The following is a 67,639-nucleotide window of genomic DNA, read 5'->3' on the forward strand; positions in this document are numbered from 1 at the left end:
AATGTCGTCCTCATAAATTCATGGCTAAATCAAATCTATGCAAACGCAGCCTAATCATTGAGACACATGATCAATGTGACCCGGCTGCGGCGGCTGCATTTCCGATGGAGGCGGAAATGTTGTAGGCCCGTGTGCCCAGATTTGGGTGCACGTTAAAGAACCCCAGGTGGTCGAAATTTCTGGAGCCCTCCACTATGGCGTCTGTCATAATCATATGGTGGTTTTGGGACGTTAAACCCCACATATCAATCAATCAACATTGCCGTAACTTGCCCTAAATAATGCAGCATATTTTGGCTCTATTATGAGTCATAATATTGTTTGGCATAGATACATGCTAAAAAATGACTGATATATAAATCATGACAAAAGGAAATAACCACATTGAGGACAGTGTAGGTGCAACATTGCTTGTAACCTTGGTCTCATGTTTTATCTCTTTCCCTGTTAAAACAACCACATATACTCTGTCAATTCTTTGTTCAAAATAGCCCAATTGGTAATTAGTCACCAAATCTATACTCGTTCCTGGGACGTACTTATACTGTATAGAAGAAAGTGTTTTTCTTTGCAATGTTTCATACGGCTAAAACAGTACAGGGACAATGCATACACCCCTGCCATCAACAAAGCCAAAGAGAAAACCAGGGTATGAATATTGCTTTATTTTAAATGAACAAGATTGTGATATCCTAATACATTTGAGTGCTAGGTCTTTGGAATCCTTTGTCCTTTCTTTTTCAGCTTTAGTATTGATGGCATGCTTTTAACTTCCTGCAAGAGTGGTATACTCATTTTCTGTTTTGTGGTTTTAGAACCTATGCATACCAAAGTGAAGTTTCTGCTCCTATACTGAACACTTATATGAATAACTCCCTCATTTATTGTGTTGAGCACTTTTTCACAATGTGATTAGTAGCATGCAATGAAGGTTTACTACTGAATACATCTATTTTAGGGTTGAATCATGCAGCACTGCAGATATATTAGAGATAAGGCAACAGACACAGCATGAGTCTGCCATTTTCGTCTTAACTTTTAAATATGGTGTTGCTTGATTTCTTCCTCATAAAGAAACTACGTGGCATGATTCAGTCTTGGCAAATACACCACAGTCCCATCTTTAAGCAGACTACTCTAAAAAATTTTTGTAGAGCAGGCAGGGCTGCAAAAAAAAAAGCTTGAATAAAGCTGAAGACGCAGGATGTTTTTCCCCATTGTGTATCAGAAGATGCTCAGCATAGGCACATAATAAGAAATGACTGGAGAAAGTAGTCATACCAAAAGAAAATATTTATACTCAGCCGGGCATTATTGCAGTATTTTGTGTTACCTTGAAAACAGTTTTTATCTGTTTCTTTGTTATTGCAACCACAAAATTTTGTATAACGTGGAAAGAGCTCCGCTAGCAATTTGTCACCTGAGTTGTTATCGCAACAGGGCTTGCTTCGTCGTACATTTACCAAGCCGCAGAAACTTTTTTTATTTGCTGTATTGCATAAAACATGGCTAGAAGTGTACATGGACTGCGCTTGCATGTGTGGCATCAACAAACCCACAGAGGAAACAGAGTTAGGAATATCAGTTTATTTGAAGGCACACAAGAATGTCACATTCTACATTGGTGCTGACAAGCAAGAGATCGAGGAAACTAGCTTTTTTCATGTGCACTGCGAACAAATTACAAACTCTTCGTTGTTACAAACTCATTCAGCAAGAAGGCCAGTGATTCGTTCAACATGGTAGTCATATGAAATAAGTTGCACTGATTACAGGCTCGTTACAAGCTACTTTATAGATGTTTACTAGGAACACATGCTTTCTTAGCCCCTTTGCCATAGCAAGCATGAAGTTCTAGACAAGGCACCCAACATGGGAGGCTTTAAATGTATGAGTATTTTTGGGTGCATCAGAGACCACAGAGGACAATAAATCTATCTGCAATAGATTACAGTGTATACCATAGTATAAACAACAGTGCGCCTGCTCCTGCCCCCTGTAGCAATGTGAAGCACGATAAAAATAAGGCATATCTTTCCTATGAAGTTGAATACACGTGGTAATCAAGCTTTCAAAATTAAGACGTTGTAAGGCACTGATTTCATACATTAAGCACCCTCTTCCAAAGAAAATAATATGTACCAGAGCAAAGCGGTGCCATCTATGTGCCAGTGTGAAAAAAGACGATGTTCGTGTGGTTCGTGTTTGCCGCGTTTCTACCTGAACCAGCTCGTTGTGGCTAACACTTTGTCAATAATAATAACTCTTCGTAGGCATACTCGCTTGTTCCATTGTAACAAGTTGTACAGATGTAACTGCCGTGGCCAGTATCAAACTCCCGAACTTCGGGTCGGCAGGTAAGCACCTTAGCCCCTGATCCGCCGTGGTGGATGTAGCTTTAAGTAGTCATGTGGCTCTGTGGTAGAAAAATTGGCTACTTCACAAAATGCCTGGGTTCACTTTTGGCTTTAACTGTGATTTTTATTCTGTATGGTTTTAAAATATTTTACTCTCCGGCATTGTCACTGAAACAGGCAGCAGTTTTTGTTTTTTCATATGAGGTTTTTAAAGTTATCATGATAAGCTTTCCAATGTCTGTTTTAGCTATACTTGAGAATAAAGCCTTACTGTGGGCTTATAATCTGCGGTACACGACCAAATTTCATGGGTCATGGGTATGCACCAGATGTGTACGGGAAAAGGTTTCATGGTTTACCCGACAGGTATTTCATGTCATTCAAGCCACAACGCGTCAGTCATGTTGGTCTTACACTCATACTCTTATATGCCAGTTTTGGAACGTACTAGGAAAGGAGGTGATCACCCGAGCACCCTAACACAGGCAGCTAGATAGATGGATAGATCGCAATTGTCAAAATACCTTTATTTTGCTAAAAAATGCTTTGAAATTCAGATGGTGCACATATTTAGGAACAAAATGAAAGATCATTTGGAACGTAGTAAAAGATTGGGCATGTGAAAACCTTTTTCAGATATTAACAGTGGAGCTGTTTAAGCAGAGAATTGGTTTGCGATGGGAGAACAGAAATAACTGTGATCATGAACGGGCACATGCTCTCTTTGACCTCTTGTTCATCTTTGTCCTGCTGTGCTTCGCTCCCAGTACACATGCGCCGATACGTCCAGCATGGGATGCATTAAGACTGATGAACTAGAGAATGAGTGCAAAGAGAACGAAATGGTGGCAAAAAAAGTAAATTCTCAACGAAATAGCATTCGAATCTATGTACTGACAATCTGAAAACAACCACTCGGCTGTACAGGCACGCTAGCAGAATTTATCATAGCTTTTTAGAGTATAGTGTGCAAAGGGGTTGGAAAATAAGCGGGATTGAGGAACAGGGATGAAAGGTGGGGAGAGAGCAAGGTGTCGCGTAGAAAGAATGACGAAGCAACAGAATCAAAAAGTGAGGGAGCAAGGTGAAAAAGAAAAGAATAGATTGTATTCTAAAATTTAGAATAAAATAAATTGTAAGAAGACAGAAATAACAGATAAAAAGAAGATGCAGAAAAAACTAATAACACAAAAACAAAGAGGTTTGTTCAATATCACCTTTTTAACGCTTGGCACCACAATTTCTAATCTGCCTCAAATTTTTCTGTCACATTATTATCACGTGCGAACAACACTCGGCACTGGTTGCAGATTAAATCATAGACCTGAAACACGTGTCCCGCCGACCTTTGTTGAGTGAACAAGCCTAAACAAAACAATCTGAAGCCGATACTTTTACCCTAAATAAAAAGTCAGTTCTCTAGTTGAGGCTGAATGACGAGGCCCTGCGATCGATCGTGAGAATGGTTTCTGCAGAATAATTAATACGGATATTTCTTCTTTTGTCGCTGCTATATTAAGCCAGGCATCAAGCGAGCATGTTCAGAACTATAGCAGCTGCTTCGTACTTTGCAAGGAAGAAAGTTGTGCCACTTTGCTAAATGCCAATCGCACTTATTCCTGCCTCTTGCCCTTGATAACGTGTTCCGGTAAATTACACAGACGTCATTCATCTCAAGCTTTTGCTCCACAAGCACCCCATGCAGCCAGAACATAACAACGGAGTAAATGTTTTTTTCTATTTCCTAGTCAGCATCAATATATTAGCCATTATGAATGTCGGTATTGTCACCTCTCAAGTTTTGACGACCAATCTCTTTCAGAGCCCCACCGCGGTGGTATAGTGGCTAAGATACTCGGCTGCTGACCCGCAGGTCGCGGGATTGAATCTCGGCTGCAGTGGCTGCATTTCCGATGGAGGCGTAAATGTTCTAGGCCCGTGTGCTCAGATTTGGGTGCACGTTAAAGAACCCCAGGTGGTCGAAATTTCCGGAGCCCTCCCCTACGGCGTCTCTCATATTCGCATGGTGGTTTTGGGATGTTAAACCCCAGATATCAATCAATCAATCAAATCTCTCTCAGAAATGTCCCATATATAGGATGCGATAAAAAGGCCTTTTCAATTAAATTACTTGACGTTTTTTACCCCCTCTTCCATTTCGTAATCCTGCACCATGCTATAGCCTTTGCAAGACTAAACTTTGTAATTGTGGTTCATCAGATCAAGGGAGTTTGATACCTTTGGTTTCTTTCTAATGGTGGGCTTTCTTATAAGGTTAGTTGCGAGACGGTGCAGTGGCGTGTATTTGTTCTTCCCGCGTCCTCGTTTTTTCGCCGTGTTGATTTCAACAACCATACAGTGCATCTGCGCAGAGATTTGAAAAGAGTCAGCACAACAGCAGATAAAGCAACACCAGTGACGCGAGAGCAAGCACAGGCTTCCAACTGAAATTTTATGTAACATACGATATATAGCCCCCACCCAAAATAATACCATGTGTATGATAGGAAAACAAAATTAAGTGAAATCGCACTGAAACTAACTGTAAAGAAAAACTAAGGCGAAATAGCACATGGCGATGAATACACGTAAGCCAGTTCTTTAAGGGATGGGAACATCGAAGGTTTAATGTCACCAGCTTCCTTTAGCTGTTCACGCAGCCTCAATGAAGATCCTGGTGCTACCATAAAGGTGAGCTGCAAGAGCTTGTGTTTTTAAAACAGAGGCTTGCAACCACATTCTATACAATCAGAAGCCAGAGAACCATCTCTATGGTGTTTGCTTTTTGACAATGTTCCTGCAACCGTATATATAGGCACCCGTCTCTTTGACCCGCATAACTGAGTACACAGAACTAAGGTATGCTGTAATGGATGCCTACTGCACAGTCAGCCAAGTTTTGCCGTGCATAGCTAAGCTATGATTCAGACGTCTTTCAACAACACCAGTTCAAACACATAACTGAGATTGCTTATTCAGTGCGTTGGTAAAACAGGAAAGCTTCTAAACAAATGGTTACAGGGAAACTTGCAAAAAGTAAAATACATGGGTAGAAACATTTCTTTGGCTTCTCATAATTACAAAAAAAATTGCCAGCATCTGTTTGAAAACAAAAGTTCTTACTACTCATCCTCTTGATGGCGCCCAGAATCTTCAATACTTTTGACTGCAAAGAACTGGCTTACCTGGATTCATTGGCTAGTTCTATGTCCCCGCTCTCTGTTTTTTTTTTTTTGTGGTCTCTGGGATTTTATGTTTCACATCGTTTTTGTTGTTGTTTTTAGCATACGCATGTTGTTTTAATCTCGGGTGTAGGACAACATATTTGGGAGTTGTGATACATTTCAATTCGACGTCGGTGCTAATCCTCGTCTCACTTTTGTTGCTGTGTTTAGCGCAGAGTACTGAGCAGCTTGAAGAGTGGAATATCAACTAGTCCGCAGTCACATACTGCTCCATGCGCAAAAACCGTGGGGTGATAGCCGCACGCTCAAAGTCCAATGTGTTTTCATCGCTCACGCAGCCATGGAAGCGAATAGCGAGGCTTGATTGAACATGCGGGTGTCACATAGGCGCTTTCTATTAAAAGTGAAATTCTGGACCGTGATTGACTCATCTCCGCATCTAACGCAATGAAGAAACTTGAACTGGATAGCCATCAGAATTACATCGTGTGATGCCTGTATTTTGAAAGCAGAGATGGGTTTCTGAATGATGAACAGAAAAATTCAGCGGTTCCAAACGCGAACGCTACTAACTATTCACGTACACAAAGCACATTGAAACGACAAAAACACAATCACCACGTGCGGCAATGACAAGAACACCCTGCCGACCACAAACACGCAAAAAACACGTCTGATGCACCTTCATCAAAAGAAAAGCTTCCATAGGTTGCCTGAACCAGCGTTGTAAACTTTGACGAAAAGCCACACCATTCCAAAGATCCGCCCAGGTCCAAGCCAAGTTGGGTGAAAATAGTGTTTTCGTTATTTTGACCTGGTGAATATAGCTTTCCGGCACGGAGGAAAGAAAGGTAAGGAGAGGGCATGCCCAGCCGGCGCAGGGCGTAAAAATTGTGGCGGAAATTACGTCACGCACGGCCATATTCACTGGGCACAATGGCGGCGTTTTGTTATTGTTGATGTAGTGCGGTGCGGCACCGTTTAGGCGGTCCAGCGGTGGTGTGCGCGTTTTCGTGGTCCTCGCACCTAACCGTGGCGTACTGCAGGTGTTCAACAGCATCCATTCTTTGTGCCGCATTGTTACCTACGTGATTTTCCTCCGGTGGTGGTTGTAACCAGGTGTCTGAACTAGAAACCACGGAACGAGCGCGCGTATACGTACTCCGAATTTGCAGTGTCCGTCAAAATTATGCTGAAAAGCCATCATAGAAGATAACGACCGTGCTGAAGAATTTCTTCAATGAATGCCTTGCAGGTTAGTGAAAGTTATGCGGTGTTACTTCTTATGACAACGGACGATGCATGTGCGGTCCACAGACTGTAATATAATCTTGCTTTTCATGTTCCTGTACAGTTACCACATGCTTCTGCGCATTAAAGTTCCTGTTCTGCTTCGCTTATGCTCCCTCTTCTCAATGTTGTCTCGCTCTCCGCAATATTGTCTGTATTGTAGCAAAACTCGTTAAAATGTCTACACGCACCTGCACAAGGTAACTAGGTGCACGTCACTAGATGCGCGTGCTTGTGGATTCAGAAGCTGACAAAGCCATTCGAACGACCAAGTGATGTTGACCTTTTCTCATGCATTCCTTCGGCTAACTTTCCCACCTTTCGCCCTAACGCGATCCTAGTCTCGGTTCTCTATAGCTACTAGTGTGCGTGAATCACACTGGAGACGTGTTCCCACGCACTTTCGGGAGGTCTTGGCTGCTTTCATCCTAATGAAATCATGGCCTTTGGGATATCCGTAGGAACCAGTGCGCGTCGGGCAAAAGGGGGCGAAAACAAACAGGCTGGCGCAAACTCAACGGGCTGCCACGCACACAAGCTCCACCGACGCCGACTTTACTGGCATAATTACGAACCTCCGGGTTTATTGCAGGGAAGGCATTTTTTTCTTTTGTTTTGTCGTCATGTATAGCCCACAGTCTGACCGAAAATTTCATAAAGCCTAAAGAGAAGCGCAAAAGGGGAAAAAGTGATCTAAAAGAAGCTGTACAAATTTCAGTGCCTGGTTTGTCGCGCGGCAATGTCCGAAATGTCATCTTTATTTTCACACAGAACACATCAATTAAAAAAAGCTTAACGTGCAACTTGCCGTGTTTATCGTTAACGCCGGCAGTGCAAGAGTACAACAGCCATACACGGAGACTTCGTCAACCGTGTCGCGGCAAGACAGCGTGTTGAAATCTGTTCCGTTGGTTTCGCATAGCACCGGCGCACGCGGCGCGCAGGCCACGTGCTTTTTGAGACAGAGAGGGGGTCGCGCCTTCTGCTTCGCATTCATATGTAAACAAGAGAGGAGAATTAGCCCAGTCCATATGGCCGACTTCCGGCTTCATCATGGCTTCATAACGAGTGACGTCAGGGCCTCTCCTTACCTTTCCTTCCTCCGTGGACGGAAATTACATCATGACGGCCATATTCACTGGGCACAACGACAGCTTTGCTATGGTTATTTGTTCCGCAGTGGAGCTGGTCTAGCAGTGAGCGGCCGTGGCTGGCGCCGGCATGTGTGCCTCCCCAGGTCTCGTGCTGAGCCGTGGCGGACAATATCTGTGCTCTGTGCCGTGTTATTGGTTACACAGTGTTCTCCTGGCAGTTACTGTACTCTTAGCAACGTTTACAAGTTCTTTTATCCTTCACGGGGTTTCAACAGCGCGTAGACGAGTGCACATTCATGTGTCGTGTGGTGGAGGACGCACATGAAGCAAATAGTGTTCAGCGAAATTGCGTTGAGCACCATATTACGAAGCGGAACGACGACGAACGCCTTGCAGGTCAGTGACGGTTGAGCAGTGCTCCTGCTTGTGACAACGGACGATGCTGTTGAGCCCAGCAAGACGCCGTGAGGACCATGTGCACGTACGTAGTTTCGTGTTGTGTGTGTACAGTAACAACTTGCATGTGCGTATTAAAACACCTTTTCTGTTCCGCTTCGTACACTCTGCACCAGCATTGCATGTAATCTCAACGTAACAGCAACCGCGTTCAAGTGTCACTTGCACTGTGCTCAAAGTCACCATGGTCGCAGAATGCTGGCGCCGGTGAGTTTCACGCGGAACACGGACACAGTGGCCGGACGCTGCGTCGGCCGCGTGGCGGAATGCAACCGTAGAAGGCACAGGACCGCTCATGTTGTCTGTACAGTTACTGAATTATTGACGTCAAAACACTCACCGTTGTCAATGCATCTAGCACGCGTTCTCCTGTAGTTGCTTCGTTGTCGGCGAGCCGTTACTGCCTATTATTACTCGGACGAAATGATTTCGCCGAAGGTGTCCCGCTGGCACAGAGTGATGAGCCCAGTTCCATTAGTTTCGGATCGTCACGACACACGCGCTGCGCAGCCCACGTGCTTTTCAAGCCGGAGAGAAAGTCGCGCCTTCTGCTTTACATTTGGATGTAAACAAGAGAGGAGAATTTGCCCAGTCAATATGGCCGACTTCCGGCTTCATCACGGCTTCACAACGAGTGACGTCAGGGCCTCTCCTACCTTTCTTTTCTCCGGGCTTTCTGGTTAGGAGGCGTTGGTCACATCAGCGGCGGCCATCATTGACGAGTCCTAGACATCGTGGCCTTCACGCAAACTCAGGCAAACCACAAAATATGTTTTCCTTTATTTCTCTGTGTTTGTGAACAACATTATTATTTTTTCTCTCCTAATCAATTACTTGCGTTGCGAGTACTGTAGGTGTGGGACACGGGACAATTGCGGTGACGTTGAGCACGTGAACGGGGAGGCAGCTGTTGTGAAAAAGTTCGGAGCGCCCGGTTAGTTGTTAAACAGCTAGAGCCGAACACGAAGGGGACCTAGTGAGAGGCTACGAGCGAAATCGAACATGTGTGTGTGTGTAAGCGGTGTAGGCGGCAGCTTCAAACAGTTGTTGAGGTTGGACAGTTAGCGGAGGCGGCTGGATGGCGGGATTAGGGTTGAACTTAGTGCTGTCGGGTGCTCGGTCCGATAGTCGGGCGGGCGATGGCTATGGAGGCTGGGAAAATCACGGGCGAGAGTGAGCTGGTGCAGTGCGAAGAATGCAAGTGCTGGGGCTACTTGAACGAGAAAGAATTCTAGAGTATGGCTGACGTGCAGAAGGCGAGCTTCGTGTGCAGGCTGTGCGAGGCACTGAAGGCGGCCGTGAAGCGCATGTAGGCTAGCATCGAGGGGCCCCAGGGGGAGAGTAGGTGGAATGGAAGCAGAGGATAGAACTCCAAAAACTGCTCGGAGCGTCGAGTGAGCGGGAGAAGCCTACCGCCAGCCTATTAGAGCAGATTAAGGGTGACCTTCGATAAGAACGGGAAGGGCGGACGGAGCTCGAGCAGAGGGTAAGGGAGCTAATGGTGCTTTGCCCGGCCCCGCGTGGTGTGAGACGGAAGGCGTGGGAAGCGGAAAAGGCGACAGACAGGAAGAAACAGGCGAGAATGGAGGTCAGGGGGCCGCAGTGTCTGGCCACACACGAAGGCTCCGAGAACATACAACTCGCGCAGACTTCTCGAAGACTGGCGCGGCAGTCTTCGAGCAGAGCAGGAACACAGGACAGACGGCAAGTAAGAGAATCTAACGTGGTCATGGTTACGGATGGCGTCTTCAGGACAGTGAAGGAAGATGGGAGAGTGAGGGTGGAGGCCCAATCAGGGACGAGCATGGTGGCTGCACTGGCCAAAGCTCAGCTCAGGAGGTTGTAGAGGACAACATGGAGGGTGAAAATCTTGTCACTATTCATGCTGAGCTCAATGAAGGACAAGGATCAGAACCTTCAGAGAAAGTTAGAAAATGGGATGCGTAAGCTCTGAAAAGCCTCTGAGAGTGTGCATGTGACCATATGCACAGTCCCAGAGGTTTGGGGACAGTCTCTTGGGATTGAAAGGAGGGTAGTGGTGGCCAATTGTGTGATCAAGGGTTTGAGCCGGCAACTCGGATACAGCGTAATGGAAGTTAACCAAGACGTGTACGAGCCCGGCGCTCGCCCCTTTGCAAAGGATGGCATTCACTACAGTGGTGCGCCGGGCAGGAGGGTCGGTAACAGAATGGGTCACCAAGCCAAAGCTTTTTTAGGGAGACCCAGAGCCCTGAGGTCAACAGGATAGCCAAAGACGGTTCTAAGGGGGCACAAATAATGAAGCCACGCAGATGCCGTGGGAGAAGAAATCGGCGATGCACAAGGGCTGAGCTAAGTCGGACATAGGCTATATTAACATGCTGGGTGGCAGGAATAGGTTAAAGTGGGAGAGACAAAAGAGCAGTTGAGGCAGGAGGAGCTGGTGGTATATGGGGTTGTGGGGACACATATTCGGGACATAGAGCAGCAACATTGCAATACGGAGTACGTATGGGAATATTTAATAGAACAGAAGCCAGCAAAAAGGGGGGTGGTATTGAGGCATTCATAAAAGCACAGACTTGCCAAGGGTCAAGCAGAAGTGCAAGGAACATTTATGGCTAAAAGGCAAAGTGGCAGGGTTAATTACACTCCTTGGTTTGCTGTACTTGTGGACGGGAGCAAAGACTAGAAAAGAAAACCAGCAATGGTGGAGTGTATATCAAAGGGCATAGAAGAATTAGGAGGAGAGTGCGAGATAATTAGAAGAAATGAACACGCACATAGAAGATACACATGGGTATACTGACCCAACAGGCAAATGATCATGGATATGTGTGAAAGGCATGATTTGATCATTTGAAACAGTACTGAGAAGTGTGAATGGCAAATAATATGGAAGGTAGGAAGGCTGAAGTCGTGATAGATTATGCACTGATGTCACATAGGTTGTAGGATGGGCTAAGGGGAACGCACATTGATGAATGTGCCTCCAGAAGTCTGGGTAGTAATCACAGATGTACCAAGCTAAATTTTGGAAAAGCAGTGAAAGTGGGAAGGAGACAAGATGAGCAATTACAAGAAAATTTTTATTCGGAGAGGCAAAAAGAAATGGCTACTAAACAAATTGAGAAAGTAATCACTGAAGATGATAAAACAGTGTGGACATACACGAATGTAATAAGACTGTTTTAGCTAGAGCTTGCTAAGGCACGTGACAAGTCACCCCGGAAAAGAAGACGCAAACCCAAAAGTTGGTGAGATGAGGAAGTTAAGAGAACCATAGCAAAACGTCAGGAAGCATCTAGCGAACTTGGACATGCTAAGCAGCGGGGTGAACCGACAGATGATCTTGAAAGAAAATGGGACATCTTTCTAAGCTGTAGAAGAGAAGCATCCCTTCTGATCAACAAAAAGATAAGAAGGATAGGGGCTCAGTGACTGGCAAAAGTACATAAAAAGGATAGAAAGGCCGCTGCGAAATTTTGGAACCATGTAAACTCCCTAAGAATTGAGACGAACCTAGAGCAGAGGTTTATAACTACAGCTCAAAGTGCTAGGCTAGAAGGGGACGAAGCTATTGAATATATAAGAACAAGGGTGACAGAAAAATTTCAATGAAGAAGTGTCTTTTACACCACAATAGACAAGGATGAATAAAGTGGTGCAATGGCACCATTTTCACAACGAGAGTGGAAAAGTGCTGAGAAGGGCTTTCATGTATCTAAACACGTCGAATCATCTCGCGTCTCTGCTTGCTCACTCTTTCTATTATCACCCACCTGCCAGGCAACCTCGACTTCAACCTCCGCCCCGAATCTCACCGCGCCTCAACCACAGCAAACCAATCGCACACATTTAGTGCCGCACATTATCAATGAAAGATTCTTTTTGCCCCATGCAATAACCCTGTGGAATACCCTCCCTGACAGTATTCTTTCGTCCACAGACCGCACGACTTTTCACAAAAAGATAACAATGCATCTGACCTAAATTGAAATGAATTCCTAGTTGAACCGTGTTAGTAACTAACTTTTAGTGACTCGTGAATTATGATGCTGATCTTATGTATATTGCTGTTTTAGATCCAGTCTACGGTAGTTGTTTTTTTCTGCTTGCTTGCTTCCTTTCTTTGAAATGTTTTTTCTCCCTTTCTTCGTCTTTTTTCTTCCTTTTTCGGCGTTTGTGTGATTAAGAGTCCGTCATATATTGTTTGCCCCCGCCTATGTAATGCCTCCGGGCCCTTAAGACTTCGATAAATGAAATTAAATGAAATTAAAGAGGATTCCTAGAGGTACATCAACTGGTCCATACTACATTCCAATCATGCTGACAAAGACATTAAGTCCGAGGTCTAAGCAGACTTTGGGAGAGACGGTGAGCAAAATAATAATCGATGGTGAAGTCCCCGATGCATGAAAACTTAGCAGGATGAGCATGATCTATAACGGAAAGGGGGAGAAAGCTGACATAAACAACTACCGTCCTATTACAGTGACATCAATAGTCTACAGGCTGGCGATGCAGATTATAAAGGAAAGACTGCAGGCATGGATAGAAGATGAGGGGGTGCTGGGGGAACTGCAGAATGGGTATCGGAAACATGGGAGGTTGGAAGACAATCTGTTTTCACTGACTCATTGCATCAAAATAGCAGAAAAAGAACACAGGCCCCGGTGGCTAGCATTTTTGGATATAAAAGGAGCGTACGAAATAGCAGAAAAAGAACACAGGCCCCTGTCGCTAGCGTTTTTGGATATCAATGGAGCGTAAGATAGCGTGGTTCAAGAGGACTTGTGGGGAATACTGGACATGCTAGGTGTGGAGGATGGAGTCACTAATCTTTTAAAGGGTATTTATAAAGGTAACAAGGTAGTTATAAAGAGGAAAAAACAGGTATCCAAGCCCACAGAGGTAAAACAGGGGCTTAGGCAGGGGTGTCCTCTGTCACCCTTGTTGTTCATGATGTACCTACAAGGACTAGAGGCCAAATTAGAGGGAAGTGGACTTGGCGCAAGCCTCTCTTTCGTCAAACAAGAAAAACTCATTGCACAAGCACTACCAGAATTGATCTAAGCAGATGATATAGTGCTAATGGCTGACAACAAGCAAGATTTGCAAAGATTGAAGATCTGCGGTAATGAGGGTGATAGGTTAGATTTCAGATTCAGTGAGAAGTAATCAGCAGTCACGATTTTTAATGATAATGAATTTAGTGAGCTTAGGATACAGGAGGTCACGCTAGAGATAACAGATAAACACAAATATATTGGCGTATGGATTAGCGATGGGTTCGAGTACTTAAAGGAACACGAAATATACGTAACGACTAAAGGTAACAGGAATGCAGCAGTGATGAAAAATAGGGCACTGTGGAATTATAATAGGTATGATGTTGTGAGAGCATTATAGAAAGGGGTCATGATTCCTGGTCTGACGTTCGGCAATTCGGTCTTGTGCATGAGATCAGAAGTTCAAGCAAGGTTAGAAATAAGCAACGTGGAATAGGTAGGCTTGCTTTAGAAGCTCACAGGAATACACTAAATCAGGGAGTACAATGTGATATGGTGTGGACATCATTTGAGGGCAGAGAAGCTAGCAGCAAGATAAAATTTGAGAAGCGATATTGAGAAATGGGGGAGAATCGTTGGGCTAGTAAGGTTTTCAGCTACTTGTACATGAAAAATTTTAATTCAAAATGGAGGAAGCGAACCAAAAATTGATGGGTAAATACTTAGAAAACAGCAAGGGGCCAAACCAAAAAAAACGATCGGTTAAGAATAAGGTGAAGGAAACGGAGACTGACATGTGGAGAATTGGCGTGAGTAAAAAGTCCACACTAGAGATCTATTGAACTTTATGCAGGAAATTGCTAAGGAAAGGATCTATGATACTACTTGGGGTTGTTCTCTACTGTTTAAGGCCAGGACAGGAGTGTTGCGAACCAAGACATGTCAGGCCGAATACGAAGGGGTAGACTTGGTATGCAGTGCACGCGGAGAGGATGAGGGAAGTGCCAATGTTCTGTAAATGGCTTCAGTCTATAGTTCATGATGGTGCAGAGTTTTTCAAAGCACTGGGTTTATAGACAGGGAGGGCAAAATAGACTTTAAGCGGGTAGAATTGATTAGAAGGAAGTTATCTGATTGGTGGCTAAAGTCAATGCACGAGTGAAAATTCAACCATTCACTGCAAAGTACCAGTCCTATATTTCACTATTTAAAGAAAAAACAGGTAAATCTAGTTGTTGGTTCACCAAATATTACGGCTAGGCGGCGTTAACCACCGCCCAATTTAAAGGGTAGAGCCACATCAGTTCATCCTTCCATCCATTGTCATGCTCGCTGAAGTGCCGTGCGTTGTAGCCATGGAGGAAGGAAAAAAACTGTGGAGAGGCTTCGACGTCATACTTTGTGAAGCCGGAAGTATACGGAAGAGTAGGAGCACTCCTCCTCGCACTTGTGGGCACGCTCAATCTGCGTCTAGGAGACGATATCAACGATATCGCGTCACGCTGGCCAGAGTGCATGGACTGCAGCTGACCGAGCCAGAAAGTGATACATGTGATTGCATCTGCTAAGAAGCTGCGATGTCCTCGGTAAAACGGGAACCAGGCGTTAGCATCCACGGGCGAGTGTATTAATTTTCTTTTCATGTTCGATGTACAGTATGATCGCGAGTATCCTCGCAGAACAAAATGCACGATACTGCATGCGTCAGCGTGGTGCTCTTGGATTTTATTTGCGGCTCTTGGCGACAGTTCTAGAACGCAATAATACGCAGCGCCATTACCCACGACGCTGACGACACGGTGTGGCTGGCGCGGGAGTTTTTTCTTTCGTTCGATTTGTCCACGTCGTGGTATCACTGTGTTTCAAATAATTCATGACTACTTGTCCATGTGTCAATAATGTCAGTGAATTCGCGTACATTTATAATTGCTTTCGTGCAGGTTTCCCAAAGATCCTTGTCAAAGGAGGCTATGAATCAAGGCCTTTAGACCCAGCGAACGTGACTGGGAACCAACGAAGTGGTATTTTGTGTACTCGAAACACTTCCCACCTTAGCATTTCAATCGGACGGTGCCAGTGGCAGTTTGCCTTCGCGAGGATGCCGTTCCTACTGTATCGTGCAAGATACGCATGCGCTGTGCGTACTAGTGCAGTCCCCCACGGGCTGCGGACACCAGCGCCAGCCTCTATAAAATCTAACAGCAGCTATCAATAAACGTTCTTTCTGTTCCTGCTTTAGCTGACTGATACATGGTGTCAGAAGTGGGCCGACCATAGGCCTACCGCGAAATGGCTTGAAGAAACGAAGAGGCAATACGCCAGTAAGCTAGAAAAATGGAACTTCTCAAGCCACCCGATCAGCTGCTTCTGCCCGGGAACATCGCAAAGAAGTGTGCGTTGTTTAAGCAGAAGTTCGAGCTCTTCCTGAAAGCAACAACGTCAACCAAAGAACCACGGACAGAGGCTGCTAAAACGGCGCTGCTGCTTAGTGTTGCTGGAGATGACGTGCTGGAGGTATTTAACAACTTCACTTTTACGGCGGAAGAAGACAAGGATGACTACGCAACAGTTGGGAGCAAGTTTGAAGCGTACTCTCAGGAGCAACAGAATGAACCTTTTGAACAATTCCTGCGCTACCTGAGGAAGCTAGCTCAGACTTGCAACTTCTCAACATTGAGTGACTCTGATTCGTGACCAAATTGTATTTGGCATGAATAATCTGAAGTTACGCGAAAAGATGCTCAAAGTTAAAGACCTCACGCTGCTCAAGGCAGAACAGATATGCAAAGCGGCGAAAGTGTTAGCGCACCGAAATGAGACCTGGGCCCAAGCAGATAAGCACGTAGCGGCCGTGAAACAGCGTCAACGGTTCACCTGCTGTAGATGTAATTGAACGCATGACCGTAACAAATTCACGGCGTTCGGGAAGACATGTTTCGCGTGCAAAAGGGCCAATCACTTCGCATCATGTTGCCGGAAAGAGCCTGCCATTGGTACCGTAGTACACGACGAGAACAACTTCGACATCCTCAATGTCAGAGTGTGCGTCGTTGAAAAGACAGCTGACTGGACGGTCGCAGCCAAAGTAGCCAACCAGCAGGTTGTTTTAAATTTAGACATTGAGTCTCGGGCCAACTTGCTGCCATATTCTGTCTTTCGCAAATTCCAAGCGAATGGTTACCTGAAGCCCATCAGCTCCGTCATTCGGTCATACAGTGGCGACGTCATTAAACACTTCGGTGTGGCCACACTTCCAGTGGTCATGAATGACAAGTCTGGCACCTTTACTTTTTTCATAGTAAAGAGCAAAGAAGCGATACTTGGACTACAAGCAACGGATGTGCTGGAATTGTTGGTGCGTTCAACCGACACAGTGGATGCCTGAAGCTCTGGCAAAGTGCTTCAAGAATTCCCGCAGCTTTTCCAAGGTACCGGCTGTGTAGCCCGCCCATACAGAATGGTCTTGCGCGATGATTCCATACCAGTGATACAGGCAGCACGACGCGTACCCTTGACACTCAAAAAAACCACTGCGGGTGGAGTTGCAATGCATGGAAGAAGCCCACATCATTGAAAGGATCAGTGGACCAACAGATGTGGTGAATCCTCTCGTCATTGTCAGAAAAAAAAGATGGCAAACGGAGGGTTAGCATGGACCCTAGGAGCATTAAGCCAGTGCCTGAAGCGCGAGCACTACCAGATGCCGAAGCGAGATGACATCGAGGCAGTACTGGCGGGTGCTAAATATTTCTCTTGTATGGATGCAAACTCGAGGTTCCATCAGATTCCATTGGATCCGGCCACATCAAGCATCTGTACGTTCGCTACTCCCTTTGGGCGTTACCGTTCCTTGAGACTGCCGTTTGGCATTGCGTCAGCACCTGAAGTGTTTCAAAAAACGTTGAGTTCAATTTTCGATCGAGCACCAGGCATGTGCGTGTATGTCGATGACGTCCTGGTATGGGCTGCTACCCGGGCAGAACATGAGTGCCTTCGTGGGGCGCTAGAACTAGCGAATAATGCGGGACTGACGTTTAATGCAGCCGAATGCAAGTTTGCATGCAGAGAGGTTGAGTTCTTGGGCGACATCATCAGTCAAGACGGGATAAAGCCGAATCCCGCATTCAGGGCGTCAATAGCGGAAATGCCGCGCCCGACTGATAAGCGGGTGGCTCAGCGAATGCTTGGTGTGGCAAATTACTTTGGCAAGTATATCCCGCATCTGACTGACAAGACAAAGTTGTTGCACGGTCTTATTAAAAGGCACACAATATTCGAGTGGACAGAAACGCACACCGCCGAGTGGGCAGCTACCTGCACAGTTCTAAGCAGCACACATGTACTAGCTATTTTTGATCCAGCCAGAGAAACCAAGATCAGCACGGACGCATCAAAAGATGGGCTAGGAGCTGCACTGTTGCAGCGTCACGGAGATAGCTGGCGTCCTGTGGTTTACGCGTCGCGTGTCATGACTGACACAGAGCAGAGATACTCGCGAATCGAAAAAGAAAGAATGGGAAGAACATTTGGATGTGAAAATTTTCACTATTTTACTACGGCCGGAAAATTTTTGTCGAGACAGGTGAGCACCCACATTTAGCAATTGCGTCGAAAGGAATCGGCGATATGCCACCAAGGCTTCAACGTTTTTTTTTTTTGCACCTGCTGAAATATGACGATTCCCTTCACTTTGTTCCAGAAAAAAAGTTGCTGTTGGCCAACATGTTATCAAGGGCGCCCAAAACACCATGGGACATCTGGCCCTCCCAGGACGACGTAGAGGTGCATGGAGTAGGTGTGGTCATGGACATGGTGAGGAGCAAAACACTGAGTCGGCTTGTTGAAGACACTGAAAAAGACCCTGATATTCAGACAGTCATAGGATACATAAGAGAAGACTGTAGCTTGGTCGGCAGCATGAAGCCATTCGCGGCGGAATTATCGCTGGTAGAAGGCATTGTGCTAAAAAGAACTAATATAGTCATACCAAAATCGATGAGGGCGGAAATGCTTCAACGGATACATGAGGGCCACTTGGGTTTATATAAGGCTAAAACAAGAGCTCGTCAGCTAGTCTTCTGGCCCGGACTAAACGCCTACATTATAAGGATGCTCAAAGGTTGTGCTGTCTGCAGGAAATATGAGTATCAACAACAACGGGAGCCATTTCTTATGCGAAAAATGCCGCATTATGCTTGGTACAGGGTCGGCATTGATATTTTCCGAAATTCCGGGAGCTTTTACTTGTGCGTGTATGATGCCTTCTCCAACTTCGCCGAAGTTGAAAAGCTTAACGACACCACATCTCGTACTGTTGTTGAGAAACTCGGTGGCATATTTGCCCGTTACGGTATTCCATTGGAAGTCTGCAGCGACAATGGTCCCCAGTTTGCGTCTAACGAATTTTCTGTTTTTGCATCCACGTATGAGTTCCAACACATTACATCGAGCCCTGGATTTTCAATGTCGAATGCACTTGCAGAGAAAGGTGTTCAAGTCGTGAGAAAAATTCTGAAAAAAACTAAAGAGACACAGCAGGACTTCTGGCTGGGACTGCTATCCTACCGTGCGACACCGCTGGAAGACGGTCGGTCGCCTGGTGAGCTCTTGCAACGCAGAAGACTGCGTACACGATTTTCGGACTTCCGCCGGCAAAAGACAACAACAACCTACAAACGCAAGCCACGAAATAGTGGTGCCAAATCTCTACCGGGCCTCGAGAAAGGACAAGTGGTGAGGGTCCATGACAAACGCGGGACTCGCAAAGCGCAAGTAGTGAGACCAGCAGCGCCATGATCATACAGGGTGCTTACAGAAGATAACAAGCTGCTTCGCCGAAACCGCAAGCATCTAAGTGCGACGCTGGAGCCTTTACAGAACAGCGCACTTCAAAGCGACGAGTCTTTGGCGAAACGGGTTGGCGCCGTTTCTGCGCCTGCGCGTCGCGGCGATACCTCCGAACACGGGCGCCGGCTATAAGAACATTCTCGCCCGAAAGAAGCAAGAAAACTGTGTGTTTGCCCCGATTCAGTGGTAGTCGTTGTAGAACCTTCAGTGCGGAAACATTAAAGTTATGTTATCCCACACCTGGTGACCCGAAAAACGAACGTACCGCACCACCATGGCCGACGAGGAAACCCTTGCTGCCCTTCAACAACAAGTACAACAACTGGAACAACAACTGCAGGCTCAGCAGCAAGTGATCCTGAACCATGAGCAGCAGCTCCGGGAACAGCAGCAGCGCAATGAAAATGAAGCACTCTCGTCCGACGACCGTGCACCACCCCACTTGGGTCACACCTCCCAAAACTTCACTCCAGTGGTCCAAGCCACCTCGGGCGCCTCCATTGCTGCGGCCGCCACCAACACGGACGTTTCTCGCGTCGCCGTCAAACTTCCGCCGTTTTCGGCAGAGGTGCCTGACGTGTGGTTTGCTCAAGTCGAGGCGCAGTTTTCCACGGCACGCATCACCCCGGACCGGACGCTCTATGACTACGTCGTCACCCATCTAGACTCTCGCTATGCGGCTAAGGTTCGCGATATACGATATAAATTTTTAAATAAACCCATAACAGGAGACCATCACATTATATAGTGTCCTGCTCACGAAGGTTTGGAGGGGAACGTCGTGGCAGACCGTATAGCTCGAGGCATCACCAACCGAGCGACGGCAGGCCACGACGTTGAACCTCTTTCCAATTCGCGTGACATCCTCCTCCAACAAAGGAAGCAACGAAAGGAATATGGGCTTCCACATAAGGACTTCGATAGCCAGCAAAGCAGGGATTGGAGACGCATACAAACCAATAGCTTTCCCAATTTGTACCATCTAAGTAGAATATATCCCGCAAGATATAAAGACACCTGTCCGTGGTGTTCACAAGTACCAACACTCAGCCACATAACATGGGAGTGCACCCAGAGGCCCACACACATCGACAGCCCACACATCACGAAGCAACCACACATGTTTCACAGGCAGTGGGAGGCATGGCTTGCGGACGAGGACAAGCAGAGCCAAATAGCTTTGCTTGACCAGGTCCAGCGAGCCGCTCGTGCCAGCGGAGCCCTGGACTGAGGGCCCGACCAAACTGCCTGCATTTCGATTTTTTTCTTTTTTTTCTCTGAATAAAGTTTCTTCCTCCTCGCGATATACTTGCGGATCCCCCGGCTGATGACCGTTACCTACACCTGAAGAGGGAACTGATCCGCCGGCTTTCACCTTCACAAGACGAGAAGGTGCGTCACCTAATCCAGCACGAAGGACTCGGTGACCGCAAGCCATCGCAGCTCCTGCGTTACATGCGTGACCTCTTGGGCAGCACCCCGGTCGACGACTTCCTCCTCTGTATCATCTGGCTTCAGCGTCTACGATATCATGCGCAGGCCATCCTACAGGTGCAGCCGAATCTGCCGCTGGACTAGCTCTCTCACATCGCTGATCAAGTCGTCGAGATTTCGTTGCCAGCATCGCCTCTCATCGTCAACGCCGTTAACACCCGACAGTCCAGCAGCGAGTTCGCGCGCTGTGTCGACGAAATCACCCGTCAGCTGGACTCAATTCAAAGGTGCCTGGATTAAAGCCCGAAGCTGCATCCACGAAAACACTCCCAAAGCCAAGACAATAACGCCGCTTCATCGCACGGAAATGATAACAGCCCCTGCTACCACTATCGCCGCTTCGGGGACAAAGCCCGGAAATGTCAACCACTTTGCTCAGCTGGACGTCAGGGAAACTTCAACGGCAGCCCATAGAGACGGCTGCGAGCTGCCAACTTAGAGGTCGTCGCATATTTGTCACCGACCAAGTCACAAAGCGGTGGTTTCTCGTCGTCTGTCGCTCCGACATCTGTTGCTTTCCTCGAACCTTCCTGCGTGACAAGCTTCCTTGCACGTCCTTTGAGCTCAGCGCGGCGAACCATTCGACCACCAAGATCTATGGCTCGCTCCGCCTTAACATCAACTTCAAAAATCTGTGTCGAGATAATTTTGTCATCGTCGACGTTGCAGAGCTGACTTCTTTGCGTACTACAATCTTCTACCTGACTGCCGATATGACCGACTTATCGACCCTACAACAGGCCTCTCCATGCCGGGCCAACGGGCGACTAACCAACAGCCTAACGTCAAGGCACTCATCATTGGGAACCAGTTGCCATACCAAGACATCCTCGCAGAATTTCCCGACCTGACTCGACCTAGCAGGCGTCTGCGAGAGGAGTGCCACTCAGTGAGCATGGGATGGTAGCAGCGAGAATGGTCGCTAAAAACCACTTCTGTCTTTTCACCCAGTTGGCTCTCGTCATCGGAACGTGCATCACTGTCTGCGTGTATTGTGCCGCGCACAAACCCAGGTCTGGCACGTGCCCTCTTCCGGAGGCCGTGCTCCTTGTCCGCTGCAGTCGTGAGCCAACACTAGTTAGGGTAACGACCAAAAAGCGCAAAAGGTGTTGATAATAGAACGATTAAAATGGTTCAAAAGCTAAATACTTGCCTTGATTGTGAAGAAATAGAGCTGCATGAAAGGACCATGCCAACATAATTATTGCAAAGACGTTGGGTATAAAACACGCCGCTAAAGCTTGCGACCTATGTCCGCTTTGGCTGGCTGGCAGTGGCAAAGGAGCGCGGTCCGGTCGTGATGACGATGCTGATGACACCTGCCGTAGCGCATGCACTCTGAGCGCATGCACTTTTATGAAGACATAAATTACACGAGTATTTCTTTCGTCAAAAACGGTACAAAATTTTGTAGTGAGAAATGATATGTTAAAGTTTATTTTGATCTTCCTTTATCGCTTCGAACGCAACGTTTTTGGAAGCGCTGTTAGTACTACACCAACGCTTGTTCAGCCACTTTTCATGTTCTCGTATGAATAAACTGTGGCGGCTGCTCGAGTCACAAAGATGTGAACTGACAAAAAAGGTTTGTAGCAGATATAGTACTATAGTAAGGCGTTTTGTGGTTTTCGAAAAAATGGCACCAATTTTTTCTACCTTACTCATTGGCGACTTCACTGAGCATGCACATGACACTAATTAGGTTTAACCAGATCAAGAGAACTGATGTTCAGCTGGTCATCAAGTTGAAAACTATTGCTTTCCATCAGGTCAACCAGTTGAACACTTACAACATGAACTCTTTATAAGTAGAATGGTTCCAATCAAGGGTCTACCACCGTTGGAAAGTCTTTTCCATTTCGCATGTGCACATCCAATTGGGTCAAGAAGCATTCCGATTGGGAGGCCGATAGGAATTCACTATTTCAATGGTTTACCAATTGGTATGTGTGAAACCAATCGGACCGACAAGCATTTCAGTTGGGGGATCAATCCGAAGTGGGAGACGTATTGAAATGACCAATTGGAACTGTGTGGTCCAATTGGTCCTTCACATTGAAGCACCACATCCCAATCGGTTCCAGTTCATTTCATTTAAGACCAATTGATAAAAACTGGTATGACTTATTGAACCCATTCAATCTTTTTTGACTGGGTATGTTTTTGTTACAATTTACAACCGCAAGAAAATAAACAACTCAGTGAACTGGGGAGCAGCTAGAGTTTATCGGCGGTTAATTCCAAGTGTACAATCCGTTTGTAGCTCCTTCCAAGGGGCGATATGTGTTCAGGCTTTATGACGCTTCTATTCTCATTCGACAGATAGGACCACACAATTGATTGTGATGTTTTTCGCGCAACGCACAGCGCAGTCGTGCCAGCGCACCGCTGTTGCTCTGTCGTTTTGAACAACTACAAAAGTTCTTGGCCAAAACGAGTGCAGTGGGCTAGAAACAATATACTAGCCTATTGGTTGAGTAAGCATACGAATTGACGAGTCTCTGTTCTCGCATAAGAGCCAGTAAAGTGCCGGCGAGTGCGACCGGCGGCTGTCGGTGAGGGGAGGCGTATATTTGGTGGAAGTGCTGCAAACGCGTCGGATCGATATTTCTCGCTTCTTGCGTGGACACCGTACACAATAAAAAAAGGCTTCATTTGGGTTAATTGATGCCACGGCTGTGCTGTATTGTCATTTTTATTCGTCAAAATCGTGAATTCTAAAACTCAGAAGCGCCGATAACACTTGTACGGGCTCGGTCGGTAGGATTAACGTTTGGTGGAAATCATCGTGGTAGAAAAGAAGCATGAAAGTCGAACTCACTGGGGCTCGTCTCGCCGCATGTCGAAAGTGAAATTTTATGCATATTCGTAAACTGGAGCTCTTTTATTGGAGCTCTGCATATTGCAAACTGGAGCTCTTTTATTTCTTGACAACTGCACGCTGATGAAAAACATTTATTGTCACTGTTCACAGTGACACCTCTAGCCTTCTAAACATCACAAAAAAGAAACACATCGCGGATATCAAACTGATGTAAGTACTTACGCGAAAAGTAAACATAAATTCACGGCCACATATTCTACGCTCCACCAAAAATGAAGCGTTGTTGACGCCACTAAAAAAATAAACGTGCTAGAAAGCGTGATAAGCAGCGTTGGTTTCTTTTGACCATAAACATATATCTCTGCGCATACAAGAATGAAACGCTAGAAATAAGTGATTTTACATACTGTCATCTACTTTTTCATCATGCCACCATCATCCACCCAGCTTCCATCATGCCACCGTCATCCACCTTGCTCACCAAGCCTTCCACCAAATACGTTGTGCCACGCCACCATCAGCCGGCGTTTTCCACCGTCACCACCACTGGCTTGCCACCACCACCAACATCTGCCATCATTTTTTCCGCTCTCGCTGTCATCAGCCATTATGCCTATTACAGTCTCCACCATATCCACTAATATTTCCGCCATATTCACTAATATTTGCACCATATTCACCAATGATTCCAGAATCCACCAACCCTGGATCCACCAACCCAGTGGAGAAGGTGACAGGTGGATAGGAACAGGTGAGAAGGCCTTCTCACCTGTTCCTTCCCACCTGTCACCTTCTCCGCTACCCATTCCTTCTGTGTCAACCGCTCGGGGCCGGGGCAAAGCGCCATCAGCTCCTTCACCCGCTGCTCGAGCTTGGTCCGCCCTTCCCATGATTAAGGGTGCCCTTCGAAGGTCGCCCTTCATCTGCTCTAAAAGGCTGGCGGTAGCCTCCTCCCGCTCAGGCTACGCTCCGAGCTGTTTTTGGAGTTCTATTCTCTGCTCCCGTTCCGCCCTAAGCTCCCCCTGGGGCCCCTTGATGCTAGCCTACATGCGCTGCACGGCCCCCTTCAGTGCCTCGCACAGCCTGCACACGAAGCTCGCCTTCTGCGCGTCGGCCAAACCCGCGAATGCTGTCTCATCTAAGTAGCACCAGCGCTTGCATTCGTCGCACTGCACTAGCTCACTATCTCTCGTGGTTTTCCTAGCCTCTTTAGCCATCACCCGCCCGACCATCAGAGCGAGCACCTGACAGCCCTACGTTCAACCCTAATCCCGCTATCCAGTCGCCTCCGTTAACTCTCCTACCTCGACAACTGTTTGAAGCTGCCGCCTACAACGCACACATACATGTACAATTTCGCTAGTAGCCTCTCACTAGGTCCCCTTCGTGATCGGTACTTGCTCTTTAACAACTAACCGGGCACCCCGACCGTCTTTAAAACAGCCACCTAGCCACGTAGTTAACGTCACGACAACGTTGCCCGTGTCCCAAACCTACAGTGCTCGCACCGATAATTATTGATTAGGAGAGAAAAAATACAAATACAAAGTGTTCACTAATACAAAGAAATTAAGAGAAATGTTATCTCTCATTGCACGCTGCTTATGCACCAACCGACCTTGCACAACTTTGCACGACCTTGAATCTGCCGAACAGGCGGAGCGCACGCAAAAACGTCCACACAGCTCGGAAGTAGGGCGAGAAGCCGTATATGCGTATGATTTGATTGATTGATTGATCGACTGATTGATTGATATGGCTGTACCCTTTAGATCGGGCGGTGGCTGGCGCCACCAATCCGTAATACATAACGAACGAAAAACTAAACTTACTTATTTTTTCTTTAAATAGTGATGTTCAGGATTCGTACTTTGCATTGAAGGGTTTAATTTTCACTCGTGCCTTGACTTTAGTGACCAATCGTATAACCTCCATCTAACTAATTCTACCTGCTTATAGTCTATCTTGCCCTATCTCTCCCTAAACCCCTGTGCTTTGAAAAACTCTGCGCCATCATCCTGAACTATAGGGTGAAGCCTTTTACAGAACATTATCAAGTGTTCGGCACTTTCCTCTTCCTCTCCACACGCACTGCATACCATGTCTACACCTTCGTATGTGGCCCGATATGTCTTGGTTCGCAATACTCCCGTTCTGGCCTCAAACAGTAGAGAACTACCTCGTGTATTATCATAGATCCTTTCCTTGGCAATTTCCTGCCTAAAAGATCTATATATTCCTAGTGTGGACTTCTTAATCATGCCAATTCTCAACATGTCAGTCTCAGCTTCCTTCACCTTCTTCTTAACCTATAATTCTATTTGGGTTGGCCCCCTGCTGTTTTCTAAGTATTTACCAGTCAATTTTCTGGTTCGCTTCATCCATTTTGTATCAAAATTCTTCATGTACAAAAAGCTTAATACCTTCCAAGGTCAGCGCTCCTCCCCCATTTCTCTCAATCGCTTCTCAAAATTATCTTGCTGCTAGCTTCCCTGCCCTCAAATGAGGTCCATCCCATATCACCTTGTACTTCCTGATTTGGTGTATTCCCGTGAGCCCTAAGGCAAGCTCACCTATTCAACGTTGCTTAATTTCTAATCTTGCTTAAACTTCTGATCTAATTCGATTGTAATTCTACAGTGCCCTGTTTGTCATCACCGCTGCATTCCTGTTACCTTCAGTCGTCACGTATATTTCGTGTTCCCTTAGGTACTCGGCCCCATTGCTTATCCATACGCCCAGATATTTGTATTTATCTGTTATCTCTAGCGTGACCTCCTGTATTCTAAGCTCACTACCTTCATTGTCATGAAAATTATTGACTGCTGATTTTTCCTTACTGAATATAAAATCTAACCTACCTCTGTCATCACCGCAGATGTCTATCAATCTCTGCAAATCTTTTTATTAGCTCTACATCATCTGCGTACATCAATGCTGGAAGCGCGGGTTCAATGAGTTTTCCTTGTTTGAGGAAAGAGAGGTTGCAGCCCAGTGCACTTCTCTCTAATTCGGCCTCTAATCCTTGTAGGTACATCATGAATAATAACGATGACAGAGGACACCCCTGCCTAAGACCCCGTTTTACCTCTGCAGGCTTGGATACCCATTTTTTTCCTGTTTATAACTACCTTGTTACTTTTTTAGATATCCTTTAAAAGATTAGTGACTCCATATTTCAAGCCTAGTGTGTCCAGTATTCCCCACAATTCCTTTTGAACCACGTTATCGTACGCTCTCTTGATATCCACAAAATCTAGGCACAGGGGTCTGTGTTCCTTTTCTGCTATTTTTATGCACTGCGTCAGTGAGAAGAGATTGTCTTCCAACCTCCTGTGTTTTCGAAAGCCATTCTGCAGTTCCCCAAGCACCCTCTCAACCTCTATTCCTGCCGGCAGTCTTTCCTTTATAATCTGCATCGCCCGCCTGTAGACCACTGATGTCAGTGTTATATGATGGTAGTTGTTTATGTCAGCCTTGTCCTCTTTTCTTTATAGGTCGTGCTTATCCTGCTAAGTTTACATCCATAGGAGACTTCACCATCGAATATTATTTTGCTCACTGCCTCACTAAAAGCCTGTTTAGACTTCGGACCTAATGTCTTTATCAGCATAATTGGAATGCCATCTGGGCCTGTTGATGTACTACTAGGAACCTTTTTCTCAGCCTTTTCCCACTCTCGTTGTAGAAATGTAGCCAATGCGTCGCTTGATTCATCCTTGTCTTTTGTGGTGCATAAAACACTTCTTTGTTGAATTTTTTCTGTCCCCCTTGTTCTTATATATTCAATAGCTTCGTCCCCTTTTAGCCTAGCATCTTGAGGTGTAGTTATAAACCGCTGCTCTAGGCTCGTCTCATTTCTTGGATAGTATAGATGGTTCCAAATGTTCGCAGTTGCCTTTCTATCTTTTTTACTTAATTCTGCCAACCATTAAGATTCCATTCTTCTAATCTTTTCATTGATCAGAAGGAATGCATCCCTTTTACAGCTTAGAAAGATTTCCCATTTTCTTTCAAGATCATCTCTCAGTTAACCCCGCTGCTTAGCATGTCTGTGTTCCCTAGAGGCTTCCTGACATTTTGCTATGGTTCTCTTAACTTCTTCCACACTGGGTGTGGAAGATGGAGTCACTAATCTTTTAAAAGAAATCTATAAAAGTAACAAGTTATAATGTGGGAAAAACAGGTATCCAAGCCCACAGATGTGAAACGGGGACTTAGGTAGGGATGTCCACTGTCAACCTTGTTATTCATGATGTACCTAGAAACATTAGAGGCCTAATTAGAGGGAAGTGGGCTTAGCTTCAACCTCTCTTAAGTCACACAAGAAAAACTCATTGATCAGGCACTACCAAAATTAATGTACGCAGATGATATAGGGCTAAAGGCCGACAACAAGGAAGATTTGCAGAGATTGGTGGATATCTGTGGTAATGAGGGAGATGGGTTAGATTTTATATTCAGTAAGGAAAAATCAGCAGTCAATAATTTTCATGACAATGAAGGTAGTGAGCTGAGAATACAGGAGGTCACGCTAGACAGAACAGATAAATACAAATACCTGGCCGTATGGATAAGCAACGCAACCGAGTACCTAAGGGAACACGAAATATGCGTGACGACTAAAGGTAACATGAATGCAGCAGTGATGAAAAACAGGGCACTGTGGAATTACAATAGGTATGATGTTGTGAGAGGAATATGGAAAGGGGTCATGGTTCATGGGTTGACATTCGGCAATGTGGTCTTATGCATGAGATCAGAAGTTCAAGCAAGATTAGATATTAAGCAACGTGGAATAGGTAGGCTTGCTTTAGGAGCTCACGGGAATACACCAAATCAGGGAGTACAAGATAATATGGGATGGACATCATTTGAGGGCTGGGAATCTAGCAGCAAGATAAAATTTGAGAAGCGATTGAGAGAAATGGGAGAGGATCGTCGGGCTAGGAAGGTTTTCAGCTATTTGAACATGAAGAACGTCGATACAAAATGGAGGAAGTGATCGAGAAAATTGACTGGCAAATACTTAGAAAACAGCAGGTGGCCAAACCAAAAAGAACAATCGGTTAAGAAGAAATTGAAGGAAATGGAGACTGACATGTAGAGAATAGGCATGATTAACAAGTCCGCATAGAGATCTATCGAACTTTTAAGCAGGAAATCACCAAGGAAAGGATCTATGATAATACCCGGGGTAGTTATCCACTGTTTGAGGCCTGGACGGGAGTATTGCGAACCAAGACATATCGGGCGAAATAGGAAGGGGTCGACACGGTATGCAGTGCATGTGGAGAGGAGGAGGAAACTGCCGAACACTTGATAATGTTCTTTAAAGGGCTTCACCCCTATAGTTCAGGATGATGGCACAGAGTTTTTCAAAGCACAGGGGTTAAGGGACAGGGAAGGCAAAATAAACATTAGGTGGGTAGAATTCACTACAAGAAGGTCGTCTGATTAGTGGATAAAGTCAAGGCATGAGTGAAAATAAAATCCTTCACTGCAAAGTGCCAGTCCTCAACTTTACTACTTAAAGAAAAAAAGATAAATCTAGTGGTTACTTGAATAAATATTGCGGCTAGGCGTCGTTAGCCGCCACCCCATCTAAAGGATACAGCCACATCCATTCATCCATCCATCCATCCATCCATCCATCCATTCATCCATCCATCCATCCATCTATCCATCCATCCATCAATCCATCCATCCATCCATCCATTCATCCATCCATCCATCCATCCATCCGTCCATCCATCCATCCATCCATCCATCCATCCATCCATCCATCCATCCATCCATCCATCCATCCATCCATCCGTCCATCTATCCATCCTTCCATCCATCGATCTATTTCTACTTTGGGATGTATCAAAACACTGTTAAAAGAGTAGTTAATACGTCGTTTTTTATGAAAACTTGAATATCATATTTTTGCTTTACCTTCACTAATAATACAAGATCGGTGATTGTTTCAGTTCAAGTATTGAGATTATCCTGACGCTCGAAAAGCAGCAGCACATTGGCATTGATTGCGTTTCTGTCGGTTTATTTGTTCAAATTGTTCATGGTTAGCCGCAGTTTTTTTTGTCGATCAGTATTGCGAAGCTCCGTTTTTATTCAGCTTTGATATATCAATGCGAGCTTGTGTGTCAGACTCTACGGGCCGCTACGACTAAGCGAACGTGTCTAGAGGTTGTGAACCATGTTAGCTGCTGTGCTTCACCGACGTCCGGCTCCGCAGCCTCCATCATGGAAATTCGACGCCAGCAAATCGCTCGGGGACTGCCTATGAAGACGGAATAATCTTGCACAATGTGGGCGTGTTCACCGGTGAGTGAAAATGGGCTGCTTTGCATCTGAACAGGGCCCTTTTGTTTTGCATGCGCTACAGTTTTTGTCATTTCATAAGGCTTTCCGACTTGTACAGCTTATGAGATGCACTCTTTGTAAACGTTTGAGATTATTCACTTCGTTGTCACATTTGGGGAAAATATCTTTACTGCGAAAGTTTTTAGCACAGATCACAGCATGAATTCAGCTTCTGCCACTGTTCATCGTTTGAGCAGCGTCTTTGATGACTATGCACCATTGGCACACACAAAAAAAACTCATGTATTCACCAGTCGATCCAAAGCATGGCAATTTTATGAGCGCCATTCAAAAAGTAAGGGCAATTTGATTCCAAGCAAGTAAATATTCATTAGCAAAAGTTTTTATTGGTGGGCTTAGTTTAGCAAAAAACTACTTCACTTTTCTGCAAAATCACTGCTGACTTTTTAGTGCTTCTCGTACCGTTGCAGTAGTTTCTTTAGTCAACCTGAATAAAAAATCGCCACTGTTAATTGAACCTGTTGCGAACGGTGATCTTGAATTTCTCACGGTCTTCAAATCGTACCACGAGCCACTGTTTCGAGTGAAAGAAGAGGAAATAATCACATGGTGCTGACGCAGGACAGCAGGGCGAGTAATTAGTGTTCCCTACCAAAATATTTGATCTTCCCATTGGTTCTGATTGAGGTGCAGGGAGGCATGTTGTCATGTAGGAGGCCGATTCGAGATGAGAATTAGTGACGTGATCAATGTTTATCATACCTATTTCTGTGGTGAGTGTTTCACAGTATATGTCAGCTGTATGTGTGGCCCACATTTTATGAAATTGAACACTAAAAATTCCCTTTTTGACTTGGAAAATGGTAGCCGCCATTTTCTAACTGGACTAAGCTAACTGCTTGATTTTTTTCAGTTTTTGTGGAAAGGAGTGGTGGCACCATCGTGTTGTTTCTGCAATTGCGTACACTATGAAGCGTCCTCACCTGTGCAACAGTGTGCGAAAACAAATAATCCCTGTTTTATCAGTAGCAGTCCAAAAACGCTGATCCACTTGATGTCCTTCAAGCTGATGGATCGTCGTGGCAAGCCTCCAAAATCCCTGGTCGCAGAGGTGAAGGGAGGACAAGCAGGAATGTCGCTGTATTGTTGTCAAAGTTTCTTTTATACAGGATGTTGTTTCGTAGGACGAACGCTGACAAGCCGCGGACAAAAGGTAGTAAAACATCGACAGACTGTCCTTGTAGGTACTTGATCACGAGAAGTATCTCAGGGTCGGATTGCTGCTGATGTGTCATCTCTGATGGTGTCACAGCTCCCAAGAGAACAAAATCTTCACCATCCTCGGTGGAAGCAGATGCAGCAGGTTGAATCAAAGCCCGTGACAAGCAGTCCGCATCACTGTGCTAGCGACCTGACTTGTACACAAGCGTGATATCATACTCCTGTAATCGCAAGCTCCATCGTGCAAGCCGTCCACATGGGTACTTGAGATTAGCCAGCCAGCATAGCGAATGATGGTCGCCTATAGCTCGAAAAGGCCTACCATGTAAATATGGTCGAAACTTGCTTATAGCCCATATCACGGCAAGGCATTCTTTCTCGGTCGCTGAGTAGTTCACCTCGGCTTTCGAAAGAGTGCGACTGGCGTACGCAATGACTCGTTCTTGTCCGTTTTGCCAATGAATGAGCACGGCCCCAAGACCTAAATTGCTTGCATCCGTGTGGATATTGGTTACGGGATGGCTTTGAAGGCACTTTCGTAGTTCATTGAAGGCATCCTCTTGTTCGGCAAGCCATACAAAAGGCATTTCCTCTTTTGTCAGCCGCGTCAGTGGTTCAGCGATTCGTGAAAAATATTTATCGAACCATCGATAATAGGCGCAGAGACCTAAAAATCGCCTAAGAGCCTTTTTGTCTGTTGGCTTCGGAAATCTCGCTACGGCTTCAGTTTTTGCAGGGTCTGCACGGACGCCTTCTGCACTGATCACATGGCCGAGAAAAAGGACCTCATGGAAGCCGAAATGTCATTTATGCGGTTTTATCGTCAAGTCCGCTGATTTGATCGTAGTGAGCATGGCCCGGAGCCTTTCCAAATGTTGCTTGAAGGTAGCAGAGAAGACTACAACATCGTTGAGATAAACCAGGCACGACTGCCATTTCAGACCACAAAGCACTGTGTCCATCATCCGTTGGAATGTGGCGGGTGCTGAACAAAGGCCAAAGGGAGTACCTTGAACTCGTATAAACCGTCCGGTGTCACAAACGCTGTCTTTTCACGATCTCTTTCGTCAGCTTCTATCTGCCAATACCCACTTTTAAGATCCAATGAGGAGAAATTCCTGGCATTTCGCAGCCTATCCAGAGTGTCATCAATTCTTGGCAGAGGATAAACATCCCGTTTGGTGACGGCATTCAGCTTCCGATAATTAACGCAGAAACGTAAGGTTTGGTCTTTTTTCTTCACGAGAACAACAGGTGACGCCCATAGACTTGATAAAGACTGGATTACATCGTCTTTGAGCATTTCTTTAACCTGATTACCAATAGCTTCTCTTTCTCTTGGTGACACTCGGTAGGGATGCTGGTGTATTGGCCTCACTAACTCGTCGACAATGGTGCGATGTTTGGCGATAGGAGTGCGTCGAGCCTTAGATGACAACGAGAAGCATTCAGTGAATACCCTTACAAGACTCTCTATTTGCTCTTTTTCGCTTGGTAGTAGGCCTGGCTCGATGTCGATGGCTGCAAGGACAGACTCCACGTCTTCGAAATGAGACTCAATGGTTTCGAAAGTGCGCAGTTCCGCAACCTGGACGAAATCATTCAGACTGGCGACGACGGTTCTTTTTGCAACGTGCTGCACCTCATTTGCAAAGTTTGTGAGTAAAGCATTTGTACATCCGTCACGTAACTTAACAAGGCCTCGTGTCATGCAGACCCCTTTTTGGAGTAATAAGGCAGTGTTGTTGTCAGCAAATCCTTCGAATTCACTGAATGCTTTGTTGGTTACTGTGACAGATGCGCTCGATCTTGGCGGCACCATGACACCATCATCTGCAATGCAAAGGTCATATACGTTTTCTTCCGTTTCAAAGGTGGCAATCGCGGGCCTAGTCGAGAATGAGACGGAAGATTCTCGCAAGTTAATTACAGCGCCATTAGCTCGTAAGAAATCCATGCCGATAATCAAGTCTCTTGAGCATTCCAGCAGCACAATAAAACTGGCGGCGTACTTAAAACCCCGCATTCCGATTCTTGCTGTGCATATTCCAGTAGGGTCGATGAGGCACCCTCCTGCTGTGCGAACTTGCGGTCCCTTCCAAGGAGTCAGCACTTTCTTCAGTATTTCAGAAAGTCTGCTACTCATCACTGAATAATCTGCGCCGAGGTCTACCAGTCCGATGACTTCGTAGCCGTCAACGAACACACGTCGGAGGCAATGTCACTATCGAAACACCGGTTTCTGAATCGGTCGTCGTTCAGAGTCAGCAATGAAGGTTTTTCTGCGTTAGCGTCGACAGCGGCCTTTTCTCCACAGGTCACTGATTCTAGTTTTCCCGACGCGGGCTTGGGGAACGAGACATTGCGGAGCTTGCTGAAGGTCGGGGGCTAGGCGATTTATACCTCCCCGTTGTCGTTGCACGAAGTTGGTGTCGTTGGAAGCCACTTGAGGTTTGACGACCTGACAGGTATTCTTTGATTTCGAAGGGACGTTCACCATTTCGTGGTCGAGGTGCATTAACAGGAAAACCACGTAGTCCTGCCTGGCGGTAGTGGCACGTTCGGTAGAGATGACCAGCCTCCCCACAGTGGTAACAAAGCGGTATCCTGTCGGGAGTGCGCCAGACATCGCTCTTCCTTAGTCTCCTCTCTGGCGTTGGCTGTAGGGTGCTCGGCGGCATAGGGTACTGCATAGGTGTAGCCGCTGCAACGTCCGCACGTCCTGTAGGTCCTCGTAGTAGCACATCGGAAAACGTCATTCTCGTCTTTTGTTGTAGTGGCGGCTCTGGCTGTGCGTTGCTCGAAGGTTCGCGTACCACCTGCCTGACCTTCTCACGGATCACATCGGCCAGAGACGAAAGCATTGGAGCATTCTGGTCAAGACGCCGCTTCTGCAGCTCTTCTCGCACAACAGACCGCACCAGCTCGCGTAGTGCTTCTATGCCGTTACTGAAGACTGGTGGCAACATGTCCAAGGAAGTGACGATCGCATCCCGGTTGTATAACCTTGCTCGTTCTTGTAGCGTCCGTTCCATTGTAGTCGGCTCAGAACGAAACTCGGCGACGATGCACGGCGGGCTTCGAATAAGTCCGGCAAAGAGTTCTTGCTTCACGCCTCCCATCAGATGGCGCAGCTTCCTCTCTTCGCTCATATTTGAATCCGCTCAGCGGAATAGTCGAGAAATGTCTTCCGGATACATGGCGACAGTTTCTTTATTTCGCTGATTTCTTGTCTGGAGCGCAGCTTCAGCTCTCTATTTGCGGTCTTTGTTCGGGAAAGCAGCGAGCTGCTCCCGTCGAAAATCATCTCACGACCGGAAGGTAGCTTCGTGGTTTTCATACCACGTTCGTGCACTATCTTCCAGTGCAAAGTAAACATTTCCAAGTTTGCACTCTTCCCCATATCCGTTAGCTTTTGCGACGCGTTCAAAGTGTTCAAGCCAGTCCTCTGCGCCCTCGTAGCTTTCGCCGTGGAAAGGCTTTGGTAGCATTAGCTGGCTTACTACAATGTTGGCTGGAGTGACCTGAGCTGTCATGTTGATTGCGTACCCGTTCACAGCCGTTGATGTTCCAAGGGAAGTCGATAAAGGTGAAAATTCAGGACCCTCGCCACGTAGGCGTCGACTGCAGCGCTGATGAAAAGGCGTCAGCTCGTTGGGTCGAAATCACTGTGGTTCTGGACTGTGCTCCGTCACTCGAGAGGGGCTTGGCATCACACCCAGCACTTCCACCAGATTTGTAACGCACTCTTCAATGAACTCTTTTAGTGGGCTAACGTAGGCAGGGCGAACTTGTGCCCGAGAGTAATAACACAGCTAGATTGTCTCAAGGATTCACTTCTGCCTCTTCTTCTACGTTCTTCTTTTTTTTCCAACACGGTTCGCGCACAGCTGGGTCTCGCAGGCTCGTGCGTCACAAACCATCTAGAGGGCGCAAGTATCGACTAGCGCACGTAATGTGAAGTCACATTGTGTCAATATATATGTTATGAGACCAGGTCCGGTACGGCAGTAACCAGGTTACATTTTTAATCCAGATGCACCAGCCAAAGCGGCCCAGCCCGCATGACATACGATGATGATCCCCACAATGGTTTGGTCATACAGATGTAGATGAAGTACATAGTCAGCGCTCACACCATTTTCCCTCCTTCGCGAAAGAGGGCAGCAAGTTAGACAGTGTTGGGATGCCGAATATAGGATTTCAGTTGAGAGACGGGGGCGATCTCGGTGTTGCGGCGATGACGATCAGGAGCTGCGTTGACCGGAGCAACGCGATAGTTGACTTCGGATGTTCGCTCCAGGATGGTGTAGGGACCGAGATATTGGTGAAGGAATTTTTCGCAGAACCTAGGTGCACGAACAGGTGTCCACAAAAAGACTTCGTCGCCTGGGCGGAACAGAAACACTCGACGCTTGGCATCAATGTCAATTTTTCTCTTGTCCTGAATGGTAGCAGTGTTGGCACGGGCGATATCTTGGCAGTGGGCGACGCGAGCCGCAAACTTTTCCGGGAGAGATGAAGATGGAATGGAAGACATGGACAAAAAGGACAAATAATTTGCCCTATACTTTCCTTGGCACCATTGTCTGTTAGATGTCATTATTACGGTGTGAAAACAAGACAAAACAAGCCCTTAAGGATACACTTCTTTCCTTTAATAATTAATGAGGGTCTTGTAGTGGCATATTTGGTGTCTTTAGGTTGCATACGAGGGACTATTGGTCAGCTGCCAGCTCGTAATGTGTTCGCGTGCTACGTTACCCTAAACAGGCTCATAAAGAGTGTGCTACACTCGCCGCCATGGCTACTTGTGGCGCTGACTGACACTCCCATGTTTAAATTCGCATATATGCCCAATAAAGTGGCTCAGGGGATAGCCGCCGTGGTAGCTCAGTGGTAGAGTATGAAACGCGTCATTCGAAGCCTGCCGGTTTACTTCCTGCCCACGGCAAGCTATCTTTCCTACTTTTCTTTTTTTAACATTCACGTTACAATTAGGTCTCACACGTTCCCCTATACTTTCCTTGGCAATATTGTCTGTTAGATCTCATCACTATTGTGTCAAAACACGAGAAAACAAGCCCTTATGTAGGCACTTCTTTCGCTTATATATATATATATATATATATATATATATATATATATATATATATATATATATATATATATATATATATATATATATATAAGTGTATACCTAAGGACTCGTATTTCCGTGTTTTAACACAATATTAATGAGATATAACAGACAGTAATGCCAAGGAATGTACAGGGGAAGTTATTAGAACCAATGTAATGTAAATAAAAAGAAAGAAAAGTGGATGAAAAAATTACCAGCTGTGAGCAGGAATCGAACCTACGACCTTCGAATAACGCGTTCGATGCTCTAACCACTGAGCTATCACAGCGGCCGTCCCTCCACCCACTTTTTGGTGTTTATATGTGAATTTAGAAGTAGGAGTGACAGTCAGCGCCATCTATAAGCCAAACAACGAGTGTGAAAACACTCTTATTCGCATGTTTGGCGTCACGTAGCACGTGAACTTATATATATATATATATATATATATATATATATATATATATATATATATATATATATATATATATATATATATATATATATATATATATATTAGAGCATCCGCTTCGCATGCAAGAGGTCCGTGGTTCAAATCCCAGTGCCGCGCAGTTCCCAACCGGAAAAAAAATCCGCGTGTTGATGGAACTGCATTAAGAGGCCTGGGGTGTGGCCTCACCGGTAACCACCACTGGGAACGCACTCCCTCACCAGAGAAGGATTGGCCACCCTGGTGCAGTATCTGGCCACTACCTCCCACGTGCATACGTCAAATAACTCACGGCCCTCAGTTCCCAGCAGCTGCGAAGCAACTGACCATGGCGGCGGTCAGATCTGCAACGCAGCAGAGGGTGTCAAGAATCTCTGGACTACAGGCCGCCTTTGGAACCTAAACTTGGCAACGTTTAACGCTAGAACCTTATCTAGTGAGGAAAGCTAGCTGTACTATTCGAGGAGCTAGAGGTTGTTAAATGGGATATAATAGGGCTCAGGGAGGTTATGAGGACAGATGAGGCCTATACTGTGCTGCAGAATGGGCACGTCTTTTGCTATCGGGGATTGGCAGACAGAAGATAACTGGGAGTGGGGTTCCTAATTCACAGAAACATAGATGGCAACATAGAGGAATACTATAGCATTAATGAAAGGGTGGTAGGTATTGTAATTAAACTGAATAAAAGATACAAGATTAAGGTAGTACAGGCTTACGCAACTACATCCAGCCATGATGACGCTTCAGTTGAAAGCTTCTATGAAGACGTAGAATTGGCAATGAGTAAGGTAAAAACACAGTATACCATAGTGATCGGCGACTTTAATGCAAAGGTAGGGAAGAAGCAGGCTGGAGACCAGGCAGTAGGAGATTATGGCATCGGCACTAGAAACGCCAGAGGAGAGCCACTAGTAGAATTCGCAGAACACAATAATTTGCGGATTTTGAATACTTTCTACCGAAAACGAGAAAGCCGCAAGTGGACATGGAGGAGCCCTAATGGCGAAAATAAGAACGGAGTAGACTTTATAATGACTGCACACCCAGAAATCGTGCAGGATGTGGAAGTGGTTGGCAAGGTACGATGCAGTGACCATAGAATGGTACGGTCTCGAATTCGCCTAGACTTGAAGAAAGAACGACAGAAACTGATACGCAAGAAGCCAGTCAATGAGCTATCACTGAGAGGGAAAGTACAAGAATTCAGAGTGTCGCTGCAGAACAGGTACTTGGCTCTTAGTGAGGAAACCAACCTTACCGTAGATACAATGAATGATAATCTAACGAGTATCATTACGGAGGGTGCAGTGGAAGTTGGAGGCCGGGTATTTAGACAGGACACTGGCAAGCTTTCCCAGGAAACGAAGAACCTAATTAAGAAGCATCAAAGCATGAAAGTGTCAAGTACAACGGACAAAATAGAACTGGCAGAGCTTTCGAAGTTGATTAATAGGCGTAAAGTATGCGATGTAAGAAGGTATAACATGGAGAGAATTGAACACGCTCTGAAAAACGGAGGAAGCGTCAAAGCAGTGAAGGGGAAACTTGAGATAGGCAAAAGTCGGATGTATGCACTAAGGGACAAAGAAGGCAAAATAACTACCAATATGTATAGGATAGTTAAAATAGCGGAGGAGTTTTACACAGATCTGTACAGTAGCCGAGACAACCACGACCTTGATACTATAAGAACTAGCAGTAACCCAGATGACACCCCACCAGTAATGATAGAAGAGCTCAGAAAAGCTTTGGAGAGCATGCAAAGAGGCAAAGCTGCTGGTGAGGATCAGGTAACATCAGAACTGCTGAAAGATGGAGGACAGACTGTGTTAGAAAGAGTAGCCACCCTGTTTACGAGGTGTCTCCTGACGGGAAGGGTACCAGGGTCTTGGAAGAAAGCTAACATCGTCTTAATGCATAAGAAAGGAGATGACAAGGACTTGAAGAATTACAGGCCGATCAGCTTCTTCTCTGTAGTATACAAGCTATTTACAAAGGTAATTGCTAACAGAGTAAAGAAAACATTAGAATTCAATCAACCAAAGGAACAAGCAGGATTTCGAACAGGCTACTCAACTATTGACCACATTCATACTATCAATCAGGTAATAGAGAAATGCTCAGAGTACAACCAACCACTCTACATAGCCTTCATAGATTACGAGAAGGCGTTTGATTCTGTAGAAATATCAGCCGTCATGCAGACACTGCGGAATCAGGGTGTAGATGAAGTATATATAAACATTCTGGAAGAAATCTACAGGGGATCAACTGCTACCATAGTGCTTCATAAAGAAAGCAACAGAATACTAATCAAGAAGGGTGTAAGGCAGGGGGACACAATCTCCCCAATGCTCTTTACCGCGTGCTTACAGGAGGTTTTCAGAAGCCTAGAGTGGGAACAGTTAGGGATAAGAGTAAATGGAGAATACCTTAGTAACCTGCGCTTCGCCGATGACATTGCATTGCTGAGTAACTCAGGGGACGAATTGCAACTCATGATTACGGAGTTAGACAAGGAGAGCAGAAAGGTGGGTTCTAAAATTAATCTGCAGAAAACGAAAGTAATGTACAACAACCTCGGAAAGGAGCAGCGCTTCGAGATAGGTAATAGTGCACTTGAAGTTGTAAAAGACCATGTCTACTTAGGGCAGGTAATAACCGCAGAGCCTAACCACGAGATTGAAGTAACTAGAACAATAAGAATGGGGTGGAGTACATTCGGCAAGCACTCTCAAATTATGACAGGTAGATTGCCACTATCCCTCAAGAGGAAGGTATATAACAGCTGTATCTTGCCGGTACTTAGCTACGGAGCAGAAACCTGGAGACTTACAAAGAGGGTTCAGCTTAAATTGAGGACGACGCAGCGAGCAATGGAAAGAAAAATGGTAGGTGTAACCTTAAGAGACAAGAAGAGAGCAGAGTGGATTAGGGGACAAACGGGGGTTAAGGATATCATAGTTGAAATAAAGAAGAGGAAATGGACATGGGCCGGGCCTGTAGCGCGTAGACAGGATAACCGCTGGTCGTTAAGGGTAACTAACTGAATTCCAAGAGAAGGCAAGCGGGTTAGGGGGAGACAGAAGGTTAGGTGGGCAGACCAGATTAAGTAGTTTGCGGGTATAAATTGGCAGCAGCAAGCACAGGACCGGGTTAACTGGCGGAACATGGGAGAGGCGTTTGTCCTGCAGTGGACGTAGTCAGGCTGATGATGATGATGATGAGGAGGATGAATGTTTCAGTTGGTCAGTAAGCATTTTCGGAACCTAACTTTGTGATATCTGGGCATATCGGCTATGACTGTGCAAATTGTAGCGAGGCCAACAATGGGAACTTTGCCTTACAGACCAGTAACTGTTAGTCCTCAATCTATTGCAATATCCTGTCCACTTGAACAGTTTGGTTGGTCTGGTTGCTTGGCGTGGTGCTCCACTCTTTTTCGTACGCATTTGTGCAGCCATTTTGGAAGTCTCAACACCGTGTTCTGACACTTGTCTGAATCCTCACAGTTGATCCATGAACTGTGCACAACTCCTCATAAATTGGAAAAGCTAGTGATTATTTTGCATGCAAAAATGTAAATACAGTGTGCACCCCACATCAGGCGGGAGCAACAATATTCGCCAACATTGGTGGGTGCGTTCCCCGTCAAGCAGATGACTACTATGCCAGAACAATCACTTCAGTACTTTCGCTGAGAAGCAGCAGATTGTGCTGTGCGCATAACTCTTCAGTCTTGCGTGCAAACACTTAAAGATTAGGAAATGGCCCTTACTTTGTGAATGAACATCGTAGAAAATTTCATTATGCAGATTTGACTGCAATGATTATTCACTGCCTATTTTTTAACATTGCTACCATAACTTCTAGCACTTCTCAGCTGTCTAGTGTTCCATATGTCCCTATTGTATATGTATATGTCATGTGCAGTGTATTCCGAGTGCTATCCACTGGTGCATAGTTTATTTTTTACGAATGAGTGCTTTTGGAAGCACTAACAGGCATCCTGTATCTCGTGTGTCAGCTGATCTACAGTAGGCGAGCAAGGGAAAGGGTAGCTAATTCTCTTATTTTGTCATCGGTGACAACTTTTGCAAGAATGTTGACTTGCTGGAATGTGTGACTCAGGCTTCCATTATTCGCCAAGTGTTGCTCAATGAAAGTGCCTGTCACTGCAACCCTTTTACCTCTTTTGAAACGTAAACTAAGTTTCCTTTTCAACATGATCCTGTAAATGGTGTTTTCCCACAAATCACTTGGTTACCATAACTGGAAGTTGATCTAGTTAGTCGTAAAACGATCGGACGCGCAGTTAACAACACAGATTCTACACACAATATCGACAACAATGTTATATCGAGAACAATGCAGAGATACCTAGCACAGCAGTGTGGGGTCATTTCTATTTATTCAACGCAATGTGCTTCTCGTCAATGTTTTGTCAAAAATGATATTGTGGCTCAGGCTAATCATACTAACACTGAAATTTTTGAGATCATGTGTGGTGAGAAAGCCAATGGGCAGCACACTGCCAAGTACTGTGCAAGGGGTGTCCAGTGTAAATATCGTTGCCTCACTGAATGAGCCAAGGGACAAGCTTGCACAATTTCAGTGGGCGATTTTATTAAACAGATGACTATCACTTTTCTTTTCATGTATTGTTCAACTCTGTGAGAGGCAGTGTTCTTTGTTTACACGTATACTGCTGCATTCACGATTGTCAATAAACGATGGGAGCTTACTTGCTTGGCGTGTTTTTTGCCAGTGGAGGCCTCTCAGTCACCTGGCGGCATAGCGGAAATATTTATAGTAACTTGAGGGTGCTGTGTGCGCGAACAACACCCCGCAATTTCAGCGAATAAACGCCCACAAACCTGCGGGTGTGCACCGCGACCCCCCGCACTCGCTATCAAGCAGCCGCCATATTGCTTTAGCGCAATGATGATGATAGGCCTACCTGCGCCGTCTCTAGGTCGGATAAGTTAGTCCACAACACTCCCGCTACCCTTTTTTTCGTTGCATTGTCAAAAGTACAGTTTCCCTTCTCTAAATGGTAGTGTATAGGTGTTCTGTGGTACAGCCACATCCATCCATTCATCCATCTATCCAACGTTGTTTGAACGTTCCCGATAGTTCCATCGGGCGCGTTCGTCCTCGTTTTTTTAATTGCGGTGGTACTCTGACGTTAATGCTTTTGTATGCACTCTCATGGCATAAAAACAAATTCATTGCTTTGTCCCAGGGTTCACTACAGGCTACAGGTCAGCTAAAAAGAAGCATGCGTTGTTCGGCGTTCCAAAGGACGAAGCTCTGTTAGCGCAGTGGTGGAACAGAGCTTCGTTTTTCAGCTAACAAACGTTTAATTTTTTTTTCAGCTAAGCTACGTTTATTTTCTACCTTCTGTCACGAGTCTGGCCTTAATTCTGTCCACTTCGCAAACGCATCGAAATTGGTTCACCTGCCATTTCAAGTTAAATAAATGGATTATAAAAAAACTTGTCGAGGGCTCCTAATGTTGTTGGGTTGGATTTAAACGTGAATTTTAAGATACTTTTGAGTTTATTGTATTTCAGTGAATCCCGGTCAGGTGATGACTGTCGACATATTCTGGTTGACGAAATTATGTAATATGTGAGGCGGGCTCTGAACAATGATGAAAGGCGTGGAAGTTCGGTACTGAAATATTTATAATTATGACTGTGCAAGCGAGTCGAAGAACAAAGGTAGTTCAAATGCGAAGTGTGGGGGCCAGAACTGGGGACGGGCAGGGTGAAAACGCGGTGTGCATGGAAGATGTGGCCAGGAAAGAGCGGCAGCTATGGGACCGGTTGTGAATTTTTTCTGCTTCATCGTGCAGATTTCGTCTCTTGTCTACATATGGCCATGCGCTGTTTCTGCAGCGTCAACGAACAGGTCTACGCCAACGATCATTCTAATCGCTGTCCCCGCTGCTCAACCCGATGCCTGTACTACAACCATTCGGATGGCACCGTTCCACCTTTTGGACCAGCCGATTCTTTCGTTGACGTCAGCACACAATGCTGATTTAAACGTCCGCCCGTTGTCAGCGCCTTTCAGTGGCCAGGAAAGAGCGGCAGCTATGGGACCGGTTGTGAATTTTTTCTGCTTCATCGTGCAGGTTGGTAACCGCCCGTATTTGTACTCAAAGCGCTCCAGTGATATATGTATGCTGCTCTTCCCTGGCCCAAGTGTTGCATATGACAATGTCTCTGGGTGCTTTCATGTCCTCAAGTTACTTTTGTGCGGGGACATTGAATCAAACCCAGGGCTGGAAGATAAGGTGCTGACAGTTATTGCTAGCGTTTCAGCTAAAGTAGACTCGTGTCATGCGGAACTTCTTAACGTACTTTACCAAGTTCAAACCAATCAATCTTTATTAGAACAGAAAGTAACCGACCTTTCTAGCAGGCTAGCGACAGTTGAGACGATGGTAGAATCATATAACTCGGGTCACCATATTCCTGATCTTCCGCAAGCAGTAAATACAGCCATAAGAAACGAAACGACTGCTCTTCATTCCCGACTTGACGAGTTGGAAGATCGGTCTCGTAGAGACAATTTGATATTTTTTGCCATTGCTGACAATGTTTCTGAAGGTTGGGCACAGAGTGAAAAAATAATCACTAACCTTATATCTCAAAAACTTGACCTCAACCTATCAAATGAAGCAATACAGCGTGCGCATAGGCTTGGTGCCTATGTTCCCAATAAGTGCCGGCCTATTATTGTTAAAATTCAATCGTCAAAAATAAAGGATAACGTTTTTTATCAAAGGGACAAGTTTCAACCCTCTAAGGTGTCAGTTAGTGAAGACTTCTCGAGGGCAACATGACAATGCCGAAAAAAGTTACATGAATTTGGTAAAAACTCTGTACAGCCGTACTCAGTTTCAGTTTCAGTTTCAGTTTCAGTTTATTATTCATTTCAAAAAAGTAGTACAGTAATATTAATATACAGACGAGGGTCCCAAAGTTAAAAACTGTAACGGGACCCTCGATGCATTATAACAATCAATAAATCAGATCAAGTTAACAAGCAACGAGTGAATGGAAATCAATTATACAATATAGAGTGATAAGTAATTATTATAGGCTAAGTGACAAATCAGGCAACAAAAAGCAAGGCAAATAAGGAAAGAAAAAAAGAAAGAACGAAAAAAAAAAAACATCTTGTTCAGTGGCGGACATTGTCAATCGAAATGCAATGATCTAAATGGCATAACCAAAAACGCAAAGCCCCCAAAAAGCCCATATACAGGCAGCTAATAATTTAACAGAAAACTTTTAAGCGACTTTTTGAATGATGACAATGTGGGCATCGTTTTAACAGAAAGAGGCATGTTATTCCAAAAAGTAATGGCCGCAAAGGCAGTGGTCATTTTTCCATAATTTGTGCGCGACGCGGGTAGCAAAAAGTTAAGGTTCATTGCAAATCTGGTTACATTGTTTTTTTGTAAGAAAACTGAATCAATGAACTCAAACGGTAGCAGGGCATTGCGCAATTGAAACAGAAGAGCGGCTATGCTATAAAAAAATAACTTACGAACAGGTAGGATTTTGTTGTCTTGGAGTAGATGGCCTGCACTGGAGTATCGTGAGCTATTAGTGATAATGCGGATCGCCTGATTTTGTATGTTCTGAATGGGTGATAGATGACAGTCATACGTGTTCCCCCAAGCAGCGATACCATACATGATATGGGAATGAATGAAGGCGAAATACAGAAACATAAGTACGTTTATATGAAAAACTTCACGAGCTTTTATTATAGCCCGAACTCCGAATGCAGTTTTCTTTCTGAGGTGATCAGTGTGGAGATTAAACTTTAAATGGCAGTCAAGATGTACACCAAGAAAAATTACAGTATCACAGGTGGGTATAGAGTGAGGACCTAGGGTTAAGGGTTGATGAAAAGGCAATGGCCTTTGAGCAGACCTAAATATCATAAACTTGGTTTGGGCTGGGTTAATAATAAGTTGGTTCTCGTAGCACCATTTAGTAATATCTAGAAGTGTCTTATTCAAGTGTAAAGTAAGAGCAGTTAGAGAGTCCTCAGCTGCAGTTATAGTCGTGTCGTCTGCGTATAACACGCAGTGAGTTGATTTAATTGCATCGAGAAGATCATTAATATAAATAATAAAGGGCCCAAAATAGACCCCTGGGGCACGCCTTGATTGATTAGCTTAGTTTCAGAAGAAGCGCCTGATACGTACACCGAGCATTCTCTATTGTGCAGATAATTTTTCAGGAAGGTTAATGGAGCTCCAGTTACCCCATAGGCCTCCAATTTGTTAAACAGGGTGGCATGATTAATGGTGTCAAAGGCCTTGGTGAAATCTAGGAAGACAGATCCAACAAATTTACCACAGTCAATCGATTTTTTTAAGTAATCTATTAATGAAACTAGTGCTAAGCTTGTCGAACTGCCTGAACGAAAGCCAAATTGACACGGATGAAGTATATTAAATTTGCTTAGGTAATTACTTAAATGATCAACGAACAGTTTTTCAATAACTTTGCTGAGGGAAGAAAGAATTGATATGGGCCGATAATTAGAAACTGTTCTTTTGTCACCCTTTTTGAATACCGGAACTATTTTAGATTTCTTTAAAAGTTTAGAAAATACGCCTTGCTGAAACATTAGATTAATGATATCACTAAGTATCCCAGAAATATTACGCGCAACCAGTTTTAAGTGATACGCAGAAATATTGTCAAGACCTGCGCATTTATTTTTTAGATTCAAGAGAACTGAGCATACTTCGTCAGCGGTTACGGGCAAAAGAAAAAATGAAGAAGCGACCCGAGAAACGGATCATTTTGGTATGCCCGATTGTGCAGTAGGAATGCTAGAAAAAAAAATCGCTGAAAGCATTTGCAATAGAAGTTGGCTGTTGCAAAGAAATATTATTATATATTATTTCAGATATAAGTGAGTTTCTAGATGATTCGTTTAAAAAGTTGTTCAAAAGGTTCCATTGTTTTTTAGGGTCCCCCTGATGTTTGGTCAACTCATTTTCATAATAACGCTTTTTTACTTCTCGGAGTAAAATTTTCAAATTGTTGCAATATTTCCTGTATCGGCGGGCAAGCGAAGTATTAGAAGGCTGTCTTTTTGTTTTTTTGTAAAGGTTATCTTTTTTACGAACACTTGTCAATAAGCCGTTTGTCATCCATGGATTGTGGGGAAATTTATACCGTTTTTTGCATTTAACAGTTGGTGTACTAGATGTTACGGCCTTTAAAAATAAAGTGCAGAATTTCTGTAGCATAGCCTCTACGTCAGAGCAGGAATTATCAAGAATATCGGACTTAACAAGTGACCAGTCAGTTGTAGCTATAGCATCGATAAACTTGTCATGATCCAGCACAGATGTGTAAAAACAGCTATCGACACTGGAGCGCCTAGCATTAAATGTTATGTAAACGGGGAAGTGATCTTTAATGTATGTGTCAACCACGCCAGCCTCGGGGGCGGGAGAAAAATTGCATAAGACATGATCTAAAAGAGATTGGAAACCCTGGTGGCCACATCTTGTTGGAGCAGTGATAAGTGATTCGTAGCCGAAGCCACTGAAGCAGTTCATGTAAGCCGAGTAGACACTGGATTCCATATCTAATAAGTTTATGTTGATGTCCCCTACCAGTACAACTTGCTTATTCTCAAAAGATAGCTTGTGAAGTAATCTATCAAGATTTGACAGAAATTCTAGAACAGGAGATGAAGGAGAGCGATACACACTGCCAATGATTAATTTTTTTCCGTTGTTTAGGGGTGACTTGCCACATTCGATCCACACAGATTCGCACAGTGGTACGGTGAAAGACAGATCAAACCTGCGCGTGTACGAAACCCCACTGGAAACAAAAATTGCAGCCCCACCATGCGCGTCGTAAGATCGGTGACAATACTCTGCCTGATACTGTGGAAAAGAATACATGTTACGGTCTGCGTCGCACAACCACGTTTCCGAAAGGCAGATAAACGAAAACTGGTGGTGCAGTAGAGAAAGAAAAGTGGTAATCGCGTCATAGTTCTTTCGGATGCTGCGAGCATTAAAATGAATTGGCGAATATTTCTGTAACGTAAGCGAATATTTGAGGTTGCTAACGGTAGTCGAAGACACAAAAAAAAGAAAAACTTAGTGGTCGATACAGAATATGTAAGGCGTCGGTTAAATGAAAATCGAAAGGTCAGAGGCGGTATTTATTCGAAAGACCCTGGTATCTTTAGACTTGCGTGCTAGGATGCGACAGTTCTCTGTCCAGAGAAATTTCCACTGGTGCTCTTTCTTGAGAGCCAGTGCCCTAGCAAATAGCTTCTTATTCTCAGCAGTAAGGTGGTCATTCGTATAAATAGCCTGGTCAGAAGATTCCGAAAAGCCAATGCTGCCGGTGCGAAGCCGAGCCTTGCGAGCTTTGCGGATGAAGTCATTTTTTTTTTGTCACGACTGCAAAACCGAGCAATGATGTTGTTCACTGCTGATTTCGTGGGAACACGATGCACTGTGTCTATGCATCGTTTTGTTTACTCGCTACGAGTAAACAAATTGTATGTTAACAAGACTGTCTATGTGTATTGCCATGTTACCGACCGTGTGTGCGAACTTGAGACACGCGAGGAGCGCAACAGCAGTAATATTGGCAATGCTTCCCCCGTCACTCTTCCAGCTGCTGCCAGTTTACCCGCCCCAGCAGCATAGCTAGCACGAACGCAATCAGCCATTCAGGTGTCCCTGCTGTATTCCAATGCGCGTAGTGTGTGTAACAAGCGCGACGACGTATCTTCCGTTATCGACACGTGTTCTGCGGATGTGCTTCTGCTCACAAAAACTTTGTTCTCTTCCGCAATTTATGACTTTGAAATATTGCACTGCGAAGCGGGCTACAAAATTTATCGTTCGGATCGTACTGATAGTCGAAGCGGTGGTGTGTAGTGAGCTGTCCGGAATACTTTCATCTCTAGTGCGATTATGGTCGACACCAACTTAGGATTTGTTAGCACATGTGTATTTACAGGGCATAGAACGTTCATCTTCAATGTGTGCTGTAAACCGCCACAGTCTTCAACAACAATTTGTCAAGAATTACATGATGTCCTAAATAAGTTGACTGTGCGGTTTCGCAAATGTCCTTTATTTTTTTTTGAGATTTTAACTTGCCTTCTATAATGTGGTCTACTGACCCGCCAAGTCTTGTGGAAAATTCAATAGAATGTTCGTCATTTTTTAATGTTTGTTTAGATATTAACCTTAAGCAACTGGTACTTCAGCCTACTCGTTGCTCACCTCATTCTGCCAATGTACTAGATTTGCTGCTTACGAACACTCCAGAACACGTCTCACCCCTAGTTTTTATGCCCAATCTAAGTGATCACTGTTTTATTCACTGTAGTATTCATGCCCATTAACCTTGCACGAAGCAAATTAAATTTATTAAAGATTATAAAAACGCAAATTTTGCTGCAATAAATAATGAACTTGCTAATTTCACCACAGACTATATGCCTGGTTTTTATACACGCACCATTCAAGAAAATTGGTTGATGTTTAAAGAAAAGGTCGCTTTTTTGATTACCGCTACATTCCTAAAAAACAGATCCTTTCTTTTTCTAAAGCCCCTTGGTTTAACGCCCATTTGAAGCGCTTACTAAACAAGAAGAAAAGGATTTTCCGCCGAGAAGAAGTTGTGATGACGCCTGAGCGTTGGCATGCGTACTTCGTCGCTCAACAAGAGTACAAAAACGCCATTGCGCAGGCTAAAAATGTATTCCACAACATTACCCTACCCACCCTACTGAAAGATAATCCCCGGCAATTTCGGAATGTAGTTCGTGGCAGCAGATCTACAACGTTTCACCTACTAGATAGCAATGGTGATGCTGTTTCCGATCGTGACTGCTGCGATGTGATGAATGATGTATTTGTTTCTTGTTTTTCTGGGGCAACACCCTTTTTTATGCCTCCTGTCGAAGACCTTTCCTTTTTTCTCATAGATTTCATATCTGTTGATTCATCTGGAGTGTGCCGTATACTAGAAAAAAATGTAATCGTCTAGCTCTGCAGGCAACAACGGTATCAATTCAAAGTTTTTAAAGAACACAGAACTTTATTCTTCCATTATACTCACTGAACTTTTTTCGCAGTCTCTGCAGTCTTCCACTTTGCCAGATGATTGGAAGGTGGGTAAGGTGGTTCCACTTCACAAATCAGGTAACACCCACTCTCGCTTCAATTACAGGCCAATATTTTTAACCAGTGTACCCTGCAAACTTCTCGAGCACATCATCTATTCAAACTTAGTATCTTTCCTCAAATCCAGTTCATTGTTTTCTCCTTGGCAACACGGTTTCAGGAAGTACTTCTCTTGTGAAACGCAGTTACTTTCTTTTACTTACGATCTTTTTCGTGCTTTCGACAATAATTTCATTACCGACTGCATCTTTTTAGATTACGCTAAAGCCTTCGAGACTGTTTCGCATACTTTCCTTCTTCTTAAATTGAGCAAGCTAAGTATAGATCCTAACATCCTTGACTGGATTCACTCTTTTCTAACAAACCGTCTGCAGTATGTTCAAGCTAATAATTATAACTCTCCTACCGTTGCTGTAACATCAGGCGTACCACAGGGTTCGATTTTAGGTCCACTGCTTTTTCTTATTTATATTAATGATTTGCCTGTCAGAATTATTCTACCATTAGGCTTTTTGCTGATGATTGCGTGCTGTATCGTGTCATTCATAACCCACATGACGTTTCTACATTGCAGTCCGACATTGACACTGTTTCCAACTGGTGCAACAAGTAGCTCATGAAATTAAACATCCGTAAATGTAAAGTTATGAGAGTATTGCACCACAATAAAGTCAATGACCATTTTTTCTATACCCTTAAGAACTCCTCTTTAAACCCCGTTACTAGCTACCGTCACCTTGGCGTGCAGCATTAGCGAAGATCTTTCTCCCAACACACGCAAGGCCCGTAAGCACCTCATTGAATTCGGTAAAGCATCTCGCAAGGCCTATAAACTTCGGTACAACAAACTAACCATTGATGGCACCACTTACGTTTTCGATCGCTCTTCTGAAAAAGTAATCCTCCTCCGCCCATAGCTACCACCTCCCACCTCAGCGAATCCTAAATTAAACCCTGAACTTTTGTCAATTGTACACACTAACATTAGAAGCCTCTTGCTGAAACGCGGCTCGCTCTTTAATGTTATCTGCACGACAGAATGCAACTTTGTTCTCTTAACTGAAACGTGGCTAAACCCTTCAATAAGCGATTCCGAATTAGCCCCATGCTTTCCTGGCTTTACTATATATCGGCGAGATCGTGATGGTAAGCGTGGTGGTGGCGTCCTGATAGCTGCTCAGAGTCGATTAAATTGCTCCCCAGTGGTCATCCCTTCCAGCCTTGAATTACTGTTTGTCTGCTGCAGAAATTCATATCCTCCGGTTATCATCGGAGTCTGTTACCGCCCCCCTGACGCAGATGCTTCATTTATCGCTAATTTCCGCAGTGCTCTTAACTTCCTGAATGCCTCTTATCCTAACATACCGGTTATTTTAATGGGTGACTTTAACTTCCAGGAATAATCTGGTCTAACCTCGCGCTCACGATATCTAAACACACTATGGAAAGCGACTTTGTTAACACGTGCCTAACATTTGGTTTATCTCAAGTTGTTTCATTCCCAACGCCAGCTACTGAGCACTCTTCAAATATTCTCGACCCCATTTTCACGTCACACCCCGACAATCTGGCATCCCTAGTTCCTCTCCCAGAGATTAGTGATCACGCTGTGCTTCACGCTTCGTTTTCTAATCAACTACCAGGCAAAAGCCATTCCAAGAAAACCCTCACACTTTACGATAAGGATAAGTATGTCGCCATTAGCAACGAACTATCTATATTTTGTCAATGGTATTTAAACGAATTCTTCCAACGCCCCCTTGAAACTAACTGGTCTTTGTTCAAGTGCAAAATCCATGATTTGATCAATAGATTTATACCCACAATTGCAATTACGGAACGGGCGTCTTCACCTCGGTTCAACATATCTCTCAAGCGTCTTAACAATCAGAAAAACCGATTATATCGCTCGGCTAAAGTGTCTAACAGCGCGAGCGCTTGGAACAAGTACCGCGAAACGGCAAGGGAATTTGAATCACTCGCTGCGAAGGCTAAGCGTTCTTTTTTCTCTTCTACATTACCTAATATGCTACGAAATAACCCTAAACAATTTTGGAGAGCCATCAACCCCAACCCCACAAAAACGGTATCCTTACTTGATGAACACGGCGATCCTATTCCACAACATGTTACCCCTCAAGTACTAAATACTGCCTTCTCTTCCGTATTTACCCCTGAATCTTGCAGCCCGCTTCCAGACTTCCCATTTCTTAATCATCCTGTCATGCCAGGCATTACATTCGATTCATACGGTATTGCAAAACTAATTGACGAATTGAAACTAACGTCATCCGCGGGAATGGATGGCATCAATTCCAAATTTCTGAAAAACACTAAGCCTATACACAAGCATTATTCTTTCGCACATATTTGATTGATTGATTGATATGTGGGGTTTAACGTCCCAAAACCACTTCATGATTATGAGAGACGCCGTAGTGGAGGGCTCCGGAAATTTCGACGACCTGGGGTTCTTTAACGTGCGCACATATTTCAGCAGTCCATTTTATGTGGAGTGGTGCCGGAAGACTAGAAGCTTGGTAAGATCGTTCCTGTCCCGAAAAAAGGTCTTTCATCTTCACCGAGTAATTATCGCCCCATATCCATCACAAGTTTATGCTCTAAATTAATGGCACACATAATTTATTCCCACATAGTAATTTTTCTACGTTCGGTACATTTCTTTCACCCTAACCAACACGGTTTTCAGGAAGGACTTTCATGTGACACTCAACTCGCCCTGTTCGTTAACGACCTGAGTTCTAGCCTAGATAATAATATACCTGTAGATGCCATTTTCATTAATTTCGAAAAAGCCTTTGACAAAGTTTCTGATAACAGATTATTTTTGAAGCTTTCACGTCTTAACCTTAATTGTCTTGTTTTTAATTGGATATGTGACTTCTTGACTAACCGTAAGCAGTTCGTTTGTGCTAATAACCATCGCTCCTCCCTATTCGCTGTAACCTCCGGCGTACCTCAAGGCACGGTCCTTGGTCCTCTATTATTCCTAATCTATATTAACGACCTCCCCAATAACTTAGCGTCTAACATTCGTCTGTTCGCAGACGACTGCGTCATTTATCGTCCTATTCACAATTCTAACGACCCTGTCATCCTACAGTCTGATCTTTGTTTGATTCAATCATGGTGCGAAAAATGGCTGATGTCCCTTAACACAAAGAAAACTTGTGTCATTTCCTTCCATCGCCGTCAATCTTATTCCTCTAATAAATACTTCCTATTTGATTCTGAAATAACAGCAGGTAATTTATGTAGATACCTCGGTATAACTCTAACTTCAGATTTGACCTGGTCATCCCACATTATGAACATCACTAATGACGCCAACCGCGTGCTTGGCTATCTCCGAAGAAACTTACGTCTAGCCCCACCTTCTGTTAAACTTATAACCTATCTAACAATAGTCCGCCCGAAGCTAGAATACGCATGTGCCATCTGGGATCCCCCTCAAATTACTCTTATTAAAACGCTTGAAACTATCCAAAATCGTGCAGCCAGATTCATTTATTCTGACTATTCCTATCTTAGCAGCGTCACCAAACTAAAATCTCAAGCTAACATGGTTAACTTAGCTTCACGCCGCAAAATTTCAAGACTGTGTTTGTTTCACACATTTTATCATGCATTGCACCTAAACCATGTTATCGTTCCAGCCCATCGTCTTTCATGCCGTATCAGCCATTTGAAAGTGGTTTATCCACCCCGTGCGCATACCACTGCCCATCACTCTTCATTTTTTGTGCAAACATCAACAGAATGGAACGATTTTCTTGCTGACATCGTGCACCACTCCAGCATCGCCCATTTCAAAGAAGCCATCGAACAAATCATCTGTTTGTGAACTGTCTACCTCCTCATGTAACACCCCTTGACTGGGGCCCTTGAGGTATTATAAATAAATAAATAAATAAATAAATAAATAAATAAATAAATAAATAAATAAATAAATAAATATCACCCATCACCCACAATCTCTCTTAGAATGTGCATGTTGAACAAGTAATTAATAACGCTAATCGCATGCTTGGATCCCTCCGCCGTCATTTTTCATCCGTTCCTTCAGATTTAAAACTTAAATTATACACAACACTTGTTAGATCGAAATTGGAATACGCTTGTTCTATTTGGGATCCATTTAGCTCCGTATTAACAACATTGTTGATTCCGTTCAGAACCGTGCAGCTCGTTTTGTGCTCCCTAACTACAACCACTACGCCAGTGTTTCTTCAATGAAAGCTACCCTAGGTTTACCAACACTTAAGTCACGCCGTAAGTACTTCCGTCTCAACCTATTTCACAAAATCTTTTACACAAATCCAACACGTAAACATGATATTTTCCTTCCCCCAGATTATGTATCACCTCGGTTCGACCATCATCTTAAAGTTAAAGTTCCCATATGCCGCACTAACACTTGCCATGCTTCTTTTTTGCCTCAAACAAGCAGTGACTGGAACCATCTTCCTGACTTCACTGCTGTAATCGAAAAATCTGCCGCCTTCAAAATTGCAGTTATTGATGTATAGTTGTCAGACCACTCCTCTCTGTAATGCCCTCGGGCCCTGAGAGTATGAAAATAAATAAATAAATAAATAAATAAATAATTTTGTGCGTCACCCATAAATTCCCCAAGTAACCTGGAACTAGTCTGGGTTGAGCTATGCGTACGTTTTAGGAAGTTGATCTTGGGCATATGTTACCGTCCCCCGTCTTCGTGTCCCACTTTCATTGATGAATTACATGACGCGCTTAACATGATCACTGTACGTTTTCCCAACACTCCTATCCTCTTGGCTGGGGATTTCAACTACCCCTTCATTGTGTGGAATAATCCATCGCCTTAAATCAGCTTTTTCTCGACTGAGTGTAACAAGTTTTTGATGACTTGTCTGGGCTTCAACCCGTCACAACTTGTCTCTGAACCTACTCGAACTACTTCAGCCACATCCAGCATTTTAGATCTCGTTCTCACTAACGTACGGCATCTTATCTCTTACCTCATGTATCTACCTGGTCTCAGTGATAATTCATTACTCCATTTTTATCTTGAATCTCCTGTCTGTCTAGGGAACACAGACATGCTAAGCAGCGGGGTTAACCAAGAGATGATGTTGGAAGAAAATGGGAAATCTTTCTAAGCTGTAGAAGGGATGCATTCCTTCTGATCAATGAAAAGATTAGAATAATGGGAGCACAGTGGTTGGCAGAAGTAAGTAAAAAAGATAGAAAGGCAACTGCGAAATTTGGGAACCATCTAAACTATCTAAGAAATGAGACGAGCCTAGAGAAGAGGTTTATACCTACAGTTCAAGTTGCTAGGCTAAAAGGGGACGAAGCTATTGAATATATAAGAACAAGGGTGACAGAAAAACTTCAACAAAGAAGTGTTTTTCGCCCCACAAAAGACAAGGATGAATCAAGTGGCGCAATAGCTCCATTTTCACAACGAGAGTGGGAAAGGGCTGAGAAGAGGGTTCCTAGTAGTACATCAACAGGCCCAGATGGCATTCCAATTATTCTGATAAAGACATTAGGTCCAAAGTCTAAACAGGCTTTGAGAGAGGCAGTGAGCAAAATAATAATCGATGGTGAAGTCCCCGATGGATGGAAACTTAACAGGATGAGCATGATCTATAAAGGAAAAAGGACAAGGCTGACATAAACAACTACCATCCTATAACAGTGGTATCAGTGGTCTACTGGCTGGCGATGCAGATTATAAAGCAAAGACTGCAGGCATAGATAGAGGTTGAGGAGGTGCGGGGAGAACTGCAGAATGGGTTTCGGAAACGCAGGAGGTTGGAAGACAATCTGTTCTCACTGACGCAGTGCATCAAAATTGCAGAAAAGGAACACAGGCCCCTGTGGCTAGATTTTTGGATATCAAGGGAGCGTACGATAACGTGCTTCAGGAGAAATTGTGGGGAATACTGGACACACTCGGCTTGGAAGATGGAGTCACTAATCTTTTAAAGGATATCTATAAAGTTAACAAGGTAGTTATAAACAGGAAAAAATTGGTATCCAAGCCTGCAGTGGTAAAACGGGGGCTTAGGCAGGGGTGTCCTCTGTCATCGTTATTATTCATGATGTACCTACAAGGATTAGAGGCCGAATTAGAGAGAAGTGCACTGGGCTTCAACCTCTCTTTCCTCAAACAAGGAAAACTCATTGAACCCGCGCTTCCAGCATTGATGTACGCAGATGATGTAGAGCTAATAAAAAGATTTGCAGAGATTGATAGACATCTGCGGTGATGACAGAGGTAGGTTAGATTTTATATTCAGTAAGGAAAAATCAGCAGTCAATAATTTTCATGACAATGAAGGTAGTGAGCTTAGAATACAGGAGGTCACGCTAGAGATAACAGATAAATACAAATATCTGGGCGTATGGATAAGCAATGGGGCCGAGTACCTAAGGGAACACGAAATATACGTGACGACTGAAGGTAACAGGAATGCAGCGGTGATGACAAACAGGGCACTGTAGAATTACAATCGAATTAGATCAGAAGTTCAAGCAAGATTAGAAATTAAGCAACGTTGAATAGGTGGGCTTGCCTTAGGGCTCACGGGAATACACCAAATCAGGAAGTACAAGATGATATGGGATGGACCTCATTTGAGGGCAGGGAAGCTAGCAGCAAGATAATTTTGAGAAGCGATTGAGAGAAATGGGGGAGGAGCGCTGACCTTGGAAGGTATTAAGCTTTTTGTACATGAAGAATTTTGATACAAAATGGATGAAGCGAACCAAAAAATTGACTGGTAAATACTTAGAAAACAGCAGGGGGCCAACCCAAATAGAATTATAGGTTAAGAAGAAGGTGAAGGAAGCTGAGACTGACATGTTGAGAATTGGCATGATTAAGAAGTCCACACTAGGGATATATAGATCTTTTAGGCAGAAAATTGCCAAGGAAAGGATCTATGATAATACACGAGGTAGAACTCTACTGTTTGAGGCCAGAGCGGAGTATTGCGAACCAAGACATATCGGGCCAAATACGAAGGTGTAGACACGGTATGCAGTGCGTGTGGAGAGGAAGAGGAAAGTGCCGAACACTTGATGATGTTCTGTAAAAGGCTTCACCCTATAGTTCAGGATGATGGCGCAGAGTTTTTCAAAGTACGGGGGTTTAGGGAGAGATAGGGCAAGATAGACTATAAGCAGGTAGAATTAGTTAGAAGGAGGTTATCCGATTGGTCGCTAAAGTCAAGGCACGAGTGAAAATTAAAGCCTTCGATGTAAAGTACGAATCTTGAACCTCCCTATTTAAAGGAAAAAAATTTATTTAGTTTTTCGTTCACTAAGTATTACGGCTTGGTGGCGCCAGCCACCGGCCGATCTCAAGGGTACAGCCATATCAATCAATCAATCAATCGATCAATCAATCAATCAAATCATACGCATATACGGCTTCTCGCCCTACTTCCGAGCTGTGTGGACGTTTTTGCGTGCGCTCCGCCTGTTCGGCAGATTCAAGGTCGTGCAAAGTTGTGCAAGGTCGGTTGGTGCATAAGCAGCGTGCAATGAGAGATCACATTTCTCTTAATTTCTTTGTATTAGTGAACACTTTGTATTTGTATTTTTTCTCTCCTAATCAATAATTATCGGTGCGAGCACTGTAGGTTTGGGACACGGGCAACGTTGTCGTGACGTTAACTACGTGGCTAGGTGGCTGTTTTAAAGACGGTCGGGGTGCCCGGTTAGTTGTTAAAGAGCAAGTACCGATCACGAAGGGGACCTAGTGAGAGGCTACTAGCGAAATTGTACATGTATGTGTGCGTTGTAGGCGGCAGCTTCAAACAGTTGTCGAGGTAGGAGAGTTAACGGAGGCGACTGGATAGCGGGATTAGGGTTGAACGTAGGGCTGTCAGGTGCTCTGTGCGATGGTCGTGCGGGCGATGGCTAAGGAGGCTAGGAAAACCACGAGAGAGAGTGAGCTGGTGCAGTGCGCCGAATGCAAGCGCTGGTGCTACTTAGATGAGACAGCATTCGCGGGTTTGGCCGACGCGCATAGGGCGAGCTTCGTGTGCAGGCTGTGCGAGGAACTGAAGGGGGCCATGCAGCGCATGTAGGCTAGCATCAAGGGGCTTCAGGGGGAGCTTAGGGCGGAACGGGAGCAGAGGATAGAACTCCAAAAACAGCTCGGAGCATAGGGTGAGCGGGAGGAGGCTACTGCCAGCCTATTAGAGCAGATGAAGGGCGACCTTCGAGAAGAATGGGAAGGGTGGACCGAGCTCAAGCAGCCGGTGAAGGAGCTGATGGCGCTTTGCCCCGGACCCGAGCGGTGTGACACGGAAGGCATGGGTAGCGGAGAAGGTGACAGGTGGGAAGGAACAGGTGAGAAGGCCTTCTCACCTGTTCCTATCCACCTGTCACCTTCTCCACTGGGTTGGTGGATCCAGGGTTGGTGGATTCTGGAATCATTGGTGAATATGGTGCAAATATTAGTGGATATGGCGGAAATATTGGATATGGTGGAGACTGTAATGGGCATAATGGCTGATGACGGCGAGAGCGGAAAAAATGATGGCAGATAGTGGTGGTGGTGGCAAGCTAATGGTGGTGACGGTGGAAAACGCCGGCTGATGACGGCCAGAGGGGAAAAAATGGTGGCAGATGGTGGTGGTGGTGGCGAACCCATGGTGGTGACGGTAAAAAATGCCGGCTGATTTGGCGTGGCACAACGTATTTGGTGGAAGGCTTGGTGAGCAAGGTGGATGACGGTGGCATGATGGAAGCTCGGTGGATGGTGGTGGAATGATGAAAAAGCAGATGACAGTATGGTAAATCACTTATTTCTAGCGTTTCATACTTGTTTGCGCAGAAATATATGTTTATGGTCAAAAGAAACCAACGCTGCTCATCACGCTTTCTAGCACGTTTATTTTTCTAGTGGTGTCATCAACGCTTCATTTTTGGTGGAGCGTAGAATATGTGGCCGTGAATTTATGTTTACTTTTCGCGTAAGTACTTACATCAGTTTGATATCCGCGATGTGTTTCTTTTTTGTGATGTTTAGAAGGCTAGAATTGTCACTGTGAACAGTGACAATAAATGTTTTTCATCAGCGTGCAGTTGTCGAAAAATAAATGAGCTCCAGTTTGCAATTGCCCCTTTCAATGTTAGAGCAGACCACTGTGGTGACTTGATGTCACCACGCTAGAAATGCAACTCGGCAACTCTTGCACACTCTATTGCTTGAGCCGTACCTTTAGGTTAACAAAGTGCGTGCGAATATGCATAAACTTTCACTTTCGACATGCGTCGAGACGAGCCCCAGTGAGTTCGACTTTCATGTTTCTGTTCTACCACAATGATTTCCACCAAAAGTTAATCCTACCGACCGAGCCCGTACAAGTGTTATCGGCGCTTCTAAGTTTTAGAATTCACGATTTTGACGAATAAAAATGACAATACAGCACAGCCGTGGCATCAATTAACCCAAATGAAGCCTTTTTTTATTGTGTACGGTGTCCACGCAAGAAGCGAGAAATATCGATCCGACGCGTTTGCAGCACTTCCACCAAATATACGCCTCCCCTCACCGACAGCCGCCGGTCGCACTCGCCGGCACTTTACTGGCTCTTATGCGAGAACAGAGACTCGTCAATTCGTATGCTTACTCAACCAATAGGCTAGTATATTGTTTCTAGCCCACTGCACTCGTTTTGGCCAAGAACTTTTGTAGTTGTTCAAAACGACAGAGCAACAGCGGTGCGCTGGCACGACTGCGCTGTGCGTTGCGCGAAAAACATCACAATCAATTGTGTGGTCCTATCTGTCGAATGAGCATAGAAGCGTCATAAAGCCTGAACACATATCGCCCCTTGGAAGGAGCTACAAACGGATTGTACACTTGGAATTAACCGCCGATAAACTCTAGCTGCTCCCCAGTTCACTGAGTTGTTTATTTTCTTGCGGTTGTAAATTGTAACAAAAACATACCCAGTCAAAAAAGATTGAATGGGTTCAATAAGTCATACCAGTTTTTATCAATTGGTCTTAAATGAAATGAACTGGAAACCGATTGGGATGTGGTGCTTCAATGTGAAGGACCAATTGGACCACACAGTTCCAATTGGTCATTTCAATACGTCTCCCACTTCGGATTGATCCCCCAACTGAAATGCTTGTCAGTCCGATTGGTTTCACACATACCAATTGGTAAACCATTGAAATAGTGAATTCCTATCGGCCTCCCAATCGGAATGCTTCTTGACCCAATTGGATGTGCACATGCGAAATGGAAAAGACTTTCCAATGGTGGTAGACGCTTTATTGGAACCATTCTACTTATAAAGAGTTCATGTTGTAAGTGTTCAACTAGTTGACCTGATGAAAAGCAATATTTTTCAACTTGCTGACCAGCTGAACACCAGTTCTCTTGATCTGGTTAAACCTAAGGAGTGTCATGTGCATGTTCAGTGAAGTCGCCAATGAGTAAGGTAGTAAAAATTGGTACCATTTTTTTGAAAACCACAAAACGCCTTACTATAGTACTCTATCTGCTACAAACCTTTCTTGTCAGTTCACATCTTTGTGATTCGTACAGCCGCCACAGTTTATTCATACGAGAACATGAAAAGTGGCTGAACAAGCGTTGGTTTAGTAATAACAGCGCTTCCAAAAACGTTGCGTTCGAAGCGATAAAGGAAGATCAAAATAAACTTTAACATATAATTTCTCACTACAAAATTTTGTACTGTTTTGACGAAAGAAATAGTCGTGTAATTTATGTGTTCATAAAAGTGCATGCGCTACGGCAAGCGTCATCAGCATCGTCATCACGACCTGACCGCGTTCCTTTGCCACTGCCAGCCAGCCAAAGCGGACATAGGTCACAAGCTTTAGTGGCGTGTTTTATACCCAACGTCTTTGCAATAGTTATGTTGGCATGGTCCGTTCAGTCAAGAGGGCGGTGATCATAGTTAAATTCCGAATAAATCGGCGGAAATACGAGCAGAGGCCAAAAAAGCTGCGCAGGTCCTTCAGAGACGCAGGTTTAGGGAACTCTGCAACTGCCCGAAGCTTGGCGGTGTCAGGAAGAATACCCTCTTTAGATACAACATGACCGATGATGGTGAGCTGACTTGCGCCGAAGCGGCGTTTCTTCAGGTTGAGCTGAAGGCCGGCGTCAGTTAGGCACTGCAGCACTTCATCTAGCCTGCGGAGATGCGTTGGAAAATCCGGTGAAAATATAATCACGTCATCCAAGTAGCACAGGCATGTTTTCCACTTCAGGCCACGCAAAAGATTGTCCATCATCCGCTCGAATGTTGCTGGTGCGTTGCAAAGACGAAAAGGCATGACACAGAATTCGTAAAGGCCATCAGGTGTGACAAAGATCGTCTTAGGCTGATCTTCAGGTGCCAGAGGAACTTGCCAGTAGCCACTCCTTAAGTCAATAAAAGAGAACTCCGTACCTTGGAGGCAGTCAAGGGCATCGTCGATTCTCGGTAACGGGTAAACGTCCTTTTGAGTTATTTTGTTAAGACGACGGTAGTCAACACAGAAGCGAATTGACCCGTCCTTCTTCTTAACGAGAACGACTGGAGATGCACAGGGGCTGTTCGAAGGCTGGATGACGCCACACTTGAGCATGTCAGCTACTTGGTCATCGATAACCTGGCGCTCGGCTGCGGACACGCCGCGATAGGGTCTTTGACGCAATGGCGCATTGGTACCCGTGTTGATGCGGGGACACATGGCTGACGTGCGGCCGAGGGGAGTATGCTGGCAGTCGAAAGAACAACGGAACTTGTTCAGCAGTCGTAGAAGCTGAGCACGTTGCGAAACGGTTAACGTGTCGGCGATGGCGCTGCTCAGTACGTCCGGCCTAGTAGTCTGCGACGAAGAGGCACAGGTCACTCCGGCGACTTCGTGTTTGGCGGAAGGACCAGCCGGCATGTCGATAATTGCAGAAGGTTGGAGACTGTAAACACGCCCGACGCACTTACCCCGAAGTAGTGTTACAGGACATGGCAACAGGTTCGAGATGAGCAGTCTGCTGACGCCGTCATGAAGTTCTAGAAGGGCATAAGATAGCGGCGAACACTTGCGGCGAACGAAAAGGGCAGATGGCGTGAAAAGGGCACTAGACTCGCCGAGAGAGTTGCAAGACACGATGGTAAGGGCAAAAGAGTGCGGCGGTATGATGACGTCTTCAGCAACTAATAGTTTGTCCCCGGTTTCATGAGCATCATATAATGGAGCGTCGTCAAACACTTCAAATGCCACCTCAGCGCGAGAGCAGTCGATGACGGCCTTATTAGCGGAGAGAAAATTCCATCCCAAAATGAGGTCATGGGAGCAGGAATCCAACACTAGCAATCCAACGACATAAATGAGGCTATCAATCGCGATGCGAGCAGTACAGGCAGTGGCCGGTGTGACGTGATCTGCGCTGGCTGTACGAAATGATATACTTGCTAGTGGCGTCATAACTTTTTTGAGCAAGCGGCAGAGTCTAGCACTTATCACTGAAACTGCGGCACCAGTGTCGACAAAAGCGAGTGCAGCGACGCCGTCCACATGTACGTCCAGAACATTCGTTGGTTAAGTGAGAGGTCTTGGTCTTTTTGCTGGCGACGCAGTTCCTGCCTCTGGAACTGCGGCAATTAGTTTTCCCGCTCCGGCGATGAAGGACGACGACGCATCGGGGATAGCGAGCGGCGTCGAGGTGATGGTGAGCGGCGGTTAACAGGACGGCGGTGGTCGGCGTACGATGACGTCTGGTCGGGGGGCTGAGAGCCTGTGAACGAAGAGCGTGGTGGCACATAAAGGGCAGGTTCGAAGGTCTGGTCGTAGCTCTGGCGGTAGACAGAGACGCGCCGACGGCAATATCGCGCTATGTGGCCAGGCAGCCCACAGGCAAAGCATATTGGGCGATTGTCGAGTGTACGCCATTGTCCACTACTCTGGACGGACCTTGGCTGAGCGAACCGAGGAGTGGGTCGGAGCGGCAGGGCTGAGGGAAGTGTCGTAAAAGTCTGAAGAGGTGGTCGAGCCGCTACTTCAGCATAGCTTAGAGGTGCATTTACCTCGGCACATGCAACAGGGCTCGGCAATGGTAAAGTGTCACGGGCAGATGGCAGAGCCGCGCAAACTTGCTCCTGGATGACCTGGCGAATATTTGCTGGCAGAGGTGACGGTGGTTGGCCGGCTGTTGATAGCAGCGATATCTGACGAGCGACCTCAGCACGAACAAACTCCTTGATCTGTGATAGCAGCGACTGAAGGTCAGATGTGGTGGTCAGGCTTGAGAGGGTGTCATCTGGGACGTCAGGGCGTCGCGTGAGAAGACGCTGTCGTCGCAGCTCGTCGAAACTTTGACACAACTCGATGACCTCAGAGACAGTGACAGGGTTCTCGGAGAGCAGCATTTGAAAGGCGTCGTCGGAAACGCCTTTCATGATATGTCGCACCTTGTCAGTTTCTGCCATCGACGAGTTGACACGCCGGCAGAGGTCGAGGATGTCCTCTATGTAGCTGGTGAATGTCTCACCAGTTTGTTGGGACCGGCCACGTAGGCGTTGTTCTGCGCGAAGTTTGCGCACACCAGGGCGTCCAAAAACATCTGCGATGCAGGTTTTGAAGGTGGTCCAAGTGGGTATATCCGCCTCATGGTTTCTGTACCACAGCTTGGCAACATCCGTTAAATAAAACATCACGGTACCAAGCTTTGTGGGATCGTCCCATTTGTTAGTAGCACTGGCTCGTTCATAAGATTCCAGCCAATCCTCAACGTCTTTCTCGTCGGTGCCGCTGAAGATGTCGGGTTCTCGCAAGAGCTGGGCACCGGGACAGCTCCTGCGTGGCGAAGCCGGTGGGGGTGTGAAGACAGCGTCGTCGGGCATAACGGACGGCAGCTTTCGGCTACGCAGTTCCTGGACTGGGGAAGATCGCAACACTCTCCACCAAAATATAATGTAAATGCAAGGTCACAAGCGGCAAGCGGTATCAGCGTCGGTACAAAAGCAGCAAGAGCTAGCCGGATGTACGGGCAGCGTCGCAGCAGCAACCAGGCAGTCCTAGCTCGTGCCTCGCGCCAACATGTCGATGTCGCTGCAGTAGTGGGCATTCCTCTTCACTATAATATATATATATATATATATATATATATATATATATATATATATATATATATATATAACTAAGGCTTCTGACATCACATTCATCAACGTACAACTCAATGGAACGCAAATTAAAGAGGTTGAAATCATCCGAATTCTGGGGTCCCACTTCAATAATCAGGGTAAAAACTCATTTGCTTTGCATAAACTACAAACGTCCTGCCTACAAATCTCTCGCATGATTATTTGGTTGTATAACCGACGACGAGGGATTAAAGAACACGACATACTGCGACTAATTCAGGAATTTGTTATCTTCCGCATAAACTATAGCTTTCCTTACCTGAGGGTCTTGAAAGCAGACGAGTACAAAATAGACAGAGTCATACGTGTGACTCTCAAGAAGGCTCTCAACCTACCCCCGTGGACACTCATGGAACGTCTGCTTCAGATGGGGCTCCACAATGCCCTATCAGAACTATTCCACGCACGCCACACAAATTAAGTCATGTGCCTCGCCATCACTAAAACGGGACGGAAAACACTATCAGAACTTGGCATCGAAGCCCCCATTGAGAGAAGGGGAAAACAACTTATCGAATATAAATGGAGGCAGACCTTCGTCATCAAACCACTTCCATGCAACCTGCATCCTCGGTTCCAGGATAATCGACGTCAGGCACGGGCAAAAGTTCACGTCAACTACTTAGATACTGAGAGTGCCTTCTTTGTCGATGCAGCTGGACCAGTGAACGGCAAATGTACAGCAAGTGTCATTCATTGTGGAAAACAGGTTGATATATATCAGCCCCGGACACTGCCACAACTAGTATGGAAGAAGCAGGAATCGCTCTCGCTTTACAAAACCCAAGGTCCACTTTCGTTCTAACAGATTTAAAAGCCGCCTACCAAAATTTTTGTAAAGGCTACATTGGCCCCATTGCTATCGACTTTTTACACAACTCTCGTGCTCACGCTCAGAGGGCGAATGGAAACAGCTGTTATGGAAACCCGGCCACTGCGGAGTTAGAGGCAATGAGCTTGCCCATGCCTCGGCTCAAGAATAACTCTTCCTGACCTCCGACCCCAGCATATCGCACCCACCCTCGGCAATGCGTATGGACCCGTTCCTAACATACACAGATATCCTAGAACATCAAAGACTTGAAAGACAGAAACTTCCGCCCCCGGGGCCAAAGCTCAGTAAGGAATCTCAGGTAGCGTGGCGTCGCCTGCAGACTTTGTCTTACGTCCCAATCCATACATACTGCCCAAGATAGATCCCAACACATACACACTACAGGGCAGGTTGTGCGTCACTATAACAGCAACCCTGTACCTGTGATGCGGGTTCTTGTTGCTGATTTGTTTTTCTCCCGGGCTGAGCCTCAGAGAGTTTTGTTAATAAGGACAAAGCCGTTCGGTTTCCAAGAAACACACAAAAAGTTTAATTGAAAAGTAAAAAAGGCAAAGATTCCTCACAAAACAAAACACTTAATAAACAGTTGACTGGACATGACGAAACACATCTGTAAACACCCAACAAGAACGTTCAAAGTCAGTAACTAAACCTAACGTTCGAAAGGGGCTGAGTGATGGGAGTAGCGCAAGAGTATCGGTGCAGTCTCACCCACAAGTTGGTTTTCGGCGGTGATGAGAAACCGGAACGCCGTGACTCCTGCGTCAATGCGTGGGCTGGACGAGGACGAGGGAACGCTGGCTGCTGGCGACACGTCGAAAAGCCCTACCAAATCGTGATGGTTTCGGCTTGAGGAGCGTGGACACGTCGGAGACGGGAGAACGCAGGCTGGTGGCGACGCGTCAGAGAACCAGGGTCGACCTAGTCAAGCAGCTGGGCGCACAGCTCGGGCCCGGAGCCCGACGGCTGTAGCTCGCCTGCCGGAACCAAAGTCCGCAGGCCCTGGAAAGGAGTTCAGGACCGGATGGCCACGGTCCTTTGGAGCGGGAACACGACGGCAGGAGGCCCCGGCCGGTTGAAGACCTGCAGGCTCGGGTCCTACGCCCGACGGCCCATCTTCAGCGCCCGGTCCGGTGACGACCTTCCGCTTGCCCCGTCTTCTTCGAACTCCCCTTGCTCTGGTCTGCTCAGGCTCCTGCTTCAGCTCTGGCCCACTTGTCTCGTTCTCATTGGAGATACTACTGTTTCGTGGTGTCAAGCCATTGGGCCTTGAAATCTCCGTGTTCGCTGCCCATTGGATGTTTTACCTTTTGTTTACTTCACGTCCTGCCACGCATCCTCGTGCTTGACGCTCTTTAACGTCGTCATTCTTGTTTAAGCAGCACCGCACGTGCACTCTGGTATTTCTCCTTTTGTTTTTTTTTTTTCCGTGACGCGCACTTTTCGAAGGCGCGCACTTTGAACGCGCACCACACATCACATACGCCCCCCTTTCATTCAAGTTTTTTTTTTTTTTTAGAAAAAAAAACTGCCGATGAGTGCGCGTTCTGCACTACGTCACAATTACACCACATATTTGCACCACGCAGTTCAACACATCACACCGATGGCACCACACTGCTTCTTCGTTGACATGTCTCACGTCGAAACACCGAGTCCACAGAACGTAACATTCAACCAACAACAATAAGAAAAGTTTTTTTTTTTTTTCGAGAAGAAAAAAAAAACTGCCGTTGAGTGCACGTTTCGCACTGCACCACAATTTACCCACATATGTCCGCCACACAGTTCACTGCATTGCCCAAAGGTCCACATTCACTAACCTCAAAATACGCAAGAAGTGAGAAAAAGTATGGACACATCTAGCGGATTGTGAAAATCCCCAAATTAGTAGTACACCACCCCTTTTTTTTTATCATATATACCCTATCATCTCAAAAACTATACATCATGTTAATGTTACATTGCATGTAACTTCTTCAAATATTTACAAGCAACACCCTTCCATGGTCCGCAAGCAAGATCCAAAAGAAACCAGCGGGAAATCGAATTTGACGCTTAAGTTATAGCGTCCCGTACAAGACGTTTAACTGCTCTAACCATTTGACAAGAGTAAGGAATCGGAAGCCAGTGGAAGAATTCTCGACCGTAAGCTCGTATGAACCTAAAGCTGTGTATCACCAGGTTCCCAACCTCGAAATCACAAGCATACACGCTGGAATGTCTGTATGCCAGTCGGAGGCGTTGCCTCCAGGCGCACCAGTACAACCACGCCTGAATCATTTCATCCTTCCCACGAACGCCTTGCTTGAGCTCGTAAGCCGCTAATCGTTGAGACATCTTAACAGAAGCGACCTCTTCAACCGAAGATGCCAAAGAGCACCAGTCGGCGTCCTTCCTCGTACAATAACCTGCTGGACCATTACTGCCTTCTGGTTCACTTTCCATCCCTTCAGCTTTCTGTATTGCTTGTTCATCAATACTTTCAACCCTTCTGCCTGGGTCATCGTGATTACCCTCATTGTCACATATAGCTGACCTACATTGCAACTCTACTCTCTGTTCTTCAACAAGTGCTTTTGCATTTTGCTCCAATATTCTTCTAAAAGCATCATCTACAATTTCCCGAGAACACAAGCCATCTCTCTGTATGGGCAAGTTATAATCATGGTGAAAAACCATGTCCGTAGCGTCTGTTGCTATCTCCAGTGGCCCAAAACAATAGGTAGCTGCTACATCAGAGCTTTCATTATGGCATTCGCCGGCATTACCTAGGAGACCTTTTATTGCTCCTTCAGCGGAGCTATTCAGAGGCAATCCTACCTCTGAATAAAGTGCGCTTGACCTCTCACAGGTTTCAAAATACCCTTTACTCTGAATGGAACGTTCTTGTTCCATGCTCACGAAGCATTCCTGCGCTTCAATAAGCTTATCGAGTCTCCTAGTCTTTTGACTGTTTACCTCCCTGTCATACTCTTTCAGAGTTTCTTTCTCTAGCGAAAGGTCATGACGAGGTACAGGGTCAGTCTCACGTAAATTCAAATCGCTCCCGATGTAACTGCTTTCAGAGCACACCTCATCCACTGGTTGACTACTCTGGCTCTCAGACCACGTATATTCAGCGTTTTCCCTCTCAAGCCACTGCTGCAAATCCTCATATTCTAGTTCCAACAGTCTCTTCTTTTCGCGCATCTCTATCTCGAGCAGCCTTTTCTTTTCACGCATTTCTAGCTCAAGCTGCTCCTTCTTAGCGCGTGTCTCTCGCTCGAGCTTCTCTCTCCTAGCCTGTGTTTCTCGCTCGAACTCCTCTCTCTTAGCGTGTGTTTGCAATGCAATCTGCTGCTTTTTAGCGTCACATATCGCAGCCCGTTCCTCTTGCGCTTGCGCCATTTGCTTGTCGTACCACTCCTTGAACTCCGCTCCCTTGAGACTTATACTCTCCGCCAGATCTAATAATTCCGAAGTGCTTTCATCGCGTCGAAAAATCTACATGAAAAACAAACGACTTTGTCCTGTCGCTGCGGACGCCAATTTGTGATGCAGGGTTCTTGTTGCTGATTTGTTTTTCTCCCGGGCTGAGCCTCAGAGAGTTTTGTTAATAAGGACAAAGCCGTTCGGTTTCCAAGAAACACACAAAAAGTTTAATTGAAAAGTAAAAAAGGCAAAGATTCCTCACAAAACAAAACACTTAATAAACAGTTGACTGGACATGACGAAACACATCTGTAAA

The 67,639-nt window shown here is 45.3% G+C and overlaps 1 long non-coding RNA gene across 1 annotated transcript; it reads right to left on the bottom strand.

Annotated features, from left to right (window-relative positions):
• Nucleotides 1-2,869: 2,869 nt before the first annotated feature.
• LOC119166659 (uncharacterized) lies at nucleotides 2,870-44,410 on the bottom strand. The gene is made up of 3 exons (XR_005109109.2): nucleotides 44,232-44,410; nucleotides 4,596-4,721; nucleotides 2,870-3,172 (listed from the first exon to the last, which is right to left on the bottom strand). It is a non-coding gene; the product is annotated as an uncharacterized LOC119166659 (long non-coding RNA).
• Nucleotides 44,411-67,639: the final 23,229 nt, after the last annotated feature.

Source organism: Rhipicephalus microplus, unplaced genomic scaffold, assembly GCF_043290135.1.
Source record: "Rhipicephalus microplus isolate Deutch F79 unplaced genomic scaffold, USDA_Rmic scaffold_16, whole genome shotgun sequence".
Lineage (NCBI taxonomy): Eukaryota > Metazoa > Arthropoda > Arachnida > Ixodida > Ixodidae > Rhipicephalus > Rhipicephalus microplus.